Here is a 71,724-nt window from a genome sequence, read left to right on the forward strand (position 1 = left end):
CTGAGCTGGGAGCATCAGGGTTACAGACTAAGATGGCTTTAGAGTACCAGAGAAACGAAGATGATTTCCTTTCCGAAACACAGAAGATGGTCAGGGTTTTTAAGTTCTTTCATGGAAATATTTTGGTCCACAACAAAGATGTTTTGATTCTGAGCACTGTTATTGTGTCTTGTAGGAGTTTGGTTAAAGATGATACGTGCATTTCCATTCAGTTATTTCCTGGGGTTTCCAAGCTGCAAAACTAATTCTTCATGTGGTGCAGAAAGGTGTTGGCTCCATCCCAGTGTCCATGGCAGTAGTGTTCATGGAAGGTGTGGATCTGCAGATAAATCTGGTTGGCAGAAAGAATAAGGATATGTGGGAACCTTATTGATGAGTTGTTGTGATTGGTCAGCTTTATCAAAACATTTCAGACCCTACATCACTTCTCCTCAGAAAATATGCGTATTTTTTAGTTGAAAAAGTGATTCTTTATCAGATATATTTACCAGAATTTTCTATGGCAACAAAAAGTACTTCTCATCGCCTGCTACCCATGGGTTTTATCATTTAGAAAGGCGGGAAAATAATGTTTGAAACTGGTTTGAAAAGGTCATCCCAGACACTGGTAGTAACATGGGAGAGGGTGTGAGTGTGCCTGCAGAAGCAGATCCCTGAGCTGAGGAGGTGGATTAGACCTCAGACTAATCAGGACTGCAATCTGAGTCAGGAAAACACCTGAGGAGAAAAAAAACTGAGAAAAAGGTGCTGGTAACAATGAGGCAGGTACAAGCTAGGCAGGTCTATGGTGAGAAGAGGTGAGAAGGGTGTGTGGGGCTGGGGACAGCTAGTACAGGCCTCCCTCCTGCAGAAGGGTGAAGGTTTAAGGTATAGATTCAGCTGTGTTTATGTCTAACACACTGTATTGAAGGGCTCTGGTGCTGAAGTTACAGTGATGAAGCAGTGGGGAATCAGTGCAATGTACAGGAGCAACCTGGTCTAGTGGAAAGTGTCCCTGCCCATGACAAATGATCCTTAAGATCCTTTCCAACCCAAACCGTTCTATGATTCCATGAAGTATGAGGCATTTGGAAGATCCAGGAAGAGTACAACAGACAGCCTAAACCCCAAACAATAGTCTAAATCAAGCACAGATTCCTCTTCTGCCATCACACTGGGATATTTTATTGCACAGCAGCTGCCCACCCAGGCCAGGAAGTGCAATTCCTGCCTCAAATGTCATTGCACCACATGTTTCTGGAAAAGCAAAAAAACCCAGTCCATCCCAAAAAGCAGAAGGGCTGTCACGCCGCTGTAAATGCACCCAGTTGCTGAGAGTGTGGGTTTAGTGTAGCTCATCTCAGGGATGCGTGAAAGAGGATTCTCAAAGCAGACTGGTTGTAGGGCTTTGGCTGAGTTGTTTTGTGAAGTTATTCTGGGTTTTTTTGTGAGTAAAGAACCCTTCTGACAAATGTACTCCTAGCTTTGGACTGACAGCAAGGTGTTTCTTGGGTTTAGTAGGGGAATATTTTATCTCTGTCTGTCCTCATTGATGCAGTAGCTCATCACTTTGTGCCCAATTCTTTCCTTGAGATCAAACACACAACAGCAGTTCCTCATTTGGGCTAAGTGCCTCTGTTTGAGAGGCCAGATTTAATCTGCCCAGATATGTGGCCTTAATTTTATTTTTTAACCAAAAAAAAAAAGTTCCCAAAAACGTAAAAGAGAGAATTGCTAGAGGGTGGCAGTAGGATTGTCATAGAACCATTGAATCACAAAATGGTTTGGGTTAAAGACTGTTCCAACTCCCCTGCCATGGTCAGGGACACCTTCCACTAGACAAAGTTGCTCAGATCCTGGCCTTGAACACTTCCAGAGGTGGGGAAGGAGATCACACACACTCACATAAAGCTGGAGTGACTTTCCTGAACCATACAGGCATGTTTCAGCTTTGCCTTGGTCCAAGTGAAGTCCTAATTCAGCTTGGTCTTGTTACGACCCCATGATTTTGTAAATAGCAGTTAACAATCCCCAGGGATTCTCAGGAACACCACAGTCAGCAGCAGGATGTCACATTCCCAAAGGGGCCAAGCTCTGGGGTCACCTGGTGCCATAAATCCCCAGGAACCTGACTCCAGATTTTGTTGGGAGCAGAAGCTTAGCTTGATTTTGTTTCAAAACTAAACTAACACGTGATTAATTTTTCAGTTGGATCCAAGTGTTTTCTTCTGAGGAGGTTTTTGATGTGATCATTTCACTTTGCTGTGGAATATCTGTGTGCTGGTGAGGCTGCTCCTCTTTCTCACCTAATTCACCAGCAAGTCAGGGAAAGCTGGGGTGGGAGGAGAATCTGAGCAAGAGAGGAGGCATTTTGGGGCTGATATGTCAAGAACAGAAAGAGCAGAAAGAACAGCTGAGGCTTATGGAGATCTGCTCTGACTTGTGAATGGGATTTGGACAAGGTCATACCCTACTTATCCGTGGAAAACAGAGGGACAAGTGCAGTTGTGGGAGTCACTGTTGCTTATCTTGAAGCACTGTGCACGTGCTGAGAGCTGAATTTACTCAGATTTTCCCCTCCCACCCTTACAGTAACAGTTTGCTATTTATGTTTTGATTTACAGCACAGGTGAAATAGTAAAAAACGTGCATCCTCCAGCTTCCGTTTTCAGCTCCCCTGTCCCTCCTCCCCCTCATGCCAGGGGAGGGTGTCAGGACAACTACAGTCATTGTTATTAAAACAATTAAAACATTGTTTAAGTAAATAAAGAACTCCTGAAAACATCTCTTTTTCTCCTTGTCCCCCCAAACAATGCAAGGTGATTCTCTGCAATGTATTTTGTAGTGAAATTGGAAAGGATGGTGCTTTTACCAAATCTCTTCATTAGAAAATTCAATTATATGGACTCTGACAGTTTTTCCAGTTCCTAGTCATTAACATTGTCTTTCTGCCTTATTTATAGACCAGATTCAAACCCCAAGGAAAGTAAATAAAGGTTTCAGTGCATTTTGATTCAGTCTGTTGTACTTTGGCAGAGCTGTAAACCCTCCTGTCCTCAGCTTATTTCTCTCTATCTTCAATACCTGTGTTAGCTCATGGGGGTTTCAATGCAGAAAAAACACCCATAAGCTGATCTCTGAATTTACTCAGCTTCTGGCAGGTGAGACCCCCCATGTGGGAGCCATCCCCTCTTGCCTCAGAAGCTGGGATGCCAGACAGACACCTCCACCTGAACCAGGCCTGGCTTCCCTCAGCCCTGGGGGGAAAGAGGCATTTGAGGCCACCAGGCATTTGACCCATTTTAGTCAGCAACGTGGGGATAATGGAAATTGAAAGCCCAGCAGGTTTCTTTCTTTCTGCTGTGTGTGAAGAGAGCCTGGGGTGAATAGTCCACATGCAAATGTGTATGGAGGAGGTAGGAGAGTGAATTTCTGATGCTGGGTGTCGGGGATTGGTTTCTTTGGGTGGAGAGGAGAGGGAAGGGGCCTTCAGTGTGTCACAGTTTGGGATTTTGTGAGTGTACCTGGACACCAAAGGGTGTGACTGAGTCTTTCTCTGGCCTGTGGTGTGTGCAGGAGGAGGGACAGCACATTCCCTGGGCTCTGCACTGCTTAGCTGAGCTGGGACAGCGATGCTGAGGTGAAGCAGATTTTTGTCTGCATGTTCATGATTTAGCTTTTCTCACAGTGGGAAGATGAACTCATGAAGGTTTGCTTAAGCAGCCATATGGTGATATCAAAAAAAAGCAAACCAAAAAACCAGAAACTAAATTAGAAAGTAAAACAACAACAAAATATCCCCAAAACCTGATTTTCAGCACTTTGGGCAAAAATTAATTTTCTCTGTGTTTTATATTTCATTTTTCCACCCACTGTGTGTCCTATATCCCTCCCAGTCAGGGAGATAACTAAGGGCAGAAGCACAGAAAGAAACTGGTGGATAAATGATAAAGTTGATGTGAGTTCAATGGTGAGTGGAGTGGAAAGATATGGAGAGGTGGAAAGTCTCCCAGGAACTGATCTGGAGCTCTGACACTGAGAACAGGACACCAGACTATAAATGGGAAGAGGACTTTCAGCCTAACTGGAGCCAGACCCTCTTTATTTAAGTAGAAGTGCAGTTTTAAATTGAATATGACTGAAGAAGAGGAAATTATATATCAGAGTTTATTACAGGCGGTGGCTGGAGTCCAGAGGCACTGGGAGTGGGAAGGACATGGAAGCTGGAGTTGGGATGGTGTTGACAAGAGATGGCACAGATGTGGCACCTGAGATTGAGGGAAACAAATAAACAAACAAACAAAATAATTGGGGGTGATTGTGGTGAAGCCATGGCAACAAAAATTGATGGAGCAGAGAATGAAGGCAGAAATTGTAGATCTGCCAGCACCTGCTTTGCAAAAGAAATATTTCCAATTTTAGTATATATTTATGTAATTAACAGAATAAACAGGAAGCTGCAAAGGTGTGGGAAAAGCTGAATTACCTGAGATATTCCTGGTGCTGTTCATTGTAAAATGTGAGCTGGGTCAGGTGCTCACAGGGGCAGAGATTCCTGCAGACTTCCTGGGAGGATTTCAGGCAAGGAGGAGGCAGCTGAGGGCTGTGGACCAGAGCTGGGCTCGTGGTGTTGGGGTGCCTAAAATGAATTCTCTGGATGGTCAGACATCTTTTTGCAGTTCCTTTCTGCTGAGCCTGAGAGGAAACATCCAGTGCAGAGGAGTGAGGAGAAAACACTGATTCTCTTTAAATAATGGCGCAAGATCTGGAGAAACGTGGGACAATCCTAGATCAAAACTAGTTTCCTAAAATACATAGAATCATAGAATAGTTTGGGTTGGAAGAGACCTTAGGGATCATCTCATTCCCACCTCCTGCCATGGGAAGGGACACCTTCCACTATCCCAGGTTGCTCAGTGCCCCATCCAGCCTGGCCTACATCTCCAAAGTCCATTTTGTCACATGGAAATTAGGTGTGCATGTCCAGTGTGGACTCCAGTTATGATCTGAGGTTTCTGAGGTAAATTTGCCCACTTTTTTGAGGAGTGGTAACACCAAGCACACAAGAAGCTTCACTGCTGACAGATGGCCAGACAGATACCACAAGGATGATGTGTAGACACAGTCTGCTGGGTGGCAGAGGGGTGACTGAAATGCTCTTTTCCAGCCCAACATTTCTGTAATCCAGGGTCCAAATACCCTGAGCAGATTTCTGGATTAAACAAAGACATTAAATACCTCTGCTGCTGAATGAGGTTCATCACAGCATGAAACTGTGCCTGCTGAAGGAAGGATGTTCATAAGGCTGTACCCCTCCATGGGATTTTTCTTTCTTTTTAAGAGAAAGAAAGTAAAAAAATAGGTGCAGATGCTGGCACTGGCAGGAAGTCAGTGCATTAAAAAACATCCTGGTACAAGACGATGAAGTATTTAAGGAACACTCCACCTGTGTCATTAAAAAAAGCACCAAAAACACCCAAAAGGCCATAGCAAGAAATCTATGAACCAGTGCCAAAATCATGCAGAAATACAGAAATTACTGTGCTAATGAACAAGAGGAAAAAAGAGAGGACATATTGTAGCTACATCTCAGTTCAAGATACTTTTATTTCCCTTATTACATCGAAAATCTCTTGAAAGAATTTTGTGTTCAGTGTTTGATAAACAGGGCACTGCCACTTCTAGCTTGGTCTGTGCTTGTTAGGAGACAAAACCTGAAAATACAATATTAAAAATTATAAATAAGTACAATAGGGATAAATACTTTGGAAACATTTCTTTTTAACTTGTGTGGCCCAGATCTTACAGAAATGAAGGAAAATAACCAGAAGCTTTCCAGGAAAATAAGGAAGCAAAATTGACAATTTTCTCTTAATACGCTGGACCCCAAAAATGCAGAAAAAAAGAGAAAAGTTTTACAAAGGAGAGTAAACTGAATAGTTGGGCATTTTTCTAACAGTACAAGTGAGAAAAATTGCTTTGTTTCAGGACCATACATGACAAAAATTCATTAAATGTGAGGAAAAAAAGGGGTTTGACCTGGCTTCAGGGACAGGGCCTGGAGGGTTTTAATCAAAATAAAGATTTGGTGGGTCTGCTCTACTTCTCTTTCCATTTTGCACAAATAACAAGGGTTTCAGCTTTAAAAGCTCTGCCAAGGCAGATAAATTCATGTTGTCTGCAGGAAAACAAATGGCATGTCTGAGAGAGATTCTTCTCTTTTTCGTAAGAATTTGTATCCTCCTTGATGAGCAAATTAAAAACTGCTCAGTGGTGTTCCTGTGTATTGGACCTTTTTTCCATTTCTAAGCAAATTCCAGAGTGGATGGTTTTGGTGTGAAGTCCTCACCCAGCTGTTTGTCACTGTCTTTCCAAGTTGTCATCACTGTTAGGCACGAATGCATCTGCTCCTGAGTCAAACCCTAAAATCTGGGTCCTTTTCACTGGGTATCTGAACATCAGTGGTAGGACTGACCTTGGCCATCTTTGTGTAACCACAGGGCCGAAACAGCAGCTCCAGGATGGGTTTGGCTTTATTTAAAATATTCTCTTTAGGATGGGAAGATGCACCCCTACAAATGTTTATATCTCCGTGCTGCGTGTTCTGGGAGCTGGGGTGGCAGCCCATATGTGCAGTGCAGTTGTCTCTGTACATCCATGTGAATCCACCCTTAATCTCTTCCCAGGCAGCCAGGCTATGATTTCCCAGCCTCTTTGTCCCAGCCAAAGTGCAGTTGCTGCATGCCACCCCCACACATCATCATCATCATTCCTGCTTGGGACAGGCCCTCGCATCCCAGCCAGGTCAGTCAGACCAGGGGGTGGATGCAGCTGCAAACTCGCTGGTCAAGCAGAGAAAATAGAGGTTTCTTTTAGACAAATTTGCTCTAAAGAGACATCAGGCTGTGCTGGAAGAGATTGGGAAGTTGCAGTGTGACATGGGGTGAAAAGCTGAACCATATCCTTGGGCACAGCCTGTGTTTATGTCATGTTGAAGGAATTGTTATGAGGAGACCTAAGGGGATAGCAAAGCACAATTTCTCTGTTTTTAAGGCCCAGCTATACATGTGTCTGCCAGAAAGGTTGAGGATTCCATCCTAGAGTCCACAGATGAATGTAGTGACCATTGGCATTCCCAACAGCTCTTTCCTGCAATTCCCCAGTGGGATGGACACCAACCCTTCCACAGCTGTAAATCTGTTCACCTGTATTCACTCCACTGCAGTTTAATCATCTTTAAGATCTGAAAATAGACCTGAGGCTCTGGTCTTGCCTTGTGCCTCACAAATGCAACAAAAGAAACCCCTGAGCTCAGCAGAGTCCAGATAGAATTTGTAGGGTTTATATAGGAGATAGCTCTTGTTACCAATACACACCACTTGTTCCAAACACAGCTTCACAAAACATCCCAGGGGGGTTTTTAAGAGAAACACCCATCCCTGTGCCTGCCACTGGTTCTAGAAAAGCCTGAAAGCCTCATTTCCAGAGGGCAAAGTAATGCTTTGCCCAGCCCTCTGTGTCTGCAAGTGATGGGAAAGGGTCTGTGTGGGAAGCATCACCTCACTTTTGAAATCAAGTGGTTCCAGGAAGTTCTGGGAGGCTCTTTACTTGCATGGAGTCTGGTATTGTCCCAGTCCCATCAGAGACTGCTGGTCCTGGCTTGCCTCCCCCTCTCCCTTCTCTGCCTTTGTGAGATGTTGAGGATGGGGTGGCTGACTATGGAGAGAGGGAAAATTAAATGGCTCTGCAAATTCCCCTCTTTTTCCTCCTCTGATCCACATCCTTGTCAAAGGAAAGTGAGATATGCTGGATGGCACCCAGAGAGGTTTTGAACTTCCTCCTTCATGAGCAGGCTGGTTTGACCTCCTTTGAAATAACAGCTGATATGGGCACCCAAAATGAGTCACTCGGGGGAGTTATTTACATCCCCATTCCCTCCTGTTTGGTCTGTAGGATATGAGGAGTCCAGGAACAGAGAGAGGGACTTCAGCCATCACTGCTGGTGTTCAGTGTTGCTCCTGAAATCTGCAGGAAGGCCTTGAGGTGTGTTATGCTCATGTGCATGTCTCCACCAGCCTTACAAACAGAGCTCTGCAGGGTCAGGACCTGCCTCTTTTGCTGGGAGATGCCTTGAAAAGGGGGTGAAAGAAAGTTCATACCCTCCAGCTATAACTCCTGGATCCTTTCCCTCTCAGTGATACTGATCTGAAGATTATGAACTCGTTTTGCAAGCACAGTTTTGCCTCAAAAAAAAAAGGAGAGAGAGCTGGAAATGTTCCCTCTGACCTCGAGAAAATGAGAGTTAGATGACATTAGGAAAGCAGCATCTCAAACCCAGAAATCTTTCCCTTTTCATTTGGCCCTTGTTCAGTAAATTGCCATCTTTACTGTGTCCAACATGCATCCATTTTCAGTCAGTGAGAGGCAAAAGCACAAATCCCACCACAGGCAGCTGTCCTCCATCCAGATCTTCCGCTGACTGGGACCAGGAGCTCATTTCTTCCTCTCTTCTTAACCACAATTGATTAAGGATGTTAAGGAGCTTATTACTTCCTAATATCATCTGAGAATGATTTCCATGTGTTGCATTATTCTCCAGAGTGGGCAGAGCTCTCCTGTTCCAGCAAAGTGGGGTGCAGCATTGCTGGACCCCAGTTACACCGTATTTAATGTTTCTCTGGAGGAGAGGTTGCAGGTGGCCTCTTACAGAAAGCTGCTTTTTCATCCTTGGTTTTCAGATACCTCACAGTATCCTTTCCACTGGGAAATTAAGCAGACAGTCTCCATATCCACTGCAGCTGTTTCTGGTGTTAAATTAAACTGCTGCTATTACAGCGAGCCGTGCTGGAGCTGAGTTGTGTTGTTCCTTAATTGGTTATGGCCGTGGATGCCAGCCAAGTAGCAGTTTGCTGGATATCTGACCTGGAAAACAGATGTTTGGGCCAAAGCCAAGGTGGTTTCAGGAAAGACAGTGGGAGAGAAGCAGGAAACCAGTTATCTGTCTGATTTATTAGGCAGGGTAAAGAAAACCACCCCAGGGCAGAGTGCTCACACGAGGCTGGTACAGCAGTAAACTCTGGTTTTAGCAAGCTCGAGCCAGCCTTTGCAAGGCTGATAAGGGCAGCTGTTGGTTTACCAGTGCTGACTCTCAGTGTGCCAAACCTATGTGCTTTGCAGCTGGTGGAAAATTCTCACCTGTTTGCTGGAGGCTGCAGAGCATCTCCTGCCATAAACTGGTTTATGTGAAGTCCCAGCACAAGTCTTTTAGATTTGATACATTGAAGGGATCTATTGAAGTTTTAATGGCTTGAGGAATCTGATCAAAACCAGCTCTTAGAGTGAAGGTGCTTCATGTGAACAGATCATACCCAGGTATTCCCATTTACTCTCGAAGGAGGGAAATCTTGCATTGGTGTTTCCAGCTCAGGATCTGAGGGTGCCAATTCCCTCTGTTCCTCTCTCAGGAGCCCAGGTGACTGCCTGAGGATGCAGATGCTGTAGACATCTGGGTCTTGGTGAGATCTACCCCACTGTGTCTTCACAGAACCACAGGCTGCTTGAGCTTTGAAGTGACCTCTTCTTGTCCCCCTCTCCTGTCCAAGCAAGGACACCAGAAGCTGCCCTGGATCATGCCCAGATGGCTTTTGAATATCTTCAAAAATGAAGACTCCACGTCATCTGTGGACCTGATCAGGAAGTACTTGATTGCACAGAGCCAAAATGAAGCATTGCACTGGAGGGGAGGGAGGGAACATCCAGCATTTAAGACAAAGAAAAGTTTTACATGTCACTGTTCAGGGAGCTGATCCACAGACCTGAACTGCTGTCTTGTAGCACATTCCACCCATGATTTCTGGAGCAGTGATATGAGTATTTAGCAGGACAAGAGGCTTTCACAGTTCTAACTATGTTGTGAATACATTGATTTAATTGAAGTGTGATGAATTCTAGCCCTAATTTTATTTCTTTTGTACCTGAGTCAATAGTGTCACCATGCTGAGGAGCCATCAAAAGAACTTCGGATTCTTTTAGAAACATTTGTATTCTTAGATGCCCAACATATTGATTATAATTATGACAGCCACTCTGAGCTTTTAAAGGTGAATTTTGAAAGTCCTGGTAAGGGAATGCTTAATCCCTTGCACTTCCTCCTGCTCCTGCCTGTGGAACAACAGGATCCTAAAGCAAAAAGTGTAGGAACTGGGGAATTGGAAGAGGATCATAATCTTCTCTTGTCCAGCAGTGACCAGAATTGGTGGAGTATGGTAGAGGCAGAGAGGACATTTCTGTTCACACACACAGGTACAATGAAGATATTTTAGCTGTTGGCTTTAGTCTTTGGCCATCTTTAGCTTTCCACACTGATGCTACAGAACATACAACTCCTTGGATTTCTCTTCTGCTGCCAGAGACCCTTTGATTTGTTTTTCCTTTTGTCTTTAGACTAAGTAAGCTTCTTATTTTTTGAAACAACGAAAATGTCTAAATAATAATAAATGTCTGCATCACACAGAGAGGGGAAAAATATGTCTATACTTTTTTTTTTTCTGATGAAGAGATTTTTCCCTTCTTGATCAGGTTTCTCTGCTTCTCACAGTTGAGGCAGACATTTTAGCCTTTTCTTGCCATGGGGCACTCATAAACCACTCACCGTATTTCTCTGCAGTGCCACAGGTCTACCTGTGTTTGAGGATCTATCTAAGTGCAAATGGCTCTCCAAAGCAGCTTTGTCAGGCACTTGGCTAATGTGAAACATCCTTCAAGATGCTGCCCTCATCCAGGGGAGACCAAGATCATCCTAATCTCCTATACCCAGCCCCAAGCGGTGCTTTGCTTTCCCCATCAGCTTCTGGAAATTTGCAGAAGTGCTGATGTTTTCCTAGTGGAGGGCAATGCCACATGCAGAGGTCCATGACCTGTGCATTCCTAGGGATACACAATGGACATGAACCACAGGATATTTTTCTCTTTCTCTGCCTCATCCATCCAAGTTGGTTTATGACTTTTTGCTGTTTTCCTGAAAACTCAGCCCAGTTGTTGGCTAACACACCCAGGAGCTCAAATGGGAACAAGAGTCTTCAGATACTGTTTATTGTATAAACAGGCCTTATGTAGGGTAGCAAATTCAGGGAAACCTCCTGGAAAGGCAAAATCTCTGTCAGAGAACATGGACAGTTGTCTTCATGAGCCATCTGTGTCGGAAAGTGTTGGAATGTGAGTGCTCAGTGCTTGTGAATACTCAGCCAGAAGAGTTGGTGTTCCAGTCCCAGCAATAACTGCATCTGTTTGTCTTTGTTTTATAAAACAGAAGGAAGGAGAAGATCCCATCAGATCCAGGATACAAGTGGAACAGCAACCTGCTGCGACCTGGCCATGCGCTGATTGGAAGTTGTTCTGGGTTTTGTAGCGGCCCCAAACTTTTGTACAAGGGGCTGATGGAAACTCATCCCTCCACACTGCTGGGGAAGAGAGAAGACACTCAAGCAAAGGGCTACATCTTCGTTCCTCAAGATTTCCTCTCCCCTTGATGGTTTTGCCTCCTGTCTCCTCAAACAGAAAGGCAGGTTTTGAAGTGAGCCCGGCCAGAGGAGCAGTTACCCTCATTCTTTCATCTGAGAAAGTCCTTTCCATGTTGTCCACAACTGTGATGAAAAGAGAAGCTCCTCTCCGAGACTGAACTTATCCGTCAGAAAAGTACCATTTACAGGTAAGAAAATGCTATTCCCAGCAAAGAACCTGGAACATCTTCCATGTGAGGCCAGCGAAGCGTCCCTTCAGAGAGATCATTTTTGTGTGTAAAATGCAGAAGAGACTTGGCTGCATCCCACACCACGAGTCACTCAGCCTTTTGCTGTTGTGCTTGAACAGTGTGTCATTGTCAATATATTTGACAGATAACAGCTGGTGATAGCACTGATGTCCTTTAACTCTGGTGGTCCAAGGCAGACATCTGCAGCCAAGTTCAAAGTGCCTCTTGCTCCCCATTGACAGGAAGAGAAGCCAGGAATGACAAGCTCAGATGATGAAACAAAAGTTGGGTAGTAAATCTCAGGTTTGGGCCCAGATGGTGCAATGATGGGCACTAGCTACTGCAGTTAATTTCTGGTTTCACTAAATCTTCTCTCTGAAGGCTTTGAAAGACCTTGCAGAGAAAATTCTGTAGTGTTTAAACCCAAAGGTTTTGCAGTGTTTCCTGGCATCTTCATTTTATTTGTTTCTCTTTTCCGCTGCTTAAAATAATCCCAAGGTGCTGTTTTTTCTGGTGGGGTATTTTGTTTCACTGTCTATACAGTGTGGTTCATAGGAGCTGAACTTTCTCTTTATAGCTTGTGAATATTGTTCAGCACCCAGGAATGCCCGAGAACCCTTCCATGCTGTATATAAATAGTGCACAGCTATTTCACAGTTTCATGTTCAGCTTGCAGGCTTCCAACAGTATTCCCAAACCCCTCTCTATTCCTGTAGCATTCAGGTTCTTGATGTGACTCAACACAAATTACAGCAGAGGTTTATCCCAAGCCAAGAAAGCTCTGATTTGACTCCTGTGCATTGTCATCCTCGTTCCCGACGGTCAGCGTGAAGTCATCAGTGCTCAGAGCTGCTCTTGTGGGTTTTTCCAGCCCTGTGATGAGTTCAGCTCCGTGGTTAAGCCGACAGCTGAGTTTCACTACCTTGGGCACATCCAGCAGCGCTGGGTCAGTCCGTGGAAGGAAGTCAGAGAGGCTCCAGCTGGATGGATAACTAGTGGCCGGCGTCCCGCTGTCCGACGGAGATAAGGGGCTGGTTAAAACCAGGAGAATTTTTAGACTCTCTCCCAAGTGTCGCCTGTCTTTTGTTTGGCACAGGACTTGTCATGTCTCCCTTCCTGCGTATTGGTTTGTCCAACTATGACAGTGGCCCTTACCTGCCATCCCAGGGGGAGGTGATTAACCCCTACTGTGCTGTGATGGTTAAAGAAGCCGTGGAGTCAGGTAAGTGGGGATGGGTTGAATGTGGATGGGGGCTTTTATAAGTCATGTCTATGCTTTTCTGTGTCATTTCATGTGTGTAGGTAACATGCTGGTAAACCATAGAATGAACCATGAAATAGGTTGGCTCGGAAGGGACCTCAAAGATCATCCAGTTCCAACCCTACTTTATAAGGGTTTGTGAAGTCCTTTTTGTGTTCCAGCACAGTGCAAGTTTGGGTTTGGCGTGGTCTGCAAGGCAATCTGATTTTAAGAGAATGCCCAACAAATCCATGTCTTCAGTTTGAGGTTATTATCAGCTACATTACAAGCCCCAGCATGTGACAAGGCAGATGAGCTGAGCTGTATTTGGTTTCACCCTTCCACGAGCAGTTGTTGGTTTGTCAGTGGGACTCCAGACAGGTGAAATCTGAGTGTCCTAAAATATTCTGGCAGGGCCATCTTTGTTAATCACATTTTTTGTGGGGGAGAACTGACAGGCCCAGCCACCTCCATAATTTTAAAAAAAAGGCACTAAAACAGTCCAGTCTTTGCAGGGAGAGTTAATTTCTCTGTGTAATTGCTGTGCTGTGTAAAAGGTTTGAAAATGAAACCTCCTGAGAAGCTGCTTGCTGTGTCTGGATCTATGGATTGTTTCACACTTTTCCCGATTCTCATCAGGACACTGATGAGTCCTCCTTCAGAAAACATTTATTATATGTCTTATGCATGAAAATAATTCCATTGAAAGGGTGGAAAGTTCCCCAGTTGTGCTTTTGAAGAATCATGAAGAGCAAGACCTTCGGTGTTAGGGAATTACTCATATTGGCTGATGTTTAGCTTAAATCTTTGATAAATTTCTAATTTTCCTGCTGTGATTCTTTGAAAAATAAAATCCACTCAGAAATCCCTACTTATTGAGAATCTCTATGACTCTAATTCCCAGAGGATGTTAAAGTAGTTTAAAAAAATTAGAATTTTAAAATAGTTCAGTATTTCACTGGGGTTCATTTTTTGTTTAAGAGTCAGCATTTATCACATTGAACTTTGTCTTGCCTTAAATGATACTTAAAATAATAATGGAAGATGTGGTGAATAGTAAATTCAAAAGGAAAGAAAATACTACATGACAAGATATCCCGAAGATCTCACTTTTATCAGAAAATACGTTCTATTTTAGCTCTGTGCAGAGCTTGGCTGTTTGCTTTAATGAGGCTTTTGAAAGCCATAACTCAAATTGAAATCTGTGTCAGTTCGAAAGTGAATGAAATCAATTTGGTCAGAACAGACCTATATTTATTTGTCTGACACAGAGCTGAAAGTGTTTTCTGGTATCCAACAAACACAAAAGTACTTTCTAAGGGATATAATTTTTGTGCTCCTCAGAGTCAAGGATCATAATTATTATAATAATTAGAATTATTTTAATTATTACTCTAATAATTGTAATTATTGTCATTATCATTATAATAAATTCTCTACCAAGAAGAAATTAAAAATTGTGTTTGATGGAACCTTTCTCCATTAGCGAGGACTGAACATAGGAAAAGTGACATTCTGCTATTAGGAGATTTCTGTTTGCTGGGATGTAATTTCATCTGCTTACTGCTAAGAGCGTGGTGGGACAACCAGAGGGACACATCAGTGAAACTGTTGGGACAGATTCACCTCAGACTCCCCTCTGAGGGTGGGCTGAAGCACCCTTGGGAAGTGTTAATCTGCTGATGCTGGAGGGTGTTTAAATGTGTGGATGACCAACTTTACCTTAAGCGGACTCAGGAAAGTGAGGCCACCACAGGATCCATCTGCCCTATAATTCCTGGATGTTGATGTCTGAGCAATCCCAGCCTGAGGAACACATCCATGATGAGTGTGGTGAATCACACCCTGAAAAGCCCCGTGCTCTCCCCTGACCAGACAGACCACTCAGAGGTCCATGTCTGACGTATGAGCCTGACTGTAAATGCCAGGAATGCTCTCAACATGACCATTCCAAGGAGCTGTCATGCTCTAACAGGCTTCGAGAAGGCAAAAGGTCTCCAGACAAACATTAGCTGAACATATTTGAGGTAGAACCACGGAATCATTAAGGTTGGGAAAGACCTCTAAGACCATCAAGTCATCTGTTAATCCAACACTGCCAGTTCCACCACTAAACTGCTTCATGATTTTATTTTTTGGTCATAGTTTGTTCTCCAACTCCCTGATTTGACAAAGCACTTGCTACTCAGTTGTAATGGGATTTAAAAAAAAAAAATATATATATATATACTGGTTCTTTGATATGCAAATTTTGGCTAAAATTTTAGCATGACCAAGAAGTAAGAGTGGATCAGCTGCACAGCTGGTGTGAGATGCAAATCATCCTGACCACCAGCCTTTTGCTCTGACACTTGGCCATTAAAATGTTTTTCAGGGCAAAAATGATTACTGAGCACGGCAGGACAAGTCTAAGTGTCCATGGCCAGGTTGGATGGGGCTTGGAGCAACCTGGTCTGGTGGAAGGTGTCCCTGCCATGGCAGGAGGATGGAACTGGATGGTTTTTAAGGTCTCTTCCAACCTAAACCAAGCTGTGGTTCTATGTTTAGCATTGGCAAAGTGTGGGGATTTTTGGGTTTGGATTTTTTTTGCTTGGCTGGGTGTGTTTTTGCAAACAGAACAGTGGTAGATGATAAATGTGTTTGGTTTCCAAAAACAGGGAGTTTGACTTTGGGTTCATGCCAAAGGCTGTCTCTTGTTGACCAGACCTAACGAAAAAGTCATTGGGACAGAGGTTCCCAGGGATCTGGGAGTGATGAGCATCATCTGTGGACACAGGGATGTCACAGCAAGATCACCCCAAAGAATTTCAGAAGTTCTGGACAGATCTTGGGCAGCCTTTTAGATTTTTCCACTTGCTTATTTTGTAAAAGGGACCCTGGCACATCATAATACAATCTTTAAAAAAAACAGCCCGAAACAAATAAAAAACAAACCACACCTCCATACAGTTGGAAGTGTTACAGCAATTTATAATTGATGACAAAATATTTCAGACATTATATGTGCCTCTCAGATATAAAAAGAGTCTGCCCTTTAAAAGTGGCTTCTGCCTTCACAAGCCACCTGGCCAGGTGCCATTTTGCCACCTGCCTTGGTGACATTTGCTTCATGGAAGATCCTGCTCCATGTTTGAACTCAGGAAAAGCACTCCCAGCTACAGTGGAAGCTGCTCCCTTGGGAAGACAGTTGCTATTTCATTTTTCAGGAACCCGGGGTTAGATTAATCCCCGGCAGAATTCCACAGCCATCAGCGGGGATGCAGCAGGGGTGATTGTCTGATCCCATATATCGGGCAGTTCATTCACATTGCAGGGTTTGTTTATTTAAGCCTGGTGTTCTGGAGTGCAATGCAAACGAAAGCACTTGTTTTGCAAGTGCTGTGCTTCACATCTGTGGTTTTTTCACTGATGCAGCAAAGAAATAATGGTCCCTTACTGAGACTTCTGTTTTCTGGGATGCTGGGAAGTTTATGTCTAATTTTTGTCTCTGATTTTTTGTGCTTTTTGTTGAAAGAGTGTGTTGGATATGTATTTGCAAGCTTGATGGGAATGAATTAAGTCTGAAGGCAATGAGCTCAGTATAGGATTGCCTCAATCTGCCTATGTGAAAACTCAGCCTCGTGACAGAGGTGGATTCACCTTAGACTGAGGTGCTCTGAGCTTTGGGGAAATTGTATTTGTGCCTAAAATTTAGCTGCACAACTGCTTATCACACCAGGCAGGAGGTTGAGAAGTTGTTTTGCGCTGCAGGAATGATCTGGGAATCAGATCATTTGTCCCAGGGAAATAGTGGAGGCACCATCCCTGAAAGTGTTCAAAACCTGAGTAGATGTGGCACTAGATGATGTGGTTTAGTGGACAAGGTGGGTTTTGGGTGAAGATTGGACTTGGTGATCTCGGAGGTCTTTTCCAACTTTAATGATTCAACAATCTCCGCTCAATTTGTGATGCAGACCAGTGCTGATGGTCAGAGCTTAAATCGAGTTTACATGATGGGACCAAGTGCAGAACTGCTTTGTGAGAGCCAGGTGTGGTGTCATGGGGTGGAATTTCAGCCAGTCAGTGCTGATTGCAGGATGCTGTCCTCAGGAAGCTGCACCTCAAATCAGTCTAGTGAGTGTAGCTTATGTAGAAGCTCTGGCAGCCATTTCTCCACGTACAGAGTGGTCAAGGGAGATTTTTGGTATAATCTCATGGCCCTGATATTTGTTCTTTCCTCAGTAAACATTCTCTCATTTCCTGAGGTGAATATCACATAATCAGGAATCATTGTTGCCTTTCTTTTCCTTCTCTCCCGTTTTCCATAACATTGGAGCGTATTTGCCAGTTTTAATCTATCCTGAAGGTGTAGCACAAGCCTTAGATATCCTGGAGTTCCTGCCTGTGTAAATCAAAGCTGAGCAGAGGGAAGACACCTGAATTAGTCCTCTCATATAGGGAAAAATATTCTTCAGCATATGTCACCTTCCAGGCTATCAGCTGCATATTCTTTTCCAGCTGTGTGAGAGGAGGGAAATGCTGGGATTATTGGAGATAGGAGCAGGGTCTTTAGACAGGGGTCACAGGTCTCCTGTTTTTTTCTCTTATTCCTTCAGCTTCAGCATTTGATGGGTTGAACATTTGCAGAGGGTAATTGTGATATAGAATTTACCTTGAGTAAGCATCCAATACTTTTACGGGGCTGTATGGAGTAAAACTGGCTCTGTGAGATAAATAAATCTGGCTGAGACTCTTTTCAGAGAGACCCAATTAGAGAGAACCCTCTGCAAGCCTCAGAGATGCCCATTCTTTTACCCATCAACATTTTAAGATGCTGTGAGGGAAGAGGAATTAAAGCATCAGGGGAAGTTTGCTTCGTTGAAAACTCTACATCCCTGTGGGGTGGTTGCAGGTCTGCAAGACAGTTCATGTTTTAACACCCCTTAGTTGGCTACTGGGCTGGGCATGTGCTCCAGCAGAACCTTAATCCCAAAGTGCACCCAGATTTTTGGGGGTCTGAAGCAAACCTGTCTCATTTTGCAGTGCCTTGGGACAGAGGATGAACAAGGTGGTTGTCTGGGATGACATTCACCTGATTAGAAGTGCGCATTTATGGTGTTGGAGTCTGCATTAAAGATCTCCTCTACAGAGCTGACGGAGTCTAGGGTGGATATTACATTTTTTTAGGGTAGATGTCTGTATTTGGTAACATGAACTGTCCTCACTGCATGGATTTGTATTCTCCCTCTTGACAGAGAATGGCCAAGTGTACGTGCAGAAGAAGCCCACCATGTATCCACCCTGGAACAGCACTTTTGATGCCCACATCAACAACGGCCGGGTCATGCACATCGTGGTCAAGGACAAAAGTGCTGAAATGGTCTCAGAGACCACGGTGGAGCTCAAGGTGCTGGCAGAGAGGTGCAAAAAGAGCAATGGGAAGACAGAGATATGGGTGAGCATCGCTATCCTCTCCTGCAGGATGTGCTGGGGAGCTGCTGCAGGGTAAGGGGATGCCTTGTGTCCGTGCTGGGCTGTGGCTGTCACCAGCAGGACAGCAGGTACTGGCTGCCACCCAAGGAATAATGTTTTGAGACTACTTGGGTGTGACTTGAGGGAGAGACTTGTCAGAAGAGAAGAGCTTGGCACTTTTATTTTACCTGCTGCTGCTGTGTTGAAATGTGCCCTGCGCTAGTGAGGATCCTGCTTCAGGTGAGCTGTGCCCACAAATTAATCTTTGCTGAGGAGACCCACTGGGAACAAGTGGTAGCATGAGTGGCTGAACATGAGTTATTTTATTCTCTCTGGGGAAACAGCTTTAAAAATTTAATCTAATGTCAAGTAGCTGATTCACAGCTGCCTGAGTTCAGTTATGTCAGAGCAACTCCTTAAAAATCACTGAAGTTACGGTGGAGTAAATTTGAACAGTCTTCACAAGAATGCTAAATGTAAGGTTGTGTTCCCTGGCAGTCCAAGCAAGAAAGATCTTGACAGAAGTCTTTAAAATGTAGTATCCAGTTTATACGTAGTCCAGTGGATTCAGATTTCCAAAAGCTGTTACGGATAACGAGTCAGGTAGGTGGGAATTGCCAAGTCCAGTGGGAAGGCCCCTAAAAAAATGCCTGAGGAAGCTTGTAGCATCCCTCACGTTGACTGTAAAGAAGTTAGACTTGCAGAACTGAGTGCCTAAAAGATTTCAGCATCAGCTGTCTGAAGCTGGCTGGGTTTTCTGAAGTGCTCCCACTTTCCTCTTGCAGGGTCCATTGGGAACAAGTTTTCTCTATAGATAGTACTGGTGCTAATCTGGTGTCTCAAAACTGCCTACATCTTCTGTGGTTTAATCACATTCATCTCTCCTATCATGCTGCTCTGCTTGTTTGATATGAGGTGATCAACCCTCCTCTCTCTGCAGATGCTCCTACCCTGCCTTGTTGCCTCACATGGGTATGAGCAACCCAAAAATCAGCATTCATTGCTGTTCATCAGTTCCCACTGGGAAAAGGAGATCGCTTGAAAGTCATCTGAAATGATTTTTCCTTCTCTGAGTGACTGTTTAATGGACTTTTTTTCTTGTTTTTCACTTATCTCAACCAGCTAGAACTGAAACCTCAAGGGCGAATGCTGATGAATGCAAGATACTTCCTGGAAATAAGTGGCAAGTGATTGTGTTTGTTAATTTATAGCTGTGATTTCTGGGCTGTGGGGAAGATGTGGTGTCTTCACTAAAAGCAGTGCCTATGTTATTACTGACTGATCCATAACGACAAACATAACTGTTTGAAACAAAAACTCCAGAAAAGTCATTTTTATTGTGTGGTGGGGATGAAGACTGACTATTCTTCTGTGATTTGCAAAGCAGAGTTTTGGCTGGTTTACCACTAAATGGCAGATATTCCCATTATGCTAAACAAGACAGAACAGATACATAAGAAGCTGGCTTCCTCTGAAATCACTGTAATTTATGTACTACAAGAAATACATTGAGGGGCTGGAGTGAGTCCAGGGAAGGGAATGGAGCTGGGGAAGGGGCTGGAGCCCCAGGAGCGGCTGAGGGAGCTGGAAAGGGGCTCAGCCTGGAGCAAAGGAGGCTCCGGGGGGACCTTGTGGCTCTGCACAAGTCCCTGACAGGAGGGGGCAGCCGGGGGGGTCGGGCTCTGCTCGCAGGGAACAGGGACAGGAGGAGAGGGAACGGCCTCAGGCTGGGCCAGGGGAGGCTCAGGTTGGATATTAGGGAAAATTTCTCATGGAAAGGGCTGCATTTTGCTTTGTTGAAGAAATGGATTGAATCCAAATGCTTGCTCTTATTCTCCCATTTTCATTGCCAAAATTCACATACCCTCAGGTGGAGGGTGAGGCTGTGAGGTGCAGATATCTGGAAGGATCTTCCATTTAGAGAAACAGAGAAGCACTGAAAGCAGCCATGGCCATGCTGATATTTTCTGAACCATCCCTCCCTTTAATATAGACTGGACTGCTGTTGTCTACTTGTGTGTTATAAGGTGTCAGAGAGGCCAAAGCATGGAAAATTCAAGTTGTGCTTCTATTGCAAATACCGAGATCAGCATCAGATCACACAGAGGGCCAGTTGCCACAGATTACTTTTGTGACTTGCTGTGCAATGCAGGAGTGAAACAAAGCAGAGATTGATTTCCTGTGTGAATCTCAGATTTGTAGGCACAAGCGTGTCTAGAAGTGCAGGAGTTCATGTGAAGTCAGAAGTGGTTTGTTTGCTGTTCCAAAAAGCTTAAAGGTGAGCTGTGAATAACAGCAAGGGCACAGCAAACAGCAAAGCAATTGTTGGCATGGGAAAATAACAAGAAGAATATCCTAGAGACCTCAATATCTGCTTATTGATGCACATGTATACGGACACAGAAAGGATTCTGTTAAATACCCATATATATATGTATGTATACACGTGTGTTTGTGTCCATATATCAGTAATTTTTAATTTTTATGTAATTTCACCTTTTTTAGGCATGCTTCTTCGGTGCCATACAAAGTTAAAGTTTAATGTTTAAACTATCTCTCCTTGGGAAATTTTTGTTCTACATTTCAAAAGCAGCACTATGAATAGCCAAGAGAGCTCAGAGTCCCAAGTCTAAAGACATTTTAGTGTAGGAATGGTGGATAAAAACCATCCAAATGAGACTTGTGTGGGTTTCATAACATTATATTTCTTTAAGTAGTCATTCCCATGAGTGAATCATCAGCTTCAGTCACATAGTGTTTGGGCAACTGCATTTTCTCAAGGCACCTGATCAGGACAGGGTATGCTTAAATATCTTTCCTCTCCTACCAGATGCAAAGGACCTGGCTGACTGTGAGACTGAGGGCTTCTTCTCCTTGCACCAGCGCAGGGGAGCCATCAAACAGGCCAAAATCCACAATGTCAAGTGTCACGAGTTCACAGCCACCTTCTTTCCACAACCCACCTTCTGCTCTGTGTGTCATGAGTTTGTATGGTAAATGAAAATGGATCCATGCTGCTTCTCCTTTTAACCCTAGGAACCAGTTCTAGTGTCAGTGTGGCGCTTGGGAACATGGTTTAGTGTTGGACTTGGCAGATCTGGGTTAATGGTTGGACTCGATGATTTTTTCCAACCTAAAGATTCTGTGATTCCCTGATGAATATCTGGGCTCCTGCTGTAGGACCCCTGACACCTTATGTGCAGGGTTATTGCACCAATTCAAGGATGTGGTTTGCAGCTGTAATTCCAACTGTGAAAATTCCCATCATTTTTCAGTTTATTCTTTACAAATATTTTTGGGTTTGGCCAAATGCACAGGCATTTCTCATCGGTCCAGTTTGCTGTTTGGATATTGTGAAACTCAGAATGTGAATGTGTGCTGAAAAGGCTGTGAGAACAGAGAATCACTCCACCATTAGACTGAATGAAGATAATGAAATTAAATAAGCTCTGCAAAGAACGATAAAAAGCAGAGCAATTTTATTCTCTTTCTTTCGTAAATGCTGATCTCCTTTCTTCTGCTGAGGCATTCAGACAACTCAGAATTAACCACTTCTCTGTTTATTTCAGGGGTCTGAATAAACAAGGCTATCAATGCAGACGTAAGAAACTTTTTTTTTTATTTTCTTATTGTCATTATTTACTTAATCTTTTCTTAAGGAATTTCTTTATTAACATCCTGACACCTTTACTGTTGCAGAATGTAACGCTGCCATTCATAAGAAGTGCATTGATAAAGTAATAGCCAAGTGTACAGGATCAGCAATCAATAGCAGGGAAACAATGGTAGGTGCTATTACTATTACTATTATTATTATTACTACTGTTATTGTTATTATTAATTATTATTCTCTTTTTTAGAAATATTCAGTGCCATTCAGATCTCTCCTACATCACTGCAAAGCAACTTCTGATGAAGCAAAAGGTCCTGCTGAACTAAGGACTTTGTGATCTGATCTGTGCCCTTTGCTTTTTATGTTCCCAGTGGTTTCATTACCTCCTACTTAAGATTTAATCAAATGCAGCTGCAGAATAAGCAGTTGCTGAATCAGAATTGACATTTTTCTAATGCATAAAGTATAACTCAGAAGGAAGTCATGGACATGAGGTGGAGATTTTCTGGAGAAAACTCTTCCCTATCCAATGTCAGGCCAGATATCAGGCTGAATTTTCAGATTTGTGCTGGAACGTCCCATTCTGTGTTATCTGAAGCAGTCAGTGGGAGGTCTGACATCTCCACTATTATTTGCTTTATTTTTCTCATATCAGTTTATTCTAAACTTTGCTTTTTGGTAGACAAAACCAGAACTTAAATTCCTGATAGTACTATTCTGTTTCCCTTGTGTCCTACAACTTCTGTTTACTCTCAGTCCCACCCTGGGTCCTGTTGTCCTTCTACTACTTTAAAGAGATGAGATTCCTCTCGCTTCTCTTCTGACATCTCCAGGGTAGATGTAACCAACTTTGTCATCACCTTTCGTACTAAAAGAATTAAAACAGGCTCTTCCAAGGAGTGATTCATGATAACAAGTGTACCCATCCTTTACAAGATGAGGTGAATAATTTTGAAAAGTACCAGTGTTTTCCCAGTGAGTGTTAGGGGAGCTTGAGTATGGAAATGAGGCACAAGCAGTTCTTTGGTCAAGGCCAGGGATGAAATGACCCGATTCCCTCTGAATTGCAGTTATTATGTATCAAAATTTGGGTTTGTGTGCCTGATAGACAGTTTCTGCTTGGCAGTCATACCCAAGGAAAAGAGGGCAGTAGACAACCCAGCTTCTGTAGTACGCGTTTGGTTTTCCATGCGGAGCTGAGGTGGGAATGAGGAGTGGATTTTCAGCCTGGCTTTTGTCTTGCAGTTCCACAAGGAGAGGTTCAAGATTGACATGCCCCACCGCTTCAAGGTCTACAACTACAAGAGTCCCACCTTCTGTGAGCACTGTGGCACTCTCCTCTGGGGCCTGGCACGGCAGGGGCTGAAGTGTGATGGTGAGTCCCTGGTAAAGGTGGCACCAGCTGAGCACGGGAGGGGTCATTGTCTTTGGAGGGTGGCAGTCTGAAAATCCAAATCTCAATCTCATTTATCACCCTTCTTTGCAAAGCCAGTATAAGATGGCATCCAGGAGGATGAAGGAATGGTCTACAGGACTATCCTTCAATGAAAATCATTCTTCAAGAACGAGGACAACTGTCTATGTACAGAGAGATATTTGATCCAGAAGGAGGATGAGTTGCTTTCCAAAGAGGCAAAGAACACCACAGCAACAATGTTGATCTTCCCAAATGACCCCCAGTATCAATTTGCAAGCTCTATTTCCACTATCAGACCCAAGACACTTCACTGTCTTCCCAATCCTACACCAATGGGAGGATCCTGTTCTGTGATTACAGTTTGTCTCTGAGTTAACAGACTGTAGAGTTTTGGTAGCCTGTACCTGCAAAGGCTGATGGATGCGGAAATGCAACCTCTGGCCAGAAGGAAATACAAAAATAGTCTCCACAGAGAACAAAAAAATGACCTGAATGCCATCTCAAGAGACATTTGAACTCTTTAAGTGGCTAAATTCTGCCCCTGGCCAGCATCAGTGCATGTTCCTGCCCAACTTTTTACAGTCTTCGTTGTCCTGACACCTCCTGTTCTTTCTTTCAGCGTGTGGCATGAACGTCCACCATAAGTGCCAGACAAAAGTAGCAAATCTTTGTGGAGTTAACCAGAAACTGATGGCTGAAGCTCTGGCAATGATAGAGAGCACTCAGCAGGTAAATAGTTCAAGCATTTTGAAATGCTCATCTCATAAGCAAAGACGTCTTCTAGATCTTGGCTTTTGTGAGCCACACTCAAGAAGCCACAGTGTTGTTCATGAGCTTGGCACATGACTTTTGGCTCAAAAGTTTCCTGTTTTCTGTGCTTCAGGCTCGCTGCCAGCGTGACAGTGAACAGATCTCCAGGGATGGACCTCTGGAAATTGGCTTCCCTGTTCCTGTGAAGGATGTGACACCACTTCAGGCCTTGCCAGCATCTACAACAGGAAAAAAAGGTAATTCCTCCTGGTGATACGGGGCAGCAGCTTTGTTGTTGTTTGGTTTGTGCGTGGTTAGTTGGAGGTGACACAAGTGGGGAATTTATTTTCTAGTGAATTGTTCATGAAAGCCCCCCAGCCAAGAGCAAGACAGACCCTTTCTGATCCCAGGATATCAGTGACTCTTCCCAGCCACATCCCTTGGACATGGCAGAGACCCTGGATGCCAGCCTGGTTCCTTCTCTAGAGACCTACACTTCCCCCATGCCATCCCAGCCTCTGGTGCCATGATACACCAACCACCACTCCTTCAGTCGACCCCTGAAAACTCCTCTGACCTTGTGCTTGAGCACATCTCACCCCTCCACCAGCAATAATGTGCTTATGCTGTGCTTGGGCCTCATAGATTTAAAAATCTGAGTACTTTACTCAGAGAAACTCAGAGAAACCAAGCTCTAAATGGGATAGTTGGAATCCTTCTGATCGCCATGGCCAATTCTCTTTCTGATTTCATATTTTTGGGTGGAAGTTGACTTCCAGTAGCTTTGAAAACCATTGGTAGATCCCCACTTCACTCACCCAGGAGCTGATCCAGGTGTCACAGCTGTCTATGCTACAAGAACAGATGTTTAGGAGGGTAAACGAGAGCCTGTGCCCTTTGGCCCCCAAGGAGAAATGAATGATGTCCCCATCTGTGCTTATTTTTGTTCTGTCCTTCAAGTAGAAGTGGCTAGGCTGATGTGAATCAGTAAAGCCCCAGATGGTTTCACATCTGTTTCACATGTGGGTCTGTTTGTCTGCTGAGTAGTGTTCTTGCAGTTCATGCTTTTAGAACAGCTACAGCAATGGGATAAATCCAGCGAGGGACAAAATCTCTTACAAGTTCTTATAAATCCAGTTAGTAGAGTATTGAAAAAACTCTGAGTGATTCCACTCCAGGCTGGCTGGAATGGTTGATCTGGACTGCTTCACATCCAGAGCAGGAACACAACATGAAAATACCATCCCACCTTTTCATGTGGCTTTCCCTAGGGTTTTGAAAAGAAAGACCTTGAAAAAATGGAACCATATCATAATGGCAAGCAGCAAGAAGGGCTGGAGAAGACAGGTGGCCAGAAATTAAGGGTTGGGTGCCACAAAACAGAAAGAGAGATGAAGGGGTTTGTAAAGTGGTTTCTAAACAAGAAAAAAAGTCACTGAAGAAGATGGAATTTCCACTGGAGTAAAGTCTTCTCTGGAGAGAAAGCAATGTGGGAGCAGAGCCAATCTACTTAGACATGGCCACCATGCTTCTATTTGTTTGAAATACTCTTTTAAACCTCTAAACACAATACCTGTGAGTGTTCTGGGGATTTTCTGCTCCTGACCAGGAGTTTATTTGAGTGCTTTGATGTGTGTTGCAGAGCCACAAGGCATCTCCTGGGAGACTCCGGTGGAGGGCACGGTGAAGGGGGAGTCTCTCATAGAGTCTGACTCGGGAGAACAGTCCCAGGAACAGCAAGAGCACCAAGTGCAGTTAAAACTGACCATCGAAGACTTTGTCCTACACAAGATGCTGGGGAAGGGCAGTTTTGGCAAGGTAAGTGTTGGGACTCAGACACCTCTGTGTGCATTTGCATGTTGCTTTGTGTGGCACTAAATAACATGTGGTTTGAAGGGACACGTGGGAAAAAACATGGAACCATTTAAGCTGGAAAAGACCTCTAAGGTTACTGCATCCACCTGCTAACCCAGAACTGCCAAGGCCATCACTAAACCATGTCCCCAAGTGCCACATCTGCATGTTTTTTGAACACTTTCAGGGATGGTGACTCCACCAGTCTCCTAGGCAGCTTCTTCCAATGCCTGACCACTCTTTCAGTGAAGAATTTTTTTCTAATATCCCATCTCAACCTCCCCTGGAACAACTTGAGGTTGTTTCCTCTTGTCCTGTTGTTTGTTCCCTTGGAGCAGAGCCTGACCCCTACCTGGCTGCCCCCTCCTGTCAGGGAGTTGTGCAGAGCCACAAGGTCCCCCCGAGCCTCCTTTTCCCCAGGCTGAGCCCTCCCACCTTACTTAGCCCCTCCTGGTGCTCCAGCCCCTTCCCCAGCTCTGTTCTCTTCCCTGGACACTCCCCAGCCCCTCAATGTCTTTTTTTAGTGATGGACCCAAAACGGAATACAGGATTTGAGGTGTGGCCTCACCAGTGCCCAGTACAGGTGTCACTGCCCTGGCCCTGCTGCCAGGGCTGTGATGGCTGATGAATCTCCAAGTTTACAAAGAATCCTTGCTCTGGCATGGCTGAATCCTGAACTTCATCTTCTCCTTGCCTTGTCCTTCTCTCTGTCCCATTAGTTGCTGTCTCATGACTGCCCATGAGAGGACAGGAATGCCCCAGGTAGGGCTTCAACTTCCCCTTCTCCACAGGTTGATGGGTCCTGGGCCTCCACAGAGAGCTGGTGGGACAGGTCTCTGTGCTGTCCCTCTTCATAGGGAGGTGGAAGCACGAGCTGAGAAGCTGAGTGTGGATCACCTCTGCTCTCCAGATCAGCAGGTCCCCAACTGGGAACAGTAACTTCTCTTTCCCAGCTCTGATCTGTGCTGGAGCGTGAAGCAAATTTTGCAACAGCCAAGAATTTGTGCTTCTGAAACAAGAACCACCTGTTTTCAGTGGATTAATTAATCCTGATGATCTGTGGATTGTTTCTCCTCATTGCAGATCCACTTGCACTTCCCCTGGACGGGGACTCATGTTACTCAGTGCCAGCACAAAGCTGCATGAAGCAATTTCAGGGGGACTCACCATTGTATTTCCACAGCCAATAAGGAGGATTATCATTATGGATCACACTGCTCACATCCCACATCTTTCCAAGGGGGAAACTGTGCCTTGACAAAGGGCTGCTTTTTGCCTGCTAAATGATCTGGAGCAATTGCTGCAGCCAGTTCTTAAAGTGGTCAAAAATTTTGCTGTGTTCATTTTTCATGAAAATCATAGTCATAGAATGGTTTGTCTTGGAAGGGACCTTAAAGATCACCTAGTTCCAACTCAGGGATATTTTCCACTAGAAAGAGTTGTGTCTACCTGTCATGTCCACAGTTTGCATGGGAACCAGAGCTGAGGCATCTCACGCTAAGCCAGAATACCCCAAAACCCACATTCCAGATCCTGGACTCAAGTGCATAGATATCATAGAAACATTTTTATTGGAAGGAAGGGACCTCTGGAGGTCTTCTAATCTAAACCATTCCTCAAAATAGGTCTAATGTGATGAGGTTGATCAGGTGTTTGAATGGCTCCACTGAAGCAGATTCTGTGCCTTATTTTAGCCCTCATGCTGACGTGGATTCTCCAAGCCTGCAAGCTTCTGCATCTCTCTGAAGTGCACACTGCGGGTGTGGAGAGGATGGGGCATCTTGTGTCTTTCTGCAACAAAAAGTCGCCCACAAGCTTCCTGTGTTGGTGTCGCTCCTGGAGCCCTCATTTGCTTGGAGCGAGATTCACTTCCCCATAGAGGGGACAGGGTGTGCAGATCTCAGTGCCTGAGGGGTCTCTCCAGCTCTGCATGGTCCTGGGAGGTTGGGAGCCAGATCCATGAGGATGTGTCCCACCACCACCTCTGCATGAGGTCTGGCATTGCCTATCTGCTCCTTGGAAGTCACGGCACAGGTCACAAATGTAGCACATTCCCCAGTTTCCCCAGGAGAGCAGTGCCCAGCACAAAAACAAGGGTAAAAAGGGTGCCTGCAGCATCAGCACAGTGAGCATTTCTGGTCATTCAGTGCAGAGACAGAGGGAGGCTCTAGGCTCTACTCTCTGTCTGGTGCTACAAAGTGAAATGCAGCAGTAGCCAAAAGGGTAAATAAAACTTTTGTCAGGGCTAAAACATGTCAGAGCTCACTCAATAAATAGTGTCTGGTAAAGAACTTCAAAGACCTCTTTGATGAATCTTACACATTTAGTCAGTCTATAGAAACAGGGTCAACAGGCTGTTAGTGTGATGATCAGTACTGTCACTGCCTTCCAGCAGGGACTTCTTTGCTCTGTGGTCTCTACAAAACCTTTCTCTTCTGCTTCAGGCCTCATTTCCCCTGCCTATAAAAACAGACAGAGGTTGTAACTCCTCTGGGATGTGTTTTCCCATTCTCAGAGAAGAACTTCTGCAAAAGCATGGGGAACTCACCCTGTTTGCTCAGACCTGCTGACTGGGAGGAAGGAGAGAAAGGCATCTGATATAAAAACCGGTCTAACTACTGGTGGACATAATTTTCCAGCTGCTGAGGATCTGGTGCAGGGTATTTGCATTTCAAATGCTGACAAAGCAATATTCTGTGTTTTGTTATTTGAAGTTAGAAAACAGGAAATGTATCTCAGGAGCATTTGCATGAGGATGGTTTCTGTTATCAGAGGTGTTGGCTCTCTGGCTTGTCCTGTCCATCTGGGCATGTAGGACCCTCCTCCTGCAATTGCCAAGAACTTCTCATCCTTCCCCTGGGCTCAACTTCAGAAAACTATTCTGGGTGTGGGGAGCAAACTCAAAGCCTACAAAGTCTTTAATGGCAGAATGGGGCCTTAGACATTAAGGTTTTTAAGGTGTACCCCAGTGAATTCCCAGGAGCTCAGCTCCCACCCTCACATGGCTGTTCTCAGAGGAGATAATCCTTCTTTCTGAGCAGCTGTTTCCACCTTAGGTGTTCCTGGCCGAGCTGAAGAGCACAGACCAGTATTTTGCTGTGAAAGCCCTGAAGAAGGATGTGGTGCTGATGGATGATGATGTTGAGTGTACGATGGTGGAGAAGAGGGTCCTCTCCTTGGCTTGGGAACACCCATTCCTGACTCATGTCTTCTGCACGTTCCAGACCAAGGTAAGACAAGGATATTCCACAGTCTGAGAATGCTTTACTGAAATACAGATACTTGGCAAGGGCTTCAGCCTTCTGGGGTGTACTTTGGACAGGAAGTGGTGCCAAGGGAAGGTTAAGCACTTGGGAAGTGGCTCTAGAAATTTAATCTGCTTTCCCCACATTAATCTGGGGGTGGGATGGTGTATTTGAGGATTATGGCATCCCAGGCTCATTGAGGTAAAGGTGATTAAAATCTGCTGTTAAAATCTGCATCCTGGTACCCTGGGCCAAGGATGTGCAAAGGCTACACCTGCAGCCAGGGTAAGGATGTGCCCACACTGATGTGTTATCTGAACCTCTCAGACCATGAAGCGTTGTGCTGCAGCTAGCCTGGATCAAAGCCAGCTCGAGAATCTCTGGGTTTGGAGGACAAACATGCTATCACTCACTTCTTTGCCCCCAGTTACTGTTAAATGGCATCAGGCACTGGTGGTTCTGCAGTTCAGAGGGACAGTATCACCTGAAATCTCATTTGTGACTCCAAACCAAAACTGAAGTGACATTTAAGTAATACACATATTTTCATGGCCCTACATGCCAACATCCACCAGCTGCTTAGCTTTCCAGAGCTTTTCCTACGGCCACAACCATTAGTCTTAACACCAAAGCACACACAAGGTGTAGAAAGAAACAATGGAAGTTTGAGAGTTTGTCTCATCTGTCCAACCTACTCAAACAACTCCTGAGAGATGATTGATATCTCTTATCTCCAATTCAGAGCAGCACTGCCTCGTGGATGCTTGCTCAGGGTTTTTTTTAGGATGCTCCCAGTCCCTGCTCAGCCTCAGGATTTAGTGGCACAAGCCACTGCTCAGTGTGAAGTAAGGACCTGCTCAGTGAGAGACTCTTGTGCAGGGTCAGGAGAAACAAATATAACCCCTGTGGTATATCCCAATCATCTGTGGGATATGGCACCTGTTTAAAGATAGGTTAAATTTATACCAGGGAACATCTGGGAGCTGCCTTAGGTGAGGTGACACCGAGCCCAGGCATTCATGTTTAACTCCTTTGGGATTGACAGTGAGGATAGTGTGTCCTGGGAATGGATCCTTGACTGGCAAGGAAAGGAATTAACTCCCTACTTGAGAGCAGCTGGTTTTCAGAGAAAAATACAAATGCCACAACTCCAAAAGCAAAGACAATCAAGATTTAATTGAAGAGATAAAACACTCACAGTAGTCACAGCTCTATGAGGGGCCTTTACTCCAGGGAATGCTGCCTGTATCTCCAGAGGGATGCTGACTGAGGCCAGCAGCTGAACCATGCTGTCTGTGCTCCAGCCTGGTCCAGCCTGGTCTGGAAGCTGTAGGTCAGGTTCAGGATGGACACAGCAGGGACACTCTGCAGCTCTGGGTTCAGGCAGTGCAGGCCTGCAAGTGTCCACTTCCCTTATGAGACCATGGCAAAAAGAGGAGAGACCAAATGGAGTCGTGTCAGGATCCAGGTGGGATTTACTGACCTTTTAAGGGTGTGCTTCCAGCCTGGAAGCCATGGAAAACCTGAAGGATGGAAAAGCAATGAGTGACTGAAAAATTCATAGTGCCAGGCTCAAAAACCCTGTCAATTTATTTCTACACTTACGGGCAGCAGCACAGGATTGCCATCCTGTCATGGAGAAAGAATCTCCATCCATCTCATCCCAAGCCCTCACTGCCACTTAAAGCTGTGTGATCTCCCCATCTTTCCCCCAAGTTCACAAAAAGAGTAGCTGGAATGGGGCTGCCAAGCCCAAAGCTGCTCTGGGCTCTGATTGATTTTCAGCTCCTATTTTTTCTCCTCTGACCTTTGCAAGCCAGCAGCGATCACTCAATGCATGAAAGCCACCCAGAGCAGGGGGGCTGTGAGAAGCCTTGGATGGTCTTTCGTGGCTCAAAGGACAGCATGGTTCAGTCAGAATGTCTTCTATAGCAATCATTTTAGGATCATGGAATAGTTTGGGTTGGAAGGGACCTTAAAGATCATCTATTTCCAACCCCCCTGCCATGGGCAGATGCCACAGCACTGCTGTGTAAAGTCCCTCTATGGATTTTAATATTGAAAATTTGACTTTTTTTTTTTTTTAAAAGTTTCACTGGATAGACAAGTAGCTTCAAACAGGAACATATGTGCCAATGCCTTTCTGAATCCTTCATGCTTTGGCTTACCTGAGCTGCTCCAGGTGCTGAGTGTCTCTGCAAAGGACAGTAAAAACAGGAATATTCCTACACCAAAACAAGGACCTCAGTAGTCCACATGTTTCCAGAAGGGGAAAAAAAAAAAGTCCTGTAATCTGTTGACAGTTGTCTGAGCTCTGGGATGAGGTTCTTCCTCACCTCCACCCAGGTAATGAGTGCTCAGTTGTGTAAAGCTGGACAGGTTTTAATTGGTACCAGGCACTTAAAGCTTCTCTTCACTCCTGTGGGGTCTGAATGATCAGTGTTTTCAAAACTCAGAATACCTTTCTTGTTTTACTGCATGAGAATAAATGCAAGCCCATGGTGTTTGGTTTTTTTTGTCTAATCTCTTTTTGAATTTGACTGTTTTATTTTACTGCAGTCATCTCTGTATCCAGATACTCAGCTGACACAATTACATAGTGTGAATTTTAACAACAAGCTCAGAGAAATATTCTGCTGCATTAGATTTGAAGGGATGCTGTTATGTTAAAGAGGAGGAAAAACATGTTTATAATTCTGTGAGATCCTAAAATCAGTAATGCCCAAACAGTGACTAGCACCCCAGTGCTTATGTTTTATTCTTTTTTGCATTTCACTGATCTTCTGCCATAAAAATAGGCTTTCCCTTTCTGAAAGTCACTTTTATTTCTAACTGCTTCTTTACATCATTGACCAAGTTTTATTAACACCCTTTACCTAAATGCAAATTAAATCTTGAGGCATTTTGACTTGTAGCACAAAATAGCACCAGAGGAGACTATCTCAACCCAAAAGAGAAGTAATCGTTACTGCAATTTAAAAGAAAACATTACAGAAATGTTTATTTTCTGCTTTACTGTTGTATTATATGTTTTCTCCTGGTGGTGAGCCCTTTTCACATGCTCTGTTACCTTCATGGGCTTAATACTGACTGAAAAATCTCATACACTGGCAGGAAGGAGAAAAGAATTGTAAAACAGGAGTGTGGTCCTAATTTGAAAATTCTCAGGCTCTGTTTTCCATGAGTATTTTCAGATTTCTCATCAAAATATCTCCTCAGAGGTTACTTCAACTCCTGAAATAATTTTTTTTTCCAAGTGCAATTTCAGTTTTTTTCTCTCTCTGACTAGCTGTTGAGGGGCAGGGCTGATTTCTTTGCCCTGGACTGGAGCATGGGGTTGGCACATGGGCATTTCACACCTTTAGGATGCTCAGCTCTACTGCCTGTTTGTGCCATGGACCTACTGAACACCCCTAGCTCCATCCTCCCCCTTTTTTGGGGGTGATACATCAGCTTGAAAACATCTGTCCATCCTCGTAATATTTTGAGCTTGGAAAAAATCTGATTCAAGGCCAAATTTGAACCAGCTGATGGGAAAGTTGAGGAAAGCTTTGAGGATTTTGCCTCTTGCAGCCAACAGCCAGGAAAACTGGCAAAGCCTTGTTTAATCCTGGCCAAAATTTCAACGTGGTTTAGCAGAAATAGCAGCATCTCAGCAGAGCTTTGGGATTTCTACAAGGTTGTGCCAGAGAAGGTGTGAGCAGATGTAATGATAATATCAAGTATATGAAGTTTTTGCAAGACTTCTAGATGGTGTCAGCCCATGTGGTGTGAACAGGGGAAAGGCACTGGCCAGGAAAAGAGGAGGACAGCTCACAACTGGATTGGGGTTTTTTAAGTGATAGATGATTGCCATATTCAATGCACATATTGTCATTGCCTTCCCATCGTCCAGCCTGAGGAAAATCAGCCCAAAATACATTCAGCTTTGCCTGAGATTTCTAAAAATCTGAAGTCTAGCTGCACTTTATCCTGAAAAAAAAAAACCACTTCTTAAAATGAAAACATTAAAATTTTTTGCCTGTTTTTCAGCTGCTAAAATATTTATGTTTCACGAACTTGTCTATTTTTTGTTTAGTTTTTGGTCTGGTGATTTTTATTTTATTTTTAATCCACAAACCTTCAGACAAATCTTTTTCTAGACTTGAGAAAATTAGTTCCTCTCCAAGATTGTGTTGGACTCTGATAGGGAAAACCACTTCCTCTTGCAAGACGTGGGCTGATAGTACCTCAGTTTATCAGTGAGTGATGGACTCTGTCGGCTCTGAGTGTGAGCAAAGGTCTTGGGATCTTAGAGCTTGACTGGAAGGAGCTATTGCCAGCCAAGTCTGCACCTTTATCTCTGCAGATGTGTTTTATTTATGTGTATAAATATATTGCCATGCTTTGTACCAAGCAGATGGGCACACCATGCTGAGCATCCCAAATGAGCGTCTTAACATGCAGTTAAAAATGCTGACAGTGGAAAGATTAGAATGAGGAATAAATAGTGAGATCAGGGGCTGGACAGGATTATTGGGCAGCTGTAAGAAATGCTGCCATCTCCAGAAGATAGGCAGATATTACACATGAGGGGGGAAAAAAGTCTTTAAACCAGAGAACAAAATTAAACCTGTGATTGCTCTGGTACAAATTCCAGTGCAGGTGAACGCCTGTAGTCACCTCCTAGCAAGGAGTAACCCTGTGTTAACTGTTCCTCATGGCAGTAGACACAGTGAGGACTGCATTGCCCTCTTTCCTACTGGATGGGATGCTCTGGTGGGATTGCAACACTGAGTGATGTGGTGGAAAAGGCTGATATGCTTTTGGCTGTCAACTATCTCATGAAATAAAGTAGATCCGAAGTGTGGATCAGCACCCAGACTGTGCTGAGCTGCATGAAAAGGTGAGACAAGAGTCAGCTGCAGGAATTGCATCAGGTCCAGCCTTTCTCTTTTGGCCAGGGACAGCATAATTCAGTGGGAATGCAGCAGGATTAGGTCACTTAATCTGGAGCCTTCTCCACGTGGAGTCATTCGTCAGGGTAACTGCTCTAAACAGAGGTAAAGCCTGTCCTGCAGCATTAATTATTCTGACATTCATCCTCCTGGAAACCCTGGGAAGAAGAATTTTTGCTTCTCAGTAAATGGTGTTAAATCGCCTATTTGTATGTATGCAAGCGCTTTCAAAATGCAAAGAAAACAAAATCTGAAAATCTCTGCAGAAAAGTGCTCTGGAGGGCTTCCAGCTGGTTAAAGGATTTTAAGAGCTTATTAAAGGATGTACCTTCAAAAGATCAATTTAAATGCTTTATACTCATTGTTTATAAAGTTGAAAGCATCTCTGATAGTGACTATTCATTCTCACAGCAGTCGAAGCAGAGCAGGAGCAGGTTGGTTTAACTCCATCCCTGCTGTGTCCTGGGCAGGCAGAGGGAGCAGGTGGCTCTGTGGGGAGGAGTCAGCTCAGTGCAGGCACTGAGGGATTGAAAGGGCAGGAAACTGAGTTCTTGCAGTAATCCAGGCTTTCAGCACCTGGCAGGACTGGCTCGACTTGGGAACTGGGTTGTTTTGTGTGCAGGAGCTGTGTTATTTTGTGCAGGACACACAGCTGCCGTGTCGGTGTGTTGTCCATCGTGTTGAAGGGCTCTGTCTGCTGTAGGAGCAGCATTTCACCCTCCCACAGGAGGGTTTGTCCTGTTCCCTGTGCTGCAATGGAGAAAGCCCCTGGAAGATGGCCTAGAAGTAGGGAATGGCTGATACATGGATGTTCTCAAGACAACCGGTTCCAGCTACGTCAGGAAGTGTTTGGACAACACTCTCCAGCACATGGTGTCATTCTCAGGGGTGCCCTGTGCAGGGCCAAGAGTTGGACTTTGATGATCCTTGTTGGTCCCTTCCAACTCAGAATTTTTCTATAATTTTATAACTACCCTAGTGCAGTAAGTGCCTTTTCAGTTCTTCTTGAGCTTTGTGGTTGTAAAAGGCTGTCCCGAGCTCTGCCATGAGACCAAACTATTTCTGTTCTGTCATGTGAGTCCAGAATCATGACCAGAAGTTTGTCTTGAGCATTTGCTCTCCAGGAATGCTCCCATGGGTGGTCAGCAAGTTGTCTGTCACCTGTCTGCAAGGCAGAGGGGCAGGGCACTCTTTCCAAGCCTCCTGCAGAGCTCTGTGAGTCTCACCACTGAGGAGCAACATTCCTGCTTGTTTGCTTGACATCCACTGGCAGGACCATTGCAGGGGATAAGGGCATGGCAGAGTCTTGAGAATGAGAGAATCACAGAATGGTTTGGGTTAGAAGGGACCTTTAAAGGTCATCTAGTCCAACTGCCCTGCAGTGAGCAGGGACATTTTCAAGTAGATAATACCCCCTTAACCCCCCTTGCCTGGTCCAAGTGCTGACAGACTCCAGAACCTCTCAGCAGCAGGCATGAGCCATCAGTTAACTTTCCCAGGACAAGAGGAAGTGAAGTTGGAGCCTTTCTGCAAGAACATTCTCTGCACCACTCTAACCCTTTGACCTCTAGCACTCTTGAATTTTTGGTGGTTTCTAGAATGGGTTTTGCCACTTCCCATTTTTAATGTGTTCTGTGGCTCTGTGGATCTCAGGTTTAGGAATCTGACTCCAGTAACTTGTTGCACTTTGCTTGGTTACACCTCACTACTCAAAATGACGTAGGGCTTATCTCAACCAATTTTCCTCCGCGAGCTATTCCAGACATCTGCACTTCTCAAGAAGCAAGAGGAGCTTCCAAACCCCTGAGGAGGAAGGCCAGAGTGATTCTGTCTGTCTTTTCAGTAGTGTTTATGTACCACTCTATAGCACCCGATATATCATAAACTTCAGCACTAAACATGCCTAAGTAAAGTTTGTATTCTCCAGCTTCATAACTTAAGGCAACTGAGCAACAGGGTTTGTATATTTGGATGTAAATTAATCTGAGGAGTTGTCCCACCTTTTCTTCCCTCCAGGATGCTGCCAAAGTCCCCAACTGGAAGTCAGAGTCCCTGGTTCAGTTAAACAGGTGCATCAGATGGTTGCTCAAATCCATGAGCAAGCAGAGCGTGACTGCTCATTCTGCTGAATAAACATGGATTTCAAGTTACAGTTAGAGATGTGTGATAAGGTGTAGCCAAAATCAGTGGACTTTATAGGGAGACTGAGAGATTTTCTCCTTCCCAGCCCACTAAAGCTGAGCCTGGCTCATTTCAAGACCCATGAGGTTTCTTCAGTCCCAGCAGGACACATGTGGTTGCGGGTGTGTTGCTGGCTAAACCCCATCACCTCCCTGTGTACCTTCCCAAAGGACATCTGTTCAAGTAGTTTCCTGAATGGGCTCCTGAGCTCACGTTGCTTCCAATATTTTTACATTTCTTCACTAAATTGCCCATCTTCCTTTGGCCTTTTTACTTGCTGGAACTCATTTACATGCACAGCCCCCTGCAGATGCAAGGACTTCAAACTGAGAACCTGAACCCATTTGTTTTAGTGATGGAATTTGTATTCTTTCCCCAGGAGGCCAGATCTGGCTTTGAGCTTGTTGGATGACAGGTGGGGTTTCCAGTGAGTCCATTTAAATAAGAGTGCTGTAATTAAGAGGATCTGGCTAAAGAAATTGCACAAATTAGAGCAGACAGCTGTTGTTTGAAAGGCACAAGCACTTTTGTGGTTTTTTTAACATAGACAGCTCTTGGCTTGCTGCCGGAGACACTTACATTAGATCTTATGGATAAAAAGTCTTCAACTGTTAAAAATATAAGTGAAAATAACTCTATTTCCCCCCCAGAAAAAATGTAATGGGAAATAGGCAACAGGGAAAGGAAGATATTCCTAAACTTTTTAGCACAGCCTAAAGATGACTGACTTCAGTTGTGTACAGAACAGAGAGAGGATTTCGAAGGGAAAAAAATACTGCACCCATTTTATTTTATTCCTTCATTTATGCACAGAAGGTGAGATTCCCAAAACAGAAGTTTAAACTGGGAGCATAACTCAGTGTTCAGATCCTCTTCCTCCAGAAAAAGGTGTCCTTTCTGCTTTGTGGAGACAATTCAGCATGGAAGGGATCAATCAATCAAACCAGCTTCTGCAGGCTTCTGGTGATGAAGTTTTGGCTGATGAAGCTGTGAGAGAATCAGTGTCATGTACATGAGCAACCTGGTCTAGTGGGAGGTGTCCCTGCCCATGGCAGGAGGTTGGAACTGGGTGGTCTTTAAAGTCCCTTCCAACCCAAATCATGCTGTGATCCCATGGTTCTGTATCAAGGATTGGAAAGGAAACCTCAGTGATCTCTTCTGCTATTACAGAGAAAGATTCCATCATTTCTATGTACCATGAGGAGAGTTTTTCACTGCCCTGGTTGAACAGTTGATGGTTGCATGCAACTGGGGACAAGGACTGGACTTTTTTCCAGGCTTCTCTGATGTGCAAGTGCTCAGTGTGTATCCAGAAATATGATTAATTCATTACTTTTCCTACCAGCAAGTTACACAGAGCAGCTCTCAAGCTAAAATCAGGCATGTGCTTAAAACAAATTGCTGTGTCTGGCCAGTGTCTCTGATAACTTGTAAAGGTCAGGCCCGTGTGCCTCCACGGAAGATGTGCAGGAATGCAGCTGACGCCAGCTTGATGTCACACCACTGGATGGATAATGTACTGGAATGGGGACCAGAGGAGACTTACAATTGATTTTTGCCTTTTCCACTAGTCCCCTGAGAAGCTTGTCCATCTGTCCTTCTGCTATACAGGCACTGTAAAGTTACTGACACCTTTCTGTGAGCCTGGAGCTCTGCTGGTAAAAATCCACAGCCCCAGCTGCCTATTAAGTGGCTCTGCAATATTTGCTAATGGTGTTTATACAAATCAGAGCAGGGAGGGTGGGTATGGGCTTAAGGAGCCAAGAGGAGAAATGAGGAATCTAAAAAAGAAGCTGCTTTCTTTTCAAAACCCTCACAGTAATACTTCCCTTCCTCTTTTTGGGTGCTTTCTGAGCAGTTTGTTTTTTTTTTTTTTTTAATATATATAAACTTTTACCTTACTCTTCACCACCCCTTATCTATTCTCACTCTATCTCATTCTCTAGGAAAACCTGTTTTTTGTGATGGAATACCTCAATGGAGGAGACCTCATGTTCCATATCCAGAGCTGCCATAAGTTCGACCTTCCCAGAGCAACGTAAGATGTTTATCACTGCCTTTGGGCCTGCAGGGTGCACACGAGAGAGAAGCAAACTGGGAACTTGATTTTATTCCCAGCTCTGCTACTGCCTTGCAGAGGAAACCTTGGGCAGATTATTTAACCTCTCTTCACCTTGCCCAGCTGCAAACTGGGGATGATGCTTGTGCTGGAAGCAAAGTCCCTGTTTATCCCAGCTCTCTCCAAACTCAACAAAGACGTGCAGGTCATCCCCCTGCCTCAATGAAGGACTAGGAGTGAGTCACTTCCCATCCTCTTTTCCCTCCCACAGAAGACTTTTAGGCTCCATCCACACAGTTGGTTTCACTCAGACATGACCTTGCTTCTTTACAACACTCTGTAGGCTCCAGGCTGCAGGACCTGCTTAACCTGAGGTTCCCAGCCCAGTGGTCAGAGGCGAAGCTGTTGTTTGTTAGAAGTAATGGGATTTTCCCTTTTTTCCCTTTAAAGTTCAATGGGGTGGGGGGAAAACCTATCAAAAGCACAAAAGGTAAATTTAAACAAAAAATTAATACACCAAAGGAGAATTAAAAATGTATTTAGCTTTGATTAAAGTAAATAGAAGAATTAGAATAAATGAAAGGTGCCTTTAATCCTTCTGCAAGCAAAAGGTGTTTTGAAAGTCAATATTGAAACTACTATAGGAATTACTTTTTATTTAATAATTTAATAAAAAAATCCCCACACTGTCGTTTAAATCAGTGATGATTTTTTTCAAAAGCATTTGAATGTCCAGAATTAAGGGTCAATGCATTGAAGACTGAGGGAGCACAGCTGTGCCACACTGGGGGGGGTATGATCCTCTGGTTTCATTCCCTTCTGGGAGAGCACTTTCATTCTTCACACTGACACTGCCCCTTGGCAGCAGGATGTAGTGGTGTCCTTTGGGGAAAAATGTGCTGGGAACAAAGACTTCAAGCTCAGAACAGCTCCAGAGAAAGGCCCATATTATGGATAAGCTTTCAAAATTAGAGAAAATTTCTTCACTGAAAGTGTGGTCAGGCATTGCAACAGGCTGTTCAGGGAGGTGGTGGAATCACTGTCCCTGTAAGTGTTCAAGAAATGTGGATGTGGCACTTGGGGCATGGTTTAGTGGTGGGTTTGGCACTGCTGGGTTAATGATTGGACTCAATGATCACAAAGGTGTTTTCCAGCCTAAAAGATTCCAGAATTCTTGGATTCTATGAAAAGCAGGTCATAAATCTGAGCAGGGAAGAGGACAGTTTGACAAGCCAGGGAGTCTGTCTGTGCTCCCCATCCCAGACTCCCACCTGCTTTTGGGAATCTCACACCACCCACCAGTAAAACACAGTCACCCCAAGCCTTCTGGAGACACTCCAGACATTTTGGGAACCTAATGCAATTTTGGCTCTTGTGGAGACAAATTTTCCATCTTTTTGGGTCCAGTTGAAAGCGCCTTTGGGAAGCTCCTGTTCTAACTTGTGCCTTCTGCTGTTCAGGTTTTATGCTGCTGAAATCATTTGTGGGCTCCAGTTCCTCCATTCCAAGGGCATAATATACAGGTAATTTTACTGTAATTTAGTGTAATTAATATGCTAAATGCTAAACTTTTTCTGCTTTTCCCTGCAAGCACTGATGGCAACAGAGAGGCTGTTTCTTGGCTGTGCTTACTGGCATTGAATTTCTCTGCCCATTTCCCTTTCACAGAGTTTGGGTGTTTTAATTTGAAAAGATAGTATAGAGAAGGCAGTTTTGATCCTTCTTTCAGAAGTCTGTCCTATTTCAGTTAACATTAAAACAAACCCTTGGATGCATTTACACAGAGTCATTCACACAGCACCCAGTATAGGCAACCTGTTTAAGCTTTCAACATGTCAAGGTGTATAAGGTCAAGTTAGACAAGAGAAATTTGGTGCATCTGCTGTGCTGGTTACCTTGGGACAGTGGTGACAAGCTCAAGCCATGTAATAACAGCAGGGAGACAGTGATATATCTTAATTTTGGATTATTAACAGCTCTACTGTGCGCAGTTCAATGGGGAGATGGGATTCGCCTCACCATCGTGAATCTGTCTGTCAAGTTCTTCTTGTAGTAAGCAGAAAGCAGAGAGCATTTTTATGTTCATCAAACCTGTGTTAAAATGTTTATGGGAAGTACCCATTTCTACCAGAAATTAGGCCACAGTCTGATTTCCCATGGCTGAAAGGAGGAACTGAATTTCTGGGGAGCTCTGGTCAAGCTCACCTTCACGGCAAAATTCAGTTACTACGCTGCATCCTTCTTTAAAAGCAGGAAACAAATAACTTGTCACAAACAAATGAGAAAGATCCCTACAGCAAACAATGTTTGCTGAACCCAAAATGAGCTTATTTCAGCGTTTGTCATGTAGTGTGAACATTAGAGCAAATGCTGAAAGTGGATGGCTTGCTCACAGTCCATTCTCCCTTTAAAGCACGAGCTTTGATTCCTATTAGTACTCATGTGGGAGCCATTTATAGTCTTCATTGACCGATGATGGTGACTGCATAAACGTGAGATCAATACCAGTGGCATTAAGCTAAGATGATCTCTGGTGCCTCAGCAAATTTCTGGCTCTAATTACTATTCTTGATGAGTGAAAGGAAAAATTTTCTGAAGTGCCCAAATCACTTGGCCATGTCTGTTGTTTTTAGTCCGTCTTCTCAGAAAATCTGATTTAAAATATCTGCAGGACATGATGAGTTTATGGCAGGACTGCTAATGCTGACATTTTATTTATAATTCACAATTTTACTTGGAATCACTGTGCCAGTGCTGTGTTGGGGTTTGGGACCCATTTCCTCCTGAAAGGAGAGGGGTGTTTAGAGTCTGGAGCCTTGGGAATTGAGGGAAAACTGGGACATCTGGGCATTGGGTAGCATGTGTATAGGAAGAAGTATCTCATTCCCAGGAGCTGGTGATACTGCTCTGGGTATCAAGTGTTGAGAGAAAATGTTTAACCAGCCCTACTCTCTTTTCCCTTTTTCACTGAAGACAATGACAATGAGGTCAGCTGAGAACACAGAGTCATCAGTATCTCTGTCAGAGCAAACTAAGCACTTTGGAAAGTGAATAGAAATCATTTTTGAAACTACATCTCTTGCGATGTTGTAAGAATAATGAATCCAGCTGTTCTGTCTCATGCACCCACGTTTGGAAATGTTGGCTTAAATTTTAACGAATGAGCCGAGGCGTTTTTTGGCAGAAACTCCAGTCCCTGGAGCCAATGAGTTTGAGACTCATCAAAATAATGAAAGAGAACTGTAGGTGATGGTTTTCTTTGTTTTGCTTCGATCTATCGGGTGAATAAAAGCAGTGCTGGCAGCCTGAGATGGATCTCAATGTTGTAACTAAAATAAGTCATTCCAGCTGGAAATTGTGACAATATGAGTGTCTGCCACTTGGAAGGCAAATGTCTCGGTTTTCTCTGTATTTCTCTTTGATTGATGACTCCCATTTTGTTTTGGGCAATGTTCTTGCAGCAGTGAACCGTTGCCCCACAGCAACAATTTAGTGTGTAAACAGTACAATGTCCCCCACACTGTTGAGGGCCAGCCCAAGCAAGACAAGGAGCTTTGCACAGAGGGAGGCTGAAGAATCATCTTTCCTGCAATTGCAGGCCATCATCTCAGGAGCATCAAGCATTAGAAATTACCTTCTTTGAGGAACATTTCTGAAAAGAAACCCACGTTGTAAAGCAGTCGTCAGCAGGACCCGGCTGTGCAGCAGCCTCATGGTTAGGCTTCTTGCCTGAGGTGTGGAAAATCATATAATCACAGATTCACAGAGTGGTTTGGGTTGGAAGGAACCTTAAAGACCACCTAGTTCCAGCCCCCTCGCCATGGGCAGGGATGCCACCCACTGGATCAGGCCCCATCCAACTTGGCCTTTTGGCCAAAATATGTGTAGGCCGTGAATTAGCAGAGGTTGAAAAAGAACAGTTACACCCTCAGCTGTGGGTACAAGCAAATGTGTCTGGGTGCTTTGGAACTGAGAAGGAACAGTGATTGATAGCACAAGCCAGGCAGTGCAGGAATGTGTGTGCTCACAGACCAGGTCACCCAAATTCTACCCACATCCCCGGTTAAGTTCAGCTTCACTGATCCAAATGTCTACCTGAGTCATTGTCTCAATGAAAAACAAAACTTTTAGGTAAGATTTAAGAAAATTAACATAGAAACCATGCCAGTCTTCCTTTCTTTCTACCTTTTCTTCTTTACAAGCTTTTCTCTCCTTTCGTAGTTAGTTCCCACTTCAGGACCTCTTTGTTCTCCATCAATGGTCATGAGTCATCAGCTCATTTACTTTTATTTCCTTCTCTGTGCTTTTCTGTTTTCTTCCTCTCTCTAGGCTCTTTGCTTCCCGGAGTAGCTCAAAGCCTGAGACCTCAGACAACAGCCTGGCAGCTGAGTGTGAAAGGCTTTGTAAATCCCGGGTTTCAGATGGTGCAGCCCAGCAGTGGTGGGGGTTCTGCTGATGTCTGGGATTATTCTAACCCTCTGCAGAGCTTGTGGGTCCTTACCTCATGCAACATTTGTAGAGCCTGCTCTAGGAGGGAGATCTGGCAGCAGCTTTAGAGAGAATACTGAGATTTCCAGGGGACGAGAGAGTGAGAATTACCTGGTCACTGCTTGCTCTCGTTCTCCGGGCTGTCTTAGGACTGAAGCACCAGTTGGCACAAAGTCCATCTTAGCTTCACTATTCTGCATCCTTGAAGGAAACAGCTTTTAGAAGCTGTCTTGGGTGATGTGATCCCTGAAAGCGTTCGAGTCCAGGCTGGATGTGGCTTGGAGCAGCCTGGTCTAGTGGGAGGTGTCCCTGACCATGGGAGGGGATTGGAACTGGGTGATCTTTAAGGTACCTTCCAAGTCAAACCATTCTGTGATTCCATGATTCTGTGTCTTCTCCAAGAGATAAATCAGTGCTGGGACAAGAGAAATGAGGAAGAGAGATACTGAAGCCCAAGAGAGCAGTTCCTCATTCATCCCTCAGCCTTCCTTTGTATTTCCAGCATGTAAGCCCTGCACAGGGGCAGAGAACAAGTTAGTAAGTGTAACCTGCTGAGGTAACTTGTGTGCTTCTGGAACACTTTAAAGAAGGGGGTTTCCTTGTCTTCTCCCACAGAGACTTGAAGCTGGACAACGTCCTCCTGGACAATGAGGGGCACATCAAAATTGCTGATTTTGGGATGTGCAAAGAAAACATGTTTGGTGATGCGAAGACAAGCACTTTTTGTGGCACTCCTGACTATATTGCCCCTGAGGTAGGTGTGGGGCACAGGGAGATCAGCAAGTGCTGGGGGACAGGAAATATGTCTTAAGACATGACTGTTGTGCAGTGGTAGAGGCTGCAAAGGGTAGTAACCTGGCTTGGAGCAGTTCCAGGCCAGGAACTGGATTTCATCTTGGCTCAGAGTCTGTGCTGCTGTCTGGCATTGCTTATTTTTGTGGCTAATTCATTGTTTTTGTGCGAATGACTCTGGGAAACAAGTGGAGCTTGGCTTAAACCAAGAAGCAGAATGCTTAATGGAAATTCAGTTTGGGCCACGGCAGAAGAAACTCCAAGAGGTCCTACAATTCAGGGACTGACACAGCACGAGGAATGCTGACTGTGCCCTTCCCTTATTTCTTTCAATTTTTAACCAGAGAGAAATTTGTTCTTTTTCTTTTTCCCCTAGAAAATGTAGGTGTTTTGAACTAGATCCCTCCAGAAAAGAGAAAGTTTCCTTAACCTGATGATTTCACACAATGATAGATCTTACTGTGGAGAGGCTTTGACTAATTAGGTGGCCAAAGAAAATGTTTCTTTGCTCAGAGAAAAACCTACAAGTCATCCATGCATCATGTCTGACATCAGTCTGATATCCATTTATTTACCTTTCAAGATCCCATTTTGTAATTTTAGTGTTTTCATGATGGATATTGGTGCTTTCCAAAGAGCTGTCAAAGCCTTCAGGGTTTTTTTTTTCCTCTACTATAATTCATTGGTCCTTCACTGTGCACTAAGGGTTCTATTCTGGCCAAGGTTACACCACTGCTGGCTCAAGGGTCTCTTCAAATCAGTTGGATTTCTATTGCCTAAGAATGGGTGTAAGTGTACTTTGCAATCAAGCTAATTGTCTTTTATTCCACTTCAACATGCCTTTATTTAAGAAAAAAAAAGCTATTTTTTACTCATAAAAAAAAAAGATAGCCAAGTGTTGATCCTTTATCTGTGATTTTATTTTATAGAAAAGAGAAAAACTAAAATAGCTCAGAGTTTTACTTCTGCACCGTATTTATTTTAGGGATTCAACGAGTGCATATAAAACATTTTACCTCTAAATTGAAAGCACTTCTAGAGTTTCTGGATTGTCTCTCCTGCCACAGGCAGGAGCACTGGACTCTGTCAGTATTTCACTGCAGCTGCTACCACTGTTCTTTGTTACAGACCCAGCAACTTGGCCACAGCCATGCAAATAAGGGGTTTTGGGGTCAGTAGACAAGCAACTTTTTTTCATTTCAAAAAATACCTGACAAAAAAAAAAAGACAGCCTGAAATTAAATTGCTGAATTTATTTTTTTCCCAGAGAATTTCAAACAAAATAAACCTCTTTCTTTCTGACTGCCATAAAACACTTTAATTTCAATTTCCAGATACTTTAGAGTTTAAAAGAAAAAGCCTTGTAAAAATAATTTCCCTTTTCAGAAGGAAAGGTTGGGATGATTTTGTCTGTAAGTGATTCAGAAAAAATGTACTAAGGGGTCTTGCTGATTTTTTTGGGTTTTTGGCTCTGAGTGGAACTCATTGCATATATTATACCATATATTCAAATTTCTTTTTTGTCCTTTTTGCATCTCCTCTTTTGGAGACAGATGTAGTATAAAGCATCCCATTGCAACCAAGCTGTGGGCTCAAAAGTAAAGATTGTGCCTTTAAATGAAATTTTCCCCTCTACAGCTCTAAAATTCTGATAAGAATCCTACACAAAACAGTGATCATATGAACCTTTAGATATCTGCAATATAAAAATCTATATATGAGCAAGTTTTTGAGGCTCTTTGAGAACCAAAGGAGACAAACAGGGGTTGTATTTTACAGCAGGTAGATATTTATCTGGATGTTTAAAATTGGGCTTTTTCCCTTCCTTGGCTATAAAAGGAGCTAGAGATAACTGGTTCAGCTTTAGGTATCTCCACAACAGATATCTGAAGGCAGGTGAGATTAATTTTGCTTCTCCAGAAGGGAAGTTTGAGAACTTGGTGATGGTCCTTTAGACTCTGGCAAGGTTGTCACTCCAGCTGGATGTCACTTTATAGGTGACACTGAAAGGTACAAACCAAGTGACTGACTGAGGGCAAATTCCTATTCCTCTACCTAAAACTCAGCTGGTCTCAAGAGGACAGATCAGCAACCTCTTTCATGTCTTTCCTGGGGAAGATTTTTCTGGGGTAGAGTCACAACATTTTAACTGAGTGATGGTCCTAAAGTACCCTTATGCTTTTTTTTTTTGTAGTTCTAAAACTCAGCTTGTATGACTTCAGTCAATCCCAAAACACTAATACCTAGCCTTTCGTCTTCTTGGGCTTCACAAGCCTGAAGTGAACCCTTAGAGAGCAGGCTAAAGACAACTTGTCTCACCTTTTATATTTGAGAACTCTCCAGTAGCCAAGGATTCGTTCATGTAACTTAAGAGTTACATGCAGCCCGTTGTCTGTAGTGCCAAGGACTGTTTTGGCACCCAGGTGTAGCTGTGCCTCGTCACTCCAGGAGCCACAAGCCCCTCACCACTGGCAGATTTCTGGCTCCTGCTGCAGGCAGAGGGAAGCACCTCTGCTATCCCACTCTGCAGAGCAGCTTTTGCAAGGCCATGGTCTGGCCACGCATCTGAAGTTGAAAAACTCATGTCAGACATTTTACTTCTGCCGTTTTTGCTCCTCTTTCTGGGCAGATACTGCTGGGGCAGAAGTACAACACCTCTGTTGACTGGTGGTCCTTTGGTGTCCTTCTGTATGAGATGCTCATTGGCCAATCCCCTTTCCATGGCCAAGATGAGGAGGAGCTTTTCCAGTCCATCCGTATGGATAACCCCTTCTACCCTCGCTGGCTGGACAAGGATGCAAAGGACATCTTGGTGAAGGTAAGAATCACCATCCATCAAACGAAAGTCTTTCTGCCAGAATTATTGTCTTCAATTTGTTTATCTTCAGCTGTTGTAGAGAGAAACAGATTTAGTGTCCTAGGACCAGGGAGAGTCACTGTCTTTCCTGCGGGCATCAAACTTCACATGACCTAGGTCATAAGGAGATTTGTGTGTCTTCCTTCTCCTGAGTTGTGATGGTGGCTCCTCAGAGGGCACCAGACACCAGCAGAGATCAGTTTATTTGCAGAGCACTCCCTAAGGTGCCAGGCATGTTACCTCCTGGAAAAGATACTTCAAACTAAGGGCTTTGATTGAAGCAGATTGAGATGTTGAACATCTCTTTTTGGGGTACCCACTGCCATCTTTCTGCACAAACAGCCTGTATTTCTGTCAGGATTAGAGATAATTATCATCTTTACACCAATCAATAAGCTTCCTTGTTTAGGAAAAAAAATCTCAACATTTTCTCCTTTATGGGTTCTTCTCATGGCACTGACTCTAGATAATTACACATTCCACCCTGCTTAATGCCTGCATTATCAGCAGAGAATTTAACCTATGGAATCAACATTCCAGCTTTTTGTAAGAGAGCCTGAGAGGAGACTGGGAGCAAGAGGGAACATCCGCCAGCACGCTTTTTTCCGGGAAATCAATTGGGAAGCTTTGGAAGAGAGAAGGATGGAGCCTCCTTTCAAACCAAGAGTGGTAAGGATGGATCTTCTTTCAATTCCATGCATCTCAGGTCTTCTAAACTGTGCATTTCTGCTGGTTGCCTGACCTGATCTTCACAACTACTCCTTTGTGGTGGCTGCAAGCCCAGGTTTGGCACGCCTACACCTGAGAAACCATAAATTTCTCATCTCTTTCTCAGTTACTGCAGCAGAGTAACATTTTCCCTTCACCACATAACTGCAGCCCCTTCTGAAAGGATTATCTTTCATTGCACTGCAGAAGGTAAAACAGTTCAGGAACCAGGTGTTTGGCTAAATCAGAATCATTCTGACTATTAATAACAGTCTAATTAAATTATTATACTCCTATTAATAGCAATAATAGAATTTAATTTGACAAGCACATCATACTTTTATTTTACAGCCTTTCACAAGTGTTATTCAGTTGATGGGTTCAATCTGCCATGTTATAAAGCTGTAACATCCCTGCCTGGCAGAATTCCTGAATCACAAGCTCAGTGCCTCCTTTAAAATATTTATATTTACTGGCTCCCATCTAAAGGTTGAGCTGAGCCCATAGGAAGCAGCCTGATAGGGCCAGTACCATTGTAATGAAGATCTGACTATTAGTGGTTTGACATCAGGTTTTTTTTCCTTTTCTTGAAGAAATCTCCAAGTGACTGTAGCAACTTCGACAAGGAATTCCTAAATGAAAAACCCAGACTGTCCTGCGCAGACAGAGCACTGATTAACAGCATGGACCAAAATATGTTCAGCAACTTCTCTTTTGTGAACCCTAAAATGGAGAAGATATTTTCCTGAGATCTGCCTTACTGAAGGAATTCTCTGTAATGGTTTGAGTAGCACTTTGTCAGCTGAAGACTGTGCATGGTTATTTTTATCAAGAACCCTCCAGAAAAAAGCACCTCAGTGAAAGTTTGTACCATGCCTGGAGGCTTCTGAGTTATTCCAGTCCATAGCAGATGCCAGCCCACTCTTCACTGATGATAAAGTTTCTTTGTGGTATCTTTTGGTGTCTCTTCTCTCTCTTCCCAATGTTCTTGAAGTTGAGAGCATTTGAAAATGAGGAGGTGCCAAAACCTGTTCCCCACTACTTGTACACACAGCCAACAGGTTTCTCTGTAAGGAAAAATAAGTATATTTGAGCTTCTGGTGATTTCAGTGCCCATTTCTGCAACTCTGACTCAGAACCACCTTCTTCTGAAGGAAAAGTGATTTGCTCAAGGCCTGAGAATATCAGGGAAGTCTCAGACTGGATGCTTTGGTAACCTCCTCTCGTCCATATGCAGAATTGCCCATGTGTGCACAGTTTTGAAGCAGAAATTTGCTCCCTACACCTTTTAAAAATGCTGTTCACAGGTGTTAAGTCTCAATTTTTCTCCATGGGACAAAGAGACTTTCAGGTGCCCATTCCACCATCTGTATATCTCAGTGGATCGTTATCAAAGGAAGTGCCAAGATCAGTACAGAAAAACAGTGGTTTACACTTAGTGCCTGAGCAGGGAGGATGGGAAGTTGCAGAATGCTTCGAGAACCCTGTTCTAAAGCTTTAAGTGTCCTCTCACACACCAAACTCAGGGCAAGATCTGGATGGGGCTTTCTGACGTGTTAACCTAAAACCACATGAGAAAAGTGCAACATGTTTCCTCAAACCATTGTTTAAGCATTGTAAAAGTCACAGAATTGGGGTATTTCACTTGAAAGGTAATAACTGGTCCTGCAAAGGCTGATTTACTTTCTGTTTCTCTAAATGATGTGCCAGCTCTTTGGTACAGGTCAACGAGCTGCACACGATGGTCACAGGGCAGGAGGCACATCAGGTGAGGGTGGCCCTCACCTTCACCTTGTGACATTTTTCTGTGTGTTCTACCCCTTTGCAGCCTGTGGGAATGTAGGTGGGTTTGAAAAAAGTCTTTTCTGTGATCCTTTCATCGTGGGATCCTTTTAAATAAAGGTGCACTCTCTTCTGAGGTTGGAGATTTGTGAAACCACCCAGTTACTGCTTGTCACTGAGACACCTGTTAAAAGCTGGGTCAAAATCAAGTCAGAGCCTAAAAAGAAGATTTTGTAACGACTTAGGCTTAGGCAGCCACTCAAGTTGGTGTTGGGGTCTATTTGAAGAACATACATTTGGAGCTTTGTTGCATCAACCTCATGTCCATGGAGAAGAAAAGCTCTAGAAGGTGAGTTATCCCAAATTCAGGTTCCCTTCAGAGGTGCCTTCCTGGCTCTGCTGGTCTGGGCTGTCAATTTGGACCTCCCAACAGGATGTATGCAGCCTTGAAGGCAGCACTGGGATATCACTGGCAGTGACTGCAGGCACAGAATCCAGCAGGAACAAGAGCTGAAGTGTGTGAGGTGGACAAGAAGAGCAGAACACCCTGAGAAAGGTTTCAGTCCAGTGGCTCTGATGAAATCCTTGTTTGTGCTGTATGAAACGCAGGAGGGGGCATCTGTGCTCGTAGTTTGTGGAGCTGGTCATCGTGTTTAATTAGAACAGTTAACATGAATTTTTTAAATGCCAGTGCTGTTTGTACAGTTTAATAAAATGTTGTGTATAAATGGGAAATAGGCATTGAAGTGATTAAATAGGGACAAAGAGCAGAGGTGCTTAGAAAAGCCATTAAAATCACTCTGTGCTGTCTGGGGAACATTCCCCAGGGGAATTTCAGCCCATAAATACACAGCAGCAGCAAGCACTTCAATAACTGTAACTACTCCACAGAGCAATAGTTAAACCAAGGATTTGGTGCTGTGCAAAGGTATCCAAGAAGAAAGTGAAATGTTCCTTTTCACTGCCAAAAGGTGACACAGCACTGAATGGGGTCAGGTATCTCAGAGGGGTTGCAGAGGAGATGTGCAAAGGTTGTTATTAAAAGTGAGTGATTCGGGACATCTTCCTTTGACACCCGAATGAGGCTGGGTCATCCAAGTCCTGCGAAGGCCTGAGTATGTCCATGACTCTGGTGGAGTCTGGCTGGCCTGATCCAAACTAGGATTGCATTTCTGAGCATTTGAAGACTGGCAGTATCCCTAAATGATGGTGAGGGATGTTCTCTTTGCAGCAGCACAGCAGTTTGGGCTTGAAGCCAATGCAGGGACAACCCAAGAGCATAGACTAAGGAAGGAGGGTGCTGGTTCACCTCTTGTGGTTAAGTCACTGAAGAGGAATAGGCTTTAACACCTCTCTGATCAGAGGCCAGGCTCTCTGCACTCCAACTGTGGTTCTATACAGCCACACATAAGAGTGCCTTGTGAAGGAACCCGTTGAGTAACTGCTAGAGCAGGCATAGCGTTAGGATTAGTGTGAAGCTTGTGATGTAAACCACAAGAAGAAGCACCTGCTTCTCTTTGCAAGGCGTCTTCAGCTTAAAAACCCAATAAACCCATTGAGGATGGGGGCAGGGACATGGGGAGAGGTGGATACCAGCCACCACGAACGTGCTCACTGTGTGTCCCACTGTGTGAGCAGGCTCCCAGCTGTGCCTGTGGGGTGTGAAGAGTGACGTGGGAAGCAGCAAACGCTTTCCTGTGGTGGCAGTGATTGAGAGATAACAGCCAGGGAGGGCTGAAAGCCAAACACCCACGCAGAAATGAGCTGGAGCCCAGGTACTCACCAAGATGCTCCTTTGCCCTGGCTGAACATGGCACCTCCATTCCCATCTTCTTTCCCTTTTTTCTCTCCCCTCCTCCATAAAAATGTTCATTTTATGGCATAGTAGATGGGGCTTGCCAGGTTTGGTGATTCATTTCCTGACAGCTCAATCCTGTTCTGGAGCCCAGTGGGATCACAGCACTACTGCAGGACCATGGCACCAGCAAACATCAGGGTCTGACCTCCAGCACCACCTGTTTCAACTCAAGCTTTGGGAGTCCCCAAAAAGCACCCAAATGCTCCTTACTTGGTCTTGCTGCCACACCTGATGGATATATGAATTCCTACTTGTTGGCATCCACCAAATCAGGATGAGTGGGAGTCACCTGTAAATGACAGCCCTAATTTCATGACTCCTGCAAAGACTTCCAAGAGGAGGTGGGTTGATCTCACAACTCCTCAGTGTTCAGAAGACAAAACCAAGCTCTGTCCTACACCCCACCATGCTCCTTGCAGCCTGTGCTGAAAGGAAAGACAACTTTGCCCAGTGGTTACAAGACATTCTTGCAGTGCAGAGGTGTCACCAAAAGTCCCTGTCTGACAACACAACTCCAAAGAGTGGGTCCTGGGAGTCGAAATGCTCTTCCCTTTGTAATTATATTTGTACCTCAGCTACCTAAAACCCAAGAGAGAGATCCCAGCTGGGACCTAACGTGGTCTCTCACTCCAGGGATGCCACATCACCTGCAGTCACCAGATCATCATCAATGATGTGTCTTGTGGTGTGAAGCCAGCGGACGTCTCAATGCAGGCCTCAGGAAGCTTTTCTACCTTCCTTGCTTACACAGAAGTTTTATCTCTGGTACATCACAGCAGCCAAGACAGCACATGCAGAGCTGGTGAAGTACAGGAAATAAGTGTATTTTTGGCTCTTCTGTAACTGGCACTGGGTGCAGCTCAGTGACTGCACGCACTGTAGTGGGGTCCATTCCGCTGTTGGTGACAGCCACCTTGGAGTCCTTTATCTCTTACATCCCCTCAATGTTTATGTACGAAAAGATAGAATTAAAAATAGATGAGAAGTGAAACAAAGAAAAAACCGGCATCGAGTCATGGAAGGTGAAGCAAGAGCAGAAAAGGCAAGTAAGGAAGAAAAGAGGGATATAGGTTGGTGTAGTATTATGTAACACTTCCCTTCATCCATTGGTTTCAATTAGAGCTCTGCTGTTTTCCTTCAAAGCCACTCCTACCATCCTAGAGTTGCTTTGGTAGCCAAAGCACAGAACTTTTGGAGATTTCGGAGAATGGGACAGGCTGAGACCAGAATGGCTCTGATCTGGCCTCCCAGGTAGCACAGAGATGCCACTCCTGCTCTGGCATCTCCCTTAGACATCAGGATATTTTTGCTTTGAATCTGGATTCAGGTCCCAATAAAATATTTTAATTAGGCTGTCTATAGCAGAGGAATGCAGTTTAACTGCTCACTTTTAGTCAGGTAGCATCTCTGAGACACCCTGGGTTATCCTGAAGGACTTCTGCTGAATATGGTTCTCTCCTATAACCTGTGACTTATCCCACCCCCAACAGCCATGGACACCTCTCTGTAAGCAGCAGAATCAGGCCTGGAGTTCACCCTCCAGCAGGCACCTGCACTCAGCCAGTCAAGTCTGGTAGGAAGAAACATCAAAAATTAGTTATCAACGTGATTTCTGCAGTTGCTGAAGAAACTTCATGAAGGAAATCCTCCATCCTCCTGGTACATCCTCATTGAGGGGGACCAGGGGACACTGCATTCCTATTTTCACTGGCAAGCATATTCCCTTCTCCCATAATAAAGCAATGACAATGAGAGAGACACGAAGCTCAGCATTTACAATCTTTTGAGAACTGTCTTTGCTCTTGAGGGGAAACACTTTTAAGCTAAAAGAAGGTAGGTCTAGATCAGATGTTAGGAAGAATTTTATTTTTTTTAATCAGAGGGTGGTGAGGCCCTGGCACAGGTTGCCCAGAGAAGCTGTGGCTGCCCCATCCCTGGCAGTGTCCAAGGTCAGGCTGGATGGGGCTTGGAGCACCCTGGGATAGTGGAAGGTGGAATAACAAGGGGTGGAATGAAATTGGCTTTAAGGTCCTTTCCAAACCAAACCATTCTGTGATTCTGTGATCCAGTCACAGGAGATCACCATAGGAGAGACTCAGTTAAGACAAAGCTTAAAGGCATCAGCTCTTTCTCATTCTGCATTTTCACATGTTAAATCAAAACAAAACCCCTTAATCCCTGTTCCAGGAGTCAACTGGATTCTGCCTGTCTGGGACCCAGTGATCACTCAACTCATGCTGCTCCTCTGCCTAAATAAAAACCTGCCAGTGCACAGCAGCTGGGGAGGTGAATCATTATTTTAATAATCACCTAGAGGAAAACATGCTGCTTGAGTAGAGAGAAAATAAAAATTAAGTATCACATTTAATTTATGATGTGGCCTTTTATTTTAAAGGAACATAAACCGAAAATATTCAGACATCAAAGGAAGAATCTCAGCTTTCACTTCTAAATTCTATTTTATTATTGTTGTTAGCCTCCCAGTAGCAAAGGAAATGAGTTCTCCGGTAATCATTTCCATTTAATTTTCAGCTCCCTTCTGTTGATAGCATCATGTGTAACCTTTTTTCTAACAGTTACTTTAAATTGTGTATTTTGATATTCCATTCAGCTGGTGGAGAAAGAAAAATCACTTCTAAAAAAGCCATTTTATCTCTGCTGTTCATGGGCTCAGCAGGATAATGCAATATCTCAGTGAGCATATTTATTTTAAGTTATTGGTATTTTCCACCAGGGTGAAATTGTTCAAGATATAACCTCTCATTGCCTCCCCTCTTCCTGCCCAAAAAATGTCATGGGGCCAAAGCAGTGGAGAAAAAGGGACAAAATAATCCACCCAGCAAATCAACCCAGTTCTGGTCATTCTGGGCAGAATGAAAAGAGTGAAAAAACCTGACGAAATAGTGGAGATGGAGCACACAATTATCATAGGGATAATAAATCCCTGGGCACAGTGGCATTTTTGAGATAGTGAGGCAGAAGCCAGCAGTGACACCAAGTGACCTTTCTTGTAAAGGTGTTAAAGCTTAATAATGTGGTTTGGTTCTTCAGGAGATCCAGTGACACTGGAATTCAGGTGGGAAGAGTTGTTTCTTTGTGCTGGGCTGTCTCTACACCGAATCACAGACTTGCTTCTCTTTCTTTGGGTGTACTGAAAAGAAATGAATAAATAGAAAACCTCCACAAAAGACCACAGCAGCTTTGACTGAAAAAACAGCCAAAAGCAGGGCTTGAACCTTCTGAAATGAGGACTAAGTGCCTTAATATTTCAATTAAATGCCTGGTTGAGAATCAGCAACAATTTCACAGACTTATGTGGAGCAACCACTGAAGGGAGACAGCTGTATCAACTCAAGCCACTGCTTTTAGCAGCTGCAGCCACCTTGCAGCACTTCCCATGTTCCAAATGGAGAGTCTCCAATGGAGCTCTGGGGAAATGTGATGGGGTTTTTTATTAGCACAGGAGCATATGGGAGATTAAGATCTCATGCTTCCAAAGTCTTCCAAAATTTTATGTCTAGACATAGCTGAGAAGGTGACTAGGAAAATTCAAGGCTGGGGCTGCAGAGGGCCACTGCAGGAGAAAATGTGCATTTCTTCTTGGTATAAAATAAAGATTGGTGGCTGTGGAGTCACTGTCTGAAATGCACATTTCCTCCTTGCCGCCAGTGCTCAGCCAAACACTCTGAAGAGCGGTGAAACTCTGACCAAGCTCTTCGTTTTCCCAAGAAATAACTCAGCACTCCAGTGGAGGCAGCTTTCTACCATACCCTACCACAGGTGTAGCTCAGTGTCCCTGGCACAATGCCTGATTTACACTAGGGAATCAGCCCCAAACATCTGCCTGTTCATTTGATTAGAAATTTTTGATTAATCTTGGGCTGCTTCTGCTACAGAGGAGAGGTGTGGAAAGTGTTTTTATTTGAGTGTGGCTCTGCAAACAACATAAACTTTGCTTAATATGGTAAGGATCCCTTTTTTTTATGGTCTGTAGACCTGAGTTTAATTTTAAGTTTGGAATCTATTTTCCATGATAGGACAGGTCTTATTTCTTTCATCTGACTTTAGCTATAGGGATCATGGAATCATAGGATGGTTTAGGCTGAAAAAGACCTCTAATGCCATGGATTCCAGCCATTAATCCAGCACTGTCAGGTATTCCAAGGGTCCAGCTCAACAAGACAGGGAGTTTCCCCACACGATCAGCAGAGGCACATAGAGAGGGAGGTTGATCCCATCCCAAACAGGGGATCAACAGACAAGTCCAGTGAAACACTCACCAGCTGCCTGTAAGATCAACACCAGGACTGAGCCAATATTGTGTCAGTGACACATTTGCAGCCCAGGTAACATTAAAATGCTGTAGAAATTAGGTCTGTGATTTATACCTGTAGTAGAGTGTGTATAGTGTAGGTGTTCGTACCTGAATAAGCACAACCTCAGCTCCCTCTACAGTCACTAAGGACTAATTATTACTGTCAGAGAAACTTATAACCCTCTTATGGCCTGCCCCTGGAGTGCTAAGTATTTATTACCTCGATAGCAAGCACCAAAAATGCTGTGAAGTAAACCCAGCTGTGATTTCTATGATATCCTGGCTAAGTTCCTGGTGATAACACCAAAAGGCTGAAAATATTACCCTGATCCCTCCCTTCCTCGATCTGCCATCTCCAAATAAGGAGAAATCAGCTCATCCTGAGGTGACCTCATCCAAAAAAATCAGAGTTATTATTCCAGATTCACACCACTGTAAAACATTCCAGGTATCTCCTGAGTCCTTAACAATGGCAGGGCAGCAACAGGCTGAGACCTCTTCACTTTGGCTCACCCCTCTGCTCTTCTGCATCTGCAGATGTTCATCCTCCTCTCACCTTTCAGCCCATAGAGGAGGGATTTCATCTCTCCAGAATTATTTCAGAAGTTATTTTGTGCCAGTCGTGCACTTGGAAATGCCCAGGTGAAGCCTCTGGCTCTGCTCCAGGGCAAAGAAAAAAAAAAATCCAGAAGCCTCAATAGATTAACTTTAAATAAAATTCATTCAAGCAGCTGTAATGAGTATCAAAATATTCTTCCTGTGAGTGAAAGAAATCAGTTTTATCTACCCTGAATCCTAGCATCTTCCTTCAATACTCTCAGCAATGTCCTTAGCAAATTGAGGATTTGGATCCACAACTCCTGCATGTCTGTCTGTCTTTGGACATGGAGATTTAGTTCATCCCAGCCTCTCTCTGGGTCTTTTTCTCTCATTCACTCACTGTGTTTAAATTATTCCTTCCTTTTTACTCACTCAGCAGAGAATTGAAATTTGCTGATGTCAGGATCTCGGAACAGATGGGAGAGCAGTATTGATTAGGCAGTTGAGAGTAGGACATAAATAGCTTGTTAAAAGTAAATAATAATAGTTTAAATGCTGTGTACAAACCTTTATAAAACCTAGTGAAGCAAATCAAATAATCCTCCCAGAAATCCATCCAAGATTTTAGCAAGGTGATGAAATTCAAGAGCCTTTTCCACTTACTTATGTTAGTGCTGATGTAAGAGCTGATTGAATCAACAGTCTGGAACTGCCAGAGATGAGCCTGCCTTCAGCATCCCAGCCAAATGAGATGTTTGCAGCTGATGTGTGAAAGGGAAAAGAGAATTGATGAGGGAGAGAGAGCAGGAGGACAGGAGCTGCAGAGTGTGAGCCAGTTTTGTTTGGAGTGGGGAGGGAAATTTATTTTTCATCATAAATTCAGAGTCTGGGCCCAAACTTACTGCTGTGTGTGACATCCAAATTGGGGTCTAAGGCAGGGCATGGTGTAAAGCCATGGATGAGATGCATCCTTATTGATTTGGTTTAGGTTTGATATGTACAAAGTCCTTCAGAATTGAGAGCTTTGTGAAGTCCATGCTTAAAATCCATCTGTTCCTCCATCCACAAACCACACAGTACCCAGCTGGTTGTGACTCCCAATTATCATGGTAGATATAAAAAACCAGATTAAAATTCTAAGGTTATGTATCAAAGAGGAGATCTGGAGAAATAAAATTCATTTTGAGCTTGGGCTGCTATTATCCCTCGTGCAAATGCCATGTTTTCCTGATCCATGTCTCTGCTGATCAACCAGAATCAGGACAAAGTCTGCAGCAGAGACAGAGTCACTGCAGGAGAAGTGTTCAAAGTTATAATAATAGCTCAAGATGAGGAACCGGATATTTTTACAAAATAAAAAAGGGGGGAGAAGGGAGGAAATAAAAGGTCTTGCAAGTTATTTGTTAGGGAGAAAACAGGATTTTCCTGTGGACCCATTCCCTGTTGTTGTCACATTGACCTATTTCACCCAAGGAGGTGCACAAGGACATGGTGCACCCACACTGATGGCAGGGCTGGCCCTGTCCCCCGGAATGCTGGAGATGACTCCTCTGGAAGGACATTACTTCCCTCAAGTGTTCATCAGTGCTGCTGCACAAGAAAATGCTGGAATCTCACTGCCTTCATCTCCTGAGCGCTGAATTTCACCCGTGATGTGGGGTTGGGTACCATGAAATGTCTCCCTGCTTTCACCATGAAATGTCTCCCTGCTTTCTTCCTACCCTGGTGCAATGAGCCAGGAGGAAACTCTCTCCTTTGCACCTCTGGCTTGTTCAAGGTTTTCAGTGACTGATTTCAGAAAAATTGGAATGCCCTGAACAGATTCCCTTGGGATGTTTTCAGGTGAAACTTCTCACAGATTTGAGGCGCTTTGGAAAAATCCTCATTTAAAGAAAAAGTGAGAGATCCCAAAGACTTTTATAGCAGATTCTACCTCACAATGAAGTGATAAATTAAATATCTGGCCCCAGGACTTTCAGCAGAAGTGACAGCCCAGGAATCTGAGATATGGGCCCACTGGAATACACAGCACTGCAGGGAAGCAAAAAATTCTTACACAGCCTCATAACCAAGAAGACAAATCAATTAAAGATTTTGAAACAAACTGCCTGCAATGAATAATTAACTAGAGGAAATCACTGCTGAAGGATAATGTGGAGTGTAACAGCACACCAAATGTTTTAGTCATTTTTATCAAAAACATTTGTGGAATGGGAAAATATATGATAAGAAAACTCATAGCTGGGTCAGATCAATAGAACTCATGTTACACAATCATCTTCCCAACCACAGTGAGAAGTCCTTGTGCAGGGAAAATCTAAAAAACAGAGGGGTCCTCCTAATTTTCCCTCTCTTTCAGCTCCTAACTTAATGTAGAGAAGGAATAGAATATCAACAGAAAAGATAATTTTGTGGCAATGGCAATACAGAGAGATTTGGGTATATTCATATTTTCCAGATTTGCCTATAGCAAAGGGCAAATTTTACCTCTACATGCTTCTTTTCCTATGAAGAAGAGATTACCAGTCTTCCTTAAAAAGCAGGTGGGGTTAGTACAGAGTCAAAGCACTTTGGAGATTGTCTGCTGATATGATTATGAAAAACACAGATATTAGATAAAAAGACGAATAAAGGAAAAGTTGTTTAAGTTGTGTTACTCCTGGTTCACATCAAAAAAAGAAATAAATTCCCACAGTGAAGAATTTTCCTTATGAGCAGAAGGTTGCTGTGTAACAACACTAAGGCATCACAGCAACATTAAAGAGAATTGCTGCTATAAACAACTTATTTGATATATCGAGAATATTTTGTTTGTTTGCCTTAATTATTCACAAACAGGTGGTATTTTTACTAATTTGTTCTCTGTTCAAAATAGTTCGTTTAAACATATTTTTATCTCTCTGATAGCGCATCAGTCGTGTTCTCATTATTCCTTCCTGGCTATTTGTGTCACTGTTGGATATTAAATCACACATCAGAAATTATGATTTTGCCACTACAGCATCAGCTGCCTCTCAAAAATAAAAAAAAAAAAGGAAAAAAAAGGCCTTTCCTTTTTTTTTGTTGGCAAATTATCTGCAAAAAGCTCAGCATTGTTTGAATAATAAAAAAGCTTTTACAGATGGCCGCAAAAGTGTTTGAAAGGAGTGTATTCTCATGAATATTTATTCTCACCAATTCTCCTGACAACTTAACTTCCTGCAGACATTCTTACAAGTAAACATTCAAACAGTCTCCAAAAAGCAAATAAAAAGGTTCTGCACATAAACACAAGAAAACTCACAAATTCTTTATTTTGCAGCGGTATCTTGAAATCTCACCCAGAAGAAAAGCCCTCTTGTGTTCAGTTCTGTAGATGCACAGATGAGAAATTACCTCCTTAGTGGAGAGTTTGGTCGAAGTGCACAAAAAAAAATTGATCCAATACTGTCCTCATTTTCCAGACATGGAGCTGATGCTGGCCACAGAGGAGACTTGCTCTAAATCAGAGAGCAAAGAGAAGAATCCCAAAATTAGCCTCTGGTCTCCCTGAATACCCATCCTTGCACATAGATCTCAATGCTTTTTGCCAGGTAGTGATTTAGGGATTTTTTATTGTATGGATTTTTGGCCTTTCGCTCTTTGATAACTCCAAACAATGTGCTACCCTGTAAAGAGTTCCCTATGTAAAATCTTAGTCATGTTGGAAAGGACCTTAAATACCATTTTGTTTCACTCTCTGCACCTTCCACCAGTCCAGATTGATCCAAGCCCCATCCAACCTGGCCTTGGAACTTCCAGGGATGGGGCAGCCACAGCTTCTCTGGGCAACCTGTGCCAGGGCCTCAGCATCCTCACAGGGTAGAATTTCTTTCCAATATCTAATGTAGACCTGCTCTCTTTCAGTTTAAAGCCATTCCATCTTGTGCTGTCCCTCCATCCCCTGTCCCAAGTCTCTCTCCAGCTCTCCTGGAGCCCCTTTAGGCCCTGGACAGGGCTGTGAGCTCTCCCTGGAGCCTTGTCTTCTCCAGGTGAACACCCCCAGCTCTCCCAGCCTGGCTTCAGAGCAGAGGGGCTCCAGCCCTTGGAGCATCTTCATGACCTTCTCTGGACTCACTCTGGCAGCTCCATGTCCTTCCTGTGCTGGGGACTCCAGAGCTGGAAGTAGCACTGAGGGTGGGGTCTCACCAGAGCAGAGAAGAGCAGAGGGGCAGAATTCCCACCCCTGGCCTGCTGGTCACACTTGAGATGCAGGCCAGGATGTGGCTGAGCTTTCAGGCTGTGAGTGAACATTGCCCAGACATTCTGAGCCTCTCATCCACCAACACCCCAAGTCCTTCTCCTCAGGGCTGCTCTCAATCCATTCGCCCCAGCAGCCTGTGTTTGTGGTTGGGATTGCCTCAACCCAGGTGCGGGACCTTGCACTTGGCCTTTTTGAACTTCACAAGGTTTGCACAGACCTCTCCAGCCTGTCCTGGTGCCCCTGGACCACATCCCCTATATAAGGACTTTGTAGTTAGTGTAGTACACTCCACATCCTAGCAGAGGCAAGAACTGAAATTAGCCACTTTAATGAGCATGGACTCTTTTGCCTCAGCCAAATTCTGCGTCCATTGCAGGATTTTTGAAACAAAGGCAGAATCTTTTCACCGATTGCCATAGTGAGTAGCATTTGAATGGCACAGCAGCACGTCGGGTGCAAGGCACAGAGGCTGGAGGTATGGAGGGTGACGTATTCAGCTGGGATACTTTTCCCCACATGGTTCTTTTACAGGAATTGAATTGTTGCAGATTATGCATGGCTGAAAGAAAACTGTATATTCTGTGGTGTTTAAAGATGTCACACTCATCGCAGAGCTTTTGCAAACCAGTGAGTCAGCAGGAGGAACACAATGCTGGTTCCAGCTATTAGGCAGTTATTTAAAACAAAACAAACAGAAACAAAAAAAAAAAAAAGAAAAAAGCCACTTGTGAATTCAACAGATGCAGTGAATTCCCTGCTTTGCAAAGGCTAAAGTGTTTGCACAGAGGAAAGGGGCACTTTTATTAACATAAAGGTCACTGCAGTTCAATTCTTCGTTCGAAAGAATTATTCAGTATTCCCTTTTAATCTCGTTAAGTGTGGATGTCTGTAAATAAATTCTGAAGATGCAGAGAAAATCAGACTAGCAAAAAGCATGTGTGGTGGTGGAAAAGAAACAGAACTGACAGCTTTTGGGTTCACAAGGAGCACAGCCAGATTTTAGCTCAAGGAAGGAATCACACAAGCAAGAGCTCAAAATGCCATCTGACTTCTTCAACCCTTCTCATACATGTCTTGCCTTCCCCATGCACAGCTGGCTTGTTACAGATGTGTTTCCAGCAGTGCTTAGAGAATGGAAGCACAAAAGCCATCACTGAACCCTCTAGATATCCAGGCCCCAGCTAGAATAGGATCAGATTTCCTCAGGACGGGATTAGACAGCCCAAGTTCTCCCAAGACGTGTTCTGTGTTTCCCAGCGATGTTTCAAAGCCTTCAGAGATGCTGTCTACTTACAAAGACTGGTTTCATGTAATTAGGTGTCATTTCAATATCAACTGTAACTCACTGCTTTACATTTCCGGAATATTGAGATGCTTAACATCCTTTAAGAAACTGGAAACCTGAACTCACCATAGATGACATGGTAGAGTGTAACTACACCAAGCTGTCTGGCACAGATCTACCCTCTCCCTGTCTGTACCTCCATAAAAACTCAGGGGAGACTTGGATGGACTCTATAGACATAACTGGAACTTAAGAAATAATGTTTTTCATTTTTCCATGCATAGTAATTAATATATGCAAAGACAGAAGCTCCAGAGCTGTACATCCAGCGTCTGGATGTTGGAGCATTGGAGCCAGCTAAAAAATCAAAATAGTGGGAAAAGAAAAAAAGATCACAGCATCTTCTGATTAAGAATTGTCTGTGCACAGACTTAATTTTTACCAACTCATTTGTCAGTCACAGCTATTTGAGGAGTGCTTTGAGCAGCCATCTCATCACTGATCTTTGTAGCTTATTCCTTTGTAACATCTGTCTTTATTTGCATTTAATTAGCCTGGTTGGGTGATGGTCTCACTGTAAATCTTCCCCTTTGTTTGCTGTTTATGAGTCCATAATGCTCTTCACTTTTAGGCCGCCCTATTGAGCCAAAACCTGGAACTAACATCTCTTCTGGTTAAAGGGAACACTCTATTTCCAGGAATAACTACATGTTTTGTTTTCATCTAATGAATTCCTGGTGTTTAGTTACTAAAACCCTTCGGTTTTATCTGCAGCCCTGCCTGAGCACAGAGATAAATCTAAATCCAAGACTCACGTCCACTGTAAGCTTCTCCTGGTGGATCGTGATTTAGGCTTAGTACTTTGGTCTGTGGATTTTGTCCCTCCTAAACTGGTTCTCCTCAGATTGAGAACAGGGTGAAATAAATTTTTAAAAAGTATAAAACAAGCCAAAACTTCAGAGAATATCTCACTGCCAGTCTGAGCTTGTTAGCAAAGGAAGGCCTTGCAGAAAACTTCTTATGAACTTTTTAGGTCTTGCGTGCCAGAGAAATATCGTATTTTCTCAGAACCCCTCTTCCTTGTAACTACAGCAGCTTATTCCCATGGCAATGGCACCAGCCTTTTCTTTTTTTTTATAGTTCACAGAATTTTTTTTCTCTGAAACAGAAAACCACATTGCAAGTTGATCACCCTTGTGTATACTTGAGGCAGATTCAAAAATAAAGAAGAGACAAGTTCATACACAAACAATGGCATGAAAGAAGGCTCCCCAAGACAGAGCTGGCTCATAATCAACCAATTTCCAGTAAAATTTCAGAAAAAGGCTTCAAGGGGACTACTGTCAGCCATATTTGGTGCTACTGTACTGGCTCTAAATAGTTCTCTCCTTAAACCCGTTGCATAGAAAAGGGTAGAACCAGCAATACCCATCTGTAGTCAACTTTTTCTCCTCAAAATAGTCTTGTCAGTGCCCTCCTGGCAAAGGAAAGAAGGAATAACAGAGAGCAGCCAGGAGAGGGGTGGAACTCTGACTCCAGAACAGCAGCCTGATCCTGAGCCTAACATCAATCACCTGGATAATTACCTTTCTCCTAAAGGTAAACACGAACTCAATCAACATGGCTATCTGATACCTCCAGTAAGTGATTATGGCCACCTAAAACACAAGTCTACAGATTCTTCCATCCTGTACATTCAAGAGGAAAAAGCAATTAAAGTTCAGGCACCTGAGCTGAATTTAGGACCTAACCTAGACTTAAGAACTCAGCAGACTTAACATAATTCAGTGCAGTAGAAGTATCACACAGACACTGCATCGAAACCAATTTGAGTAAAGGTAGAATTTCAGTCTTCATTTTCTTCCTCCTCCTTTTCTAGTTAAATAAGACTTAACAATCCTGTTCTCTGATTTCTTTTCTGCTTATCGTTTTCCTTGTGCTCTGTCCAGCTTCTGGATCTACTGAATACAAAATTAATAAACAGAAAAAGGAGAGTGCCTACAAGGAAAGTCACCATGGTCAGGGCTCTTCCTACGGCCCTGAGGTCCCAGACAACAACCTGTTCATCTCCATCAAGTGCAACTTTTTCTCCTCCAATAAAGATCCCATCAAAACTGACTTTTGAATTGCCCTTTGACCCATGCTAAGTTTTGGATGGTGGAAGTTGTCTGGAAGAACCTCAGCCAGCGAGAGTTTGATTTTTTGGGTTTTTTTTTAAGTCACTCTGGTAACTGAACCTTTTCAATCCAGGCCTCGTGCGATTTCTTGCTATGGACACAACCAGACAGATGTGATTAAAATGTGCCCATTCATGGCAAGTCAAGAACCACGTCTGTACTGCCAGATTACTCCATATCTCTGCTTTTGACCCATCAGAGCCTCAGAGGAGAGGAGAGGAGAGGAGAGGAGAGGAGAGGAGAGGAGAGGAGAGGAGAGGAGAGGAGAGGAGAGGAGAGGAGAGGAGAGGAGAGGAGAGGAGAGGAGAGGAGAGGAGAGGAGAGGAGAGGAGAGGAGAGGAGAGGAGAGATCTGAAAGAAGCTGATCCTTCCCAAACTGCTCTAAAGTGGAGGACAGCATGAGCTACACAGGGAGCACATGGCCAGTAATCTGAAATGCCTTCTTTCCCTCTTTTCCCTTGTTCTTGGAATCAGCAGATGGGGATTTTTCTTCAGATTCAAATCCCCTTGAATTCCGTTGAATTATTTGTAATTCTTCCACAAGCAACACTTCTCTGTCACAAACTCAGTCTGACTCTAAGTGGAGACCACACTAATTGGGATCTGATGCCCTTGAGTTGAAAATAGCTCTAAGATCATGACCTTCTGCTAGAGCTTTTTAGCAAAGCTTTTTCCTGAGAAAACAAGGAATTAAAGAAGACATTTTGTAGCTCTGGGTGACCAAGCCTGCTGATTTGTGCCCATCCTTGTGAGACCGTGAGCCCCATCAAGGTCACTCGCAGCATTTTTATTGTGCCCACCTGGGTGAGTGTTGCACTTAGAGCACATTTCCAGCATGCCTGTTTGATTCTTGTAAATTTGAAATCTGCTCTCCAAATGAGTTGCTTTAATTAGCCATTGGAGTGGAGTTTTCTGCCAGCAAACTCGTTTGCTAAAATATGCATAGAAGGTAAATGCAGAAGAATATCTATCAGTTGTGAGCGTGTCTGGAAATTAGAGTGACTACCCACTGCACTGATTTGACAGTAATTGCTATGATGTATTAAATCTGGGGCATTTTTATGCCTGGAACCATGATTCCTGAGTGCTGAAGTTGTCTGAGTCTGTTCTATACATCCACTTCACTTGTACAGCTGCTGAATCCAGTTGAGGTCGGGTACAAAAGGAGGTCATTTTTATCTGACAGCCATTTGTTGGTAACAATAAAATCAGCTGGCAACCACAGCTCATTTCCTGCTGCTGAGAGGCCTCACCAATAATTCCCAACCCTCTCATGATTCCCTGCAGAGAAGCCTGAGGGTGGATGAGTGAGGTTGGTCTCATCTTGGATCCACAGGGTGGGAATCATGCACCATCCCAGGCCCCCTCTGAGCTCAGAGGGACAAAAAGCTGCCACCCCTGCTCAGGGCAGCAGAACAGGGCACTCACACCCCTCTGAACTGTTTTCTGATTAAATGGTTCGACTCAGTGAGGTCTTGTTCAGCCTAAATGATTCTATGATTCTATGATGATGCACTCAGGGAGGGCCACAATTGACTTTTTTCTCTCTGAACCTCCTCTGTGCTGCCTGTGCAAGAGCTGCATGGCTGGGAAATATGACAATTTATATCACATCTTATATCTTTCCAAATTCCTTTATCCCTCTCCTTGAGGTCTCCATGTCATTAAACACAGTGACCAAACCCTGTGGCTGGAAAGGAAAGGGGAGGCTTTTCCAAAAGCTCTCCAGCTGTATTATCTTTTCCCATGCTGGTATGGCCTGGTGGCCAACAGGGCAGGAAATGCCAATACAAAACCTTCTTCCCACTCATGGTATCTGTTTGCATCTTCCCTGTCCCTGTATCAACCTCTCCTCTCCTGTTTTCTGTCTGGATTATAAAACTTCCCATCTTCCCAGTGCAGTGGGGTTAAAATCATTCACACTAATGAGTGAAATAATTGTGGCAGGGGATGCTCCCATGTACTGGGACCACCTTGAACATCATACCTTGACTCTGTGGTACTGTGAACAAACTGCCAGCTGGTCCCTGGACTGGACTAATTGCCAGATGTGCGAATGGTTTGGAGGTAACTTAGTAGAAATACGCCAAATTTCTGCCAGAGGATGTTCTAATATTTCACAAACATTGCCAGTGGCAAAAAATATTTCCAGCACCCTTGATCAGTTTTATCTGCATAATTATACACGGGGTGTATACCTGTACTGGTGTAGTTACATCCAGGAAGACCTGGTCCACAGTGGGAATTCCTAATTATCCCTCAAAGCAGATCACATAAACAAGTAAATGGTGGTTAATCTCACCCCTGCTTCAAAACCATGGCCTCTGATCTCACAGTTTTCACAAGAGAAGTTATGACACACATGTATTTTGCAACCAGCAGCAAATCTGTCACTGCTTCAAATCTGGCCAAATCTGCCTGGTTTCTCTTGAGAATGTCTAATGCAGGTCTAGGTCAGAAACTGGGCACTGAGGTGACAGCATGGCAGGAGTTGCACAGAATGACAAATACAAATGGTGCTGTGAGCAACTATGTTGTACACGTAGGTTGACTGGGTAGGATGTAACCTGGCAGTGCCCTGCTTTTTGAAAACAGGCTGAAGCTGTCTTTCATAGTTTCAAGAGCTCTTTCTGGGAGGGAATTGCTGGTTGGATTTAATAACATGATAATCAAGTCCAGATATAGCCCAACAGACTAGATAATGCAAAGTTTCTATGCACTGAAACTTTACAGAGTGGGAAAAATAATCAGATGTCTGGTTTTAAAGGGTGGTTGTAGTGGCTTGCCAGATGATTTATGACAGGAATGAGCACAAAGCTGGAGCACCTCTTGGGATACGAGTGGCACACACCTTTAATGTGCAAAAAAAAATTAAAATACTACCCAGAGACACTGGGTGGGATGGAGATCGAGCCTGGTCTAGACTTTTTGCCTCTGTCTTGTGTTGATCCAGAGTTTGCCAATAGTTATTGTTTTTCTCAGGAAAGCTGCCAAAGAGATAGAGAATCTCTTCAGTGAAGAAAAAAAGCCTCTGTTCCTTCTCCAGAAGTGAACACAAGATGGTGCTGCCACCCACCAACTGCTGGCCTTGCTTGTAGCTTTACACTGCTTCCAATTCTTGGAATTTAAAATGAGAGCTATTAGAAATGCCTGAGAATGGTCACGTAGAAATTTGGACTTCTCCCCCAAAAATTGTGGTGGGATCAATAACCCAGATGAAGTACATCTAAACCAGGCACGTGCCTCAAATCACACCAGAGGAGGTTAAGATAGGATATTAGAAAAAATTCCTTCCCTGAAAGGCTTGCCAAGCATTGGAATGAGTTGCTCAGGGCAGTGGTGGAGTCACCATCCCTGAAGGGATTTAAAAGATGTGTAGATGCAGTACTTAGGGACATGGATTAGGGTCAGACTTGGCAGTGCTGGGTTAATGGTTGGATTTGATGACGTTAAAGATCTTTTCCAAACTAAATGTTGTTCTGATTCTATTAAAATCCTCATTAGTCCAGGCAGAAAGTGCCAGATGGCAAATGCAACGCAAGCTGAGCAAAAACTAGCAACAAAAAATGCACTATCCGGGATTATACTGTAACCAAATTCAGAGCTGCTCTGTCTGGAGTGTTCCCACCCCAATCAGCATTTGGGAAAGACTTCTCAGTCTGTGGATACATTGAAAATTCCCAGCTCTTTGCACCTCTCTAAGGAAAAGCTCTGACTGATGTATGTGAGACTTGAGCCACTGGACAACACTGAGCCTACATCAAAAAGAACCCGGGGAAAAGAGGCATCATCTACCAGGGAGATGGAGCAGATGGCAACTCACTGATCCCAGAGCCTTGTGATTTTGTGAGGCTTACTCCAAAAAAGATGTGCTAGACTAACAAATTTTAATGAAAATGAGGAAACCAATTCCTCATAAAGTCAAAATCCTTCCTCACTTGGCTTCTGTGGTTAAACCCTGTAGGCACGTGACTGAGACATTTATGAACCACTTGTTTATATTCATTGCTCTTGTGCTGGGCTTTTTGTGCCCAGTGATTGTCTTCCCTTCATTAGAGGCTCCCATAGAGATTCTTCTTTCCAGCCAGCCCCTTGCTTGCAAAATCCATGGGCATGCCAATTCCTGGGAGACATCTCCCTCGCTGCTGACTGTGATTGGAACCAGCCAAGTGGTTCAGTGGTTCTTGGTGGGACCCACAGCACTGGGTAAGTCTCTTTCCAAAGGAAATGAGGCTAAAGGGGGATTTCTTTCCTCATAGGGGGGACTTTCCCACACATTAAAAAACATAATGCAGATGTTCTTTCCATGAGGAGGGAGAGCTGCTCTGTGATTTTGGACTCTGAGTGACTCTGCTGCATTAGCCCTGTCCCACCCCTCATTTTTTGGCTTCCCTGTCTGCAGTAGATAATTTAGATCTCTGTCTTTCCCATCTTTGTGGTGCTGTGGCAGGACCAGGGGCTGTGGTTTGTACAGATGAGGCTTTAACATTTTCACAGTTTGTTCTTTTTTTCCCATCAAAACCCGAATTGTTTCCCCCTCACACAGCCATGCCACTGGATCTTGGAATATTCTGAATATTCCAAGACCAGGAATATTCCTGAGCTGGAAGGAACCCACAAGGACCACCGAAATCCAGCTCCAGCAGAGGTGTCTCGAGTTGCCATCCTGGGAGCATCCAAATTGCAACCCATGTGGGTGTCAGTGACACAGGGAAAATCCACAAGCTGTTACTGATATTTCTAACCCTGAACCAAACCAACCTTCTCCTCTCAGACCCCTCAAACTGGTTTGAAGCCATTCCTAGAAGTCTCCAGGTTTCCTCCTAAAAGGCATGGACATGTATTACCAAAAGCCAATCCTCCCCTGGAAGTGGCTGTAAATTTTCAGCCTGTAATTTTTCAGTCTGGGCTCTGAGATTCACCTGCAATTTGACAGCATTGATGGCTGGGTGGTTAGAGGTGAATAAACCGAGCAGTAGAAAATCGCAGGATGGCTCAGATGTTCACCAATTCAGTGGGTGGGCCTTGAATCCTGTGGTCAAATCCTCAGCCTTCTTCAGATCCCCACTTAGCCATCCCTTCCCTGCAATTACCTCAATCTTTGTAGTAACCAATCTGTTTCTTTGTGCTGGTTTATCTTGAGGATCACTTTTTTGGAAAGACTTGCCCCTCCTGGAAAGGCCTTTCTGCTGTCACACGAGCATCCTCCTTTCTGGGCCAGCCTATACTTCTAAAATAAATGGCATATGACTGGGGATGTGTCAGTTTTCTCTTTTTTCATTTTGCCTCTGAACCACAAGTTCTTTTACTCAGAGTTTGGATCAAAATGCAGAAGATGCCAGGCTTTTCTTATCATTGATGTTTATAATTTTCTTATCTATAGCACAGCTGCACAGGATGTGCTTCCTAGTTAACAAGGTGGAAAATGGCCTCTGACTTCCAAGTTCTAACTTCCAAGGCCATTTAAAGGCCAAATCAACCAATTATGAAATGCTAAGTAATATGTTTTTATTTATGATCCAATAACTATCTATTCGTGACCCGCAGTGTGGGTTTTTTGACCCAATACCAGAACAGCCAGATTTGTGAAGAAGAAGGAGAAAATATGAAGGAACAAATCCACACCCCAAATCCTCCATATCATTACACATATATATTTTATTATATCCCAGAAACCTAAATTCTCTAAACCCAGGGTTCCAACAGGGATGTGGTGGGGAAAGTCACTCACAGGCAGATTCACACACAGCTCACTAGTCCAAAACTCTGGATTGTTTTTAAGACACATGGATGGTACCAGAAAGGGTAAATACTGGATGGGATGGAAACCAGTGCAAAGTAAGTGGGAAAGTACTCACATGAACTTTCAGTTGCCAAAAAGCAATTCCAGGCAAACAGCCTGGATTCCTCTCAACACCACAATTGTACATCATGTCCTACCGCTATGTCCAACCCTACCCAGTGAGGAGGATGAGCAGCCTACAAGCCCAGAGGAATTATCCAGTGATCCTATGAAATAGAGGTAAATCAGGGAAGCTCACAACATGTCTGAGCGGGGAAAAGTGAGTATCAGCTCAAAGAGAGTTGGATATCAGGCTCAGGGATCCAGGACACACCTAGGCCTGCAAGGATGTACACACAGCTCAGGTTCTACCTGTTGGAGTGGAGACAGAGAGCAACAGGCATTGTCCAGGAGGAGAAAACATGGATTGTCAGGAATTCAGGTCCTTACAGCTGCTCATTTAAGCTGTTTATCACCAGAGGCTAAGCAGGAACATGGTGTCCGGACCATATCAGTGGCCAGAAAAATGGGTGGAGGCATCTTTCTTCAAAGGCCAAGCACTTCTGTGCTCCCTGTCATCAGGTACCCCACACCTGGGAACACTGCCAGCAGCAAAATGATGCACCTCACAAGTCCCCTTGATTCCTAAAGGAGGGCACAGAATGCTGGCCTTGCACTGATATGGACATTTTCTGTTCAGGACCATGCCAAGAACTGTCAAACTCATTCATCAGCTGCCTCTGTACAAATGGCAGCAGCATTCACTGGCCAGAAGCTTGGCAGGGCTTCAGAGCACTGACCTAGAAGTTAAAGGCTCTTTGTTTATCACTAATCCCTGGAGCTATGCAGTCCCAAAGCCATTCCCTTTCTGCGCAGCACAAGACCAGCTTTCACAGCCCTAGCCTGAGCCCAGTGAAGTCAACAGAAAGGCTGTCATTGTCTCTGGTGACCAAAGCACTGTCCCTGGATTCTGCAAAATGAGACTGGCTCCTGCTTTTGTTGAAGTCAATATAAGTATTACCAGTGGGCACTGCTGAATCCAAACGGGCCCCCGGAACGTGTCCCTCAGAAGTCTGAAACCCATGATCGCCTTTTTCTGAGCATTTCAGAGAATGCAGGATAAAGGGTTAGATTTTCAGCAGGTTTTTAATATTTTTAGGTGCATTTTATTCCCAGCAGGACTTCTTACAACCACACTTGGATCATGTACTCCTTTCTCCTACTCTCACACAACCCTTTTTGAAAGCATTGCATCTCCTAGAAGCTCTTCTGGTATGATGTGAAACCACTGTCTGGGTATAGTAACACCTTTTCTAGTGAAAAACTGAGCTGGAAAATGGGAGACCAGGCAAATAAGCATCAGCTAATTGTTTGAAACCATCCAAGAATCTGTTTTCGTGTTAGAAGCAAAATGCCTGGGTTATATCCTGGAGCAAGGCTCCTCCTGGACTGCTGGGATCTCCTCTGCTCTCAGTGTCTTTGTGTCATTAATAACATCACTGGTATTGCTTGGTCCTTGATAAAAACTATAACGATTCTCAGATTTGGGGGGAAAAAAAATTCAAACATGAAGCCATGAAATCCTGAGCCAGGGATCCAAGAGGAGGATGAGTTGCCTTCTGGAACTGTCATCTTCTCCATAATGACCACAAGGAGAACCAAACCAGTATTTGCACTACGACCTTGCCCTTTCATTGACAGAACCCAGAGGAAAACTGACCCACAGAAGGCAAACCCATCCCACTGACCATGGCCAACACAAGGTTAAGACACAGTGTTTCAGGCCAAATTTTTCAGAGCCTTCCTCAATTTTGGATAATTATTGCCGGTAAAATGGCTTTTGTAGGTCTAAGCACCCATAAAAGTCTTCATATTGTTATTTTCTACGTTAAAAGAATTGTTTTAATTGGAATTTTGAATGTTGAGAAATGACAATTTGCTTCTTATCGATTAAGGTTATTTTTATTCAGAAAAAGGCTGAGTGGGACATTTTTATGCTGAGTTCACTTTGTTTAATGCACCAGCAGAAGGGACCAAGACAGATGCTGGTGGAGGACTGAAATTTCCCTTTATGGCAGTAGATGGAGCTACATCCCCAAAAATATTCTTTTCCAGACAGGAGAACCCAGAAAAGGGGTTGTCCTGATCACATCTCCCAAAACTTCATCCAGGGGGGGACTGGGACAAAAGAGATGAATAAGCAGGGGCAGAAAGAATGAAGAAATTTCCAGGACTGGGATCATTACCCACTTCCCCAAGGGTTTCATTTACCAGACATTTACAATGGGAGCTGTAACCCCCCTTCACTCCATCCACTGTAATGTGTTTTAGTTTTAGAAGCAAAATTCCCTGTGTTACATCCCTGAGCAAGACTTCTCCTGGACTGCTGGAAATTCCTCTGCTCTCTGTGTGTCATTAATAGCATTAATAACAAGAAGAAGAA

The 71,724-nt window shown here is 43.9% G+C and overlaps 1 protein-coding gene across 1 annotated transcript; it reads left to right on the forward strand.

The window, feature by feature from the left end:
• The first annotated feature begins 12,419 nt into the window (after window positions 1-12,419).
• Window positions 12,420-48,273, forward strand: PRKCQ (protein kinase C theta). Its single transcript, XM_082280888.1, has 17 exons — window positions 12,420-12,950; window positions 18,203-18,402; window positions 19,542-19,602; window positions 21,250-21,412; window positions 21,989-22,020; window positions 22,119-22,204; window positions 23,278-23,407; window positions 24,069-24,178; window positions 24,333-24,456; window positions 25,842-26,017; window positions 29,110-29,283; window positions 38,363-38,454; window positions 39,936-39,998; window positions 43,579-43,717; window positions 46,385-46,573; window positions 47,153-47,281; window positions 47,914-48,273. Exons 1-17 carry the CDS (start codon window positions 12,833-12,835, stop codon window positions 48,067-48,069), a joined length of 2,142 nt encoding a protein of 713 aa, XP_082137014.1. The 5' UTR covers window positions 12,420-12,832; the 3' UTR covers window positions 48,070-48,273.
• The last annotated feature ends 23,451 nt before the right edge of the window (window positions 48,274-71,724 follow it).

Source organism: Coloeus monedula (assembly GCF_965178545.1).
Source record: "Coloeus monedula genome assembly, chromosome: 4".
Classification (NCBI taxonomy): domain Eukaryota; kingdom Metazoa; phylum Chordata; class Aves; order Passeriformes; family Corvidae; genus Coloeus; species Coloeus monedula.

What these genes read in the sequence shown, in the direction of transcription:
- PRKCQ (XM_082280888.1), top strand. Translation starts at nt 12,833, where the DNA reads ATGTCTCCCTTCCTGCGTATTGGTTTGTCCAACTATGACAGTGGCCCT. An exon ending in TAAAGAAGCCGTGGAGTCAG is followed by an intron (nt 12,951 to 18,202) that starts GTAAGTGGGGAT and finishes CCCTCTTGACAG; the next exon opens with AGAATGGCCAAGTGTACGTG. An exon ending in GGAAGGGCAGTTTTGGCAAG is followed by an intron (nt 26,018 to 29,109) that starts GTAAGTGTTGGG and finishes TTTCCACCTTAG; the next exon opens with GTGTTCCTGGCCGAGCTGAA.